This window comes from Sapajus apella, unplaced genomic scaffold, assembly GCF_009761245.1.
Source record: "Sapajus apella isolate SASKATOON/1434 unplaced genomic scaffold, GSC_monkey_1.0 scaffold63, whole genome shotgun sequence".
Lineage (NCBI taxonomy): Eukaryota > Metazoa > Chordata > Mammalia > Primates > Cebidae > Sapajus > Sapajus apella.
The window spans coordinates 7,568,904-7,640,992 of record NW_022437003.1 but is presented as its reverse complement, the minus strand read 5'-3'; the positions used below and the strand labels follow the sequence as shown (position 1 = coordinate 7,640,992).

General features: G+C 42.1%; 1 protein-coding gene and 3 long non-coding RNA genes across 5 annotated transcripts in view; 2 read left to right on the top strand and 2 right to left on the bottom strand.

Annotated features, from left to right (window-relative positions):
- The first annotated feature begins 30,466 nt into the window (after positions 1 to 30,466).
- RBM24 (RNA binding motif protein 24) lies at positions 30,467 to 42,860 on the top strand. 2 transcript variants are annotated; one of them, XM_032247656.1, is made up of 4 exons: positions 30,467 to 30,862; positions 31,921 to 32,044; positions 33,762 to 33,816; positions 40,727 to 42,860. In XM_032247656.1, exons 1-4 carry the CDS (start codon positions 30,695 to 30,697, stop codon positions 41,088 to 41,090), a joined length of 711 nt encoding a protein of 236 aa, XP_032103547.1. In that variant the 5' UTR covers positions 30,467 to 30,694; the 3' UTR covers positions 41,091 to 42,860. The 2 variants fall into 2 exon arrangements, with proteins under 2 accessions (XP_032103547.1, XP_032103548.1); XM_032247657.1 differs by lacking the exon at positions 30,467 to 30,862 and adding an exon at positions 30,922 to 31,461.
- A 2,108-nt stretch (positions 42,861 to 44,968) lies between these two features.
- Positions 44,969 to 53,065, bottom strand: LOC116529758. Its single transcript, XR_004259655.1, has 2 exons — positions 52,854 to 53,065; positions 44,969 to 46,140 (listed from the first exon to the last, which is right to left on the bottom strand). It is a non-coding gene; the product is annotated as an uncharacterized LOC116529758 (long non-coding RNA).
- Positions 53,066 to 63,228: 10,163 nt separating this feature from the next.
- LOC116529755 lies at positions 63,229 to 64,608 on the bottom strand. The gene is made up of 2 exons (XR_004259654.1): positions 64,260 to 64,608; positions 63,229 to 63,458 (listed from the first exon to the last, which is right to left on the bottom strand). It is a non-coding gene; the product is annotated as an uncharacterized LOC116529755 (long non-coding RNA).
- Positions 64,609 to 67,922: 3,314 nt separating this feature from the next.
- LOC116529754 overlaps positions 67,923 to 72,089 on the top strand; it is a 10,357-nt gene continuing 6,190 nt past the window's right edge. Inside the window, exons 1-2 of the long non-coding RNA XR_004259653.1 lie at positions 67,923 to 67,939; positions 69,602 to 69,658. This is a non-coding gene — a long non-coding RNA (uncharacterized LOC116529754). The remainder of the gene's footprint in view (positions 67,940 to 69,601; positions 69,659 to 72,089) is intronic.

Sequence of the window (72,089 nt, the reverse complement as noted above, 5' to 3'; positions counted from 1 at the left end):
TTTGCTTTACATGACCTGTTTTGCATGATTTCATGTATTTTAGTGCTGATTCTTCTATTTGGGAGCAGTTTGAGTTTTTGGGTCCCCAATGAAATTCCACATTGTAGTTTTAACAGAGGCAACACTAATGCAACCTGCCCTCACCTGCTGTCCCTAGCAGTTTATCATGCAATCTTTTATTGCTTGGTTCCCCTCACATTGGCAGGCCTCCATCTTGGACAGGCTCCCTTCAAGATGACCCCGGTTCATGAGTCGGCAGTGCCTATTTAGCCCTTAAGAAACAACATATATTTTCCAAGCCAAATGAAGAAGTATTCCAAATACCACTCTTCCTTCTGGCCTTGCCTGGCACCTGCAAGCGGCTATAGCCAAAGCCTTTTACTTTCACAAAGCCTTCTTGAGACTGAGTAAAAAATTAGTCCCTGTGTTTCCCCAAATTCAAGGGGACAACCTGAGATTCTCCAAGTGATCTTCTCCAAACCCCTTTTAGTAGACTTAAGCAGACTCTTCCCCACTCCAACACACACTCAAATGTGAAAAGATAAAAAATACCCCAGCCTTTAACTAATTTTTCCTAAGAAATGCTCTCCTGGCTTCTTCGGCTCAAATCTTTAAACTATTAAAGGAGGTTTGGCCTCAGTTGTCAATGGTTTTTAGCACTTCCTTCCCACATATGCCTTTCTTTGTAATGAGAGAGTACTTGCCCCCTAATGTTTTGTTATTGGCCTATAAGACAAATATCAGAGAGCAGAAATTAGCCAGGTGCAGTGGCTCATGCCTGTAATCCTAGCACTCTGGGAGGCTGAGGCAGGTGGAACATGAGGTTAGGAGTTCAAGAGCAGCCTGGCCAAGCTGGTAAAACCCCGTCTCAACTAAAAATACAAAAATTAGCAGAGCGTCATGGCAGGCAATCCCAGCTACCTGGGAGGCTGAGGCAGGGAACTGTTTGAACCTGGGAGGTGGGAGGTGGGAGATGGAAGTTGCAGTGAGCCGAGATAGTGCCACTGCACTCCAGCCTGGGCAACAAAGCAAGACTCCATCACACACACACACACACACACACACACACACACACACACACACACACACAAGCAGAAATTAAGACAAAGTTCCATTATAACATTCAGTTACATGTAGTTGCTTTCTGTTTTTAAGAAAGTCTATTTTTCTCTGGTGTGCTGTAGTATTTTTCTCTGGATACATACCACTCCAGCGTGTTTAGGTGTGGATTCATTGTTATTCTATTCATAGCTTGGTGTGTACCTGCATGTCTTTCTTTGATCTGGGAAATATTCACCCATTATCTCCTCAAATACTGCCTCTCTTCAAATAATGTTCCTTGTATCCAGAACTCCTATTAGACATCTGTTGGGCCTCATGATTCAGTCCCCTAGGTTTCTTTTAATCTTTGGGCATAATTTCCTGCATACCTTGTTCCCTCTAGATGACTGCCTCAGCACTATCTGATGGCACACAATTTTTCCCTTCATCTATATCTCACCTCCTGTTTACTTATCTATTGCATTTTTAATTTTTTCATTTCCTGAGGTTCTTTTCGATTCTTTTAAAAATCCACTTTTTAACTCACAGTATCCCATCTTTCAATACAATCTTTGCTTTATCTTTTGTCTTTCTAACAATTTTAAACATATGTATAGCATTCTTTCCAATTATCTCTTCGGTCCAGTACATGTGCTCATAGGAATACTACTTGTTTTGTCTGTTGACTCCTCCTCACAGGGTTTCATTTCTCTGTGTAATCTGTACCGTTTTCACTGGTAGCTCATGCTCAGTTTCCCTCCCTCCCCAAGGGAAATCCATTATAACCAAATGATGGAACTGTCCCTATACAGCCTTTTTTTGGCATGTTCTTCTGTTAAGGCCCCAGAGTTTTCAGTGACTACAGAATAATTTTCATGTTAATTTCTATGCTTCAGGTTCCTTTGCACTGTGGGCAATAAAAATGTGGACTTTATACCTGCACATGACACAGGTTTGAAAATTTATTTTTTTCCCTTATTTAGATTTTCTCACACATGTACCTCATTCTTGGGTACCATTGCTCCAAGAAAACCACAAACTTCTTTTTCGCTTTCTGAGTTGTTGGGCAAAGTGTTTTTCTGGTCCTTTTTACATGCAAGGCAAACCTTTAATATTCCTAGCTTTAAGAAGGAGCCTCATTCCAAGCACCCCTTCTTGCACAGGTTCAAGTTCATGTATCCTGTTCCTCTGTGAACGTTAAAATCCTGCCCATTTAGTAGTCTGCATTTGGGTCTGACTTCTCTTTGGGGCTTTACTTCTTCAGTTCCTTCTTCTGACTCCAACTTTGAGTTTTTTCTCTGTTCCCGGCATCTAGGCATTTCCATTTCTATTAAGATAGGTGACTTATTATAGTTTATCATTGCTAGTTCATGTTATTTAGTATCATATAGAAGTTGAAGTTTTAGGCCGGGCGCGGTGGCTCAAGCCTGTAATCCCAGCACTTTGGGAGGCCGAGGTGGGTGGATCACGAGGTCAAGAGATCGAGACCATCCTGGTCAACATGGTGAAACCCCGTCTCTACTAAAATTACAAAAAATTAGCTGGGCATGGTGGCGTGTGCCTGTAATCCCAGCTACTCAGGAGGCTGAGGCAGGAGAATTGCCTGAACCCAGGAGGTGGAGGTTGCGGTGAGCCGAGATCGCGCCATTGCACTCCAGCCTGGGTAACAAGAGCGAAACCCCATCTCAAAAAAAAAATATATGAAGTAAGTGGAAGTTGAAGTTTTGGAATCAGACTGTCTAGATTCAAATCTCAGCTCTGCCACTTACTGCATATATGACCATGAGCAAGTTATCGTCTTTAAATATCAGTTTTGTTAGTTGTAAAATGGGAGTAATAATAAGACCCAGCTCATATGATTGCTGTGAGGATTAAGAGATGTAATTTACATGGAGCGTATGGAGCACTATATGGCACATATTAAAAGTCCCATAGTTATTAGGTATTATTCCTGTTATTATCTTTCTTTTCTTATGATCATCAGAACCATTATCATCCTATGCATTGTCATGTGTTTATAAAAACAGCTTCTACCATTTTTTTTTAGTGGAAATGGTGCAATATATTTTTTTAATCCCAAAACACTGTTACTGCCATCTGTGACACTGAACAAGACCCCTTCCTCCCTAGCTCACACAAACTTAAAAGGTACTAATCCATTTTAAATTTAGTCTGTGTAAACTATAATTTGGAAAACTGAAGTGTTTCAAGGTCAGTTTATATATCTGAACTAATTGTAAATGATGTGTATTGCCTTCTTTTTTCTTTGAATTATTTGAATCATGGTGTCCCTACATCAGGGCAGATGATTGAGAGATGGCAATTGCGTATTAGTGATAGCACCAATGGCTCGACTATCAAAGACAGGCTGTTTGAGTTGAATACTCTGTTGTGAATCCCCTGGAGAAAGAGGTCCTCAGAAGTGAGGCCTTAGCAAGAATGAATGAAATGGAGCATAATGAGGCAGGCTTTGTAGTAGAGTCTAATGAATGACTCCTTGACATTCTCTGATCTCTGACATGACAGGCATATGGTGTTTATCAATAAATAAAAAGGATATAATTACACTGAGGCTGAAGCATTCAGGAATTGGTAACATTTGGTAAGCTGGCAAGCTCTCTGCCCCACTCATTATCCTAGCAGGTAGAATAAAACAAAATGTCTCCATAAAAATCTATTTATAGTATATGATAGTCTTTGGTTGTCTGTAGTTTTCCCAAAGAAGCAGTAGCTCATGCTCTAATTTGCATCCATGGATGCATGTTAGTGTATTATCTAAATGACACTTCGAGGTAATCACAAACAGTCCTTAGAACTTTCAATGCACAGATTCTTTTTTAAAAAAATTTCAACTCTTATTTTAGATTCAAGGGATACACGTGCAAGTCTGTCACATGAGAACACGGTATAACTCTGAGGTTTGGGGTACCCAAACCTTTGGGTGCTCCCATCACCCAGGCAGTGAGCATAGTACGCAATAAGCAATCCCTCAGCCCGCACCCCACTCTTTCCTGCCTACCTCCAGCAGTCACCAGTGTCCACTGTTCCCATCTCTATGTCCATGTGTACTTAATGTTTAGCTCCCACTTATAAGTGAGAACATGTGGTATTTGGTTTTCTGTTGCTGCATTCATTCACTTAGGATAATGTCCTCCAGCTGCATCCATGTTGCTGCAAATGACATTTCATTCATTCATTTTTATGGCTGCATAGTATTCCATGATGTATACGTACCACATTTCCTTTATCCAGTCCACTGTTGATGGGCACTAGGCTGATTCCATGTATTTGCTATTGCAATACACAGCTTCTTTAAAATATCCCCAGCCTAAAGGCTGACACAGTTCATAAGACTAATAGTTATCTAGTGTCTGACAAAAATAGTACATTATTTTTGGTTTTGTTTCTCTACCAAAATCTTAATAACAGGCATAGCTTTGTGCTCTTCAACCTCTGGGAAAAGGTGAGAGATACATTCACCAGGAAACTCCAATGGGAAAGGTAGAGAGGACAGGCTCTCTCTCTGCCGATTTTCTACGTGTAGGCTGTATTTATAGAAAAAGCAAACATTCTGTCAGAAACAAACAATTCAACTCAAACAATCACACCAAATGAACCTTTAACGTATCTGTAATCCACAAATTTACCACAACTTCTCAGAAAGAAGCCATTACAGTGATGCTATGCATAAAGCATTTGCTTGGATAGAATCCTTCATATAACCCTTAAATCCTTTCTTTCTCTCACACTCCATTTTCAGCCTTTAGGAAATCCTGTTGGTTCAAGCTTCAATATACTCCCAAATCTCACCGCTCTACATGACTTCTACTGCCACTACCACAGTCTGAGCACCATCACCTCTCCCTCTGAGAGCTGTAAAAACTTTCTAATGGTCTCTCTGCTTCTATACTTTTTTTTTTTTTGAGAAGGCGTAGTCTTGTTTTGTTGCCAGGCAGTGCAGTGACACGATCTCAGCTCACTACAACCTCTGCCTCCTTGGTTCAAGCGATTCTCCTGCCTCAGCCTCCTGAGTAGCTGGGATGACAGGTGTGCTACTACGCCCAGCTAATTTTTGTATTTTTAGTAGAGATGGGGTTTCACCATGTTGGCCAGGATGGTCTCCATCTCTTGACCTTGGGATCTGCCTGCCTCAGCCTCCCAAAGTGCTGGAATTACAGGCATGAGCCACGGCACCCAGCCACTCCTATACTTTTATGTATTCCACACAGCAGGTAGAGAGATTCCTTTAAAAAAAGATAGGTCAGGTCAGGTCATACCTCTGTTCAAAATCCTGCATTGGCTCCAAAGTCCTTACAATGGCTCCTAGGCCCTTGGATCTAACTTCCCATGTTCGCTCCTCCCACTCTCCCTGTCTTGCTCTCCCTCACTTTTCTCAAGCCAACTGATATGACCCCCTTGCTGTTCTTCAAATATTCTAGACACTGTCCCTTATCCTGGAATACTCTTCCACTGAATTCTGCAGGGATGCATCGTGTGTGTGTGTGTGTGTGTGTGTGTGTGTGCGCGCGCGCGCGTGTGTGTGTGTGTTTCCAATCTCACCTTCCAGTGAGGTTTATGTCTCCAATTACCCTATTTAAAATAAGAGCCTGCCCTCCACAAATGCACACCCCCAGGTTAAAGGATCCTACTACTTTTTTCTTTTACCCTAAAACATGTATTGTCTAACATACTATATAGTTTATTATTACTATGTTTATTGTCTTGTCCAACTCTCTCCTCTAAAACATAAGCTCTATAAGAGCACGAAACTTCTATTCAATAAGGTACCCTTAAGTACCTAGATTAGGGTTCACTGACAAAATAAAGTGCACCCAGGGCAGGGCGAGGTGGCTCACTCCTGTAATCCCAGCATTTCGGGAGGCTGAGGCAGGCGGATCACGAGGTCAGGAGATCAAGACCATCCTGGCTAACACAATGAATCCCTGTCTCTACGAAAAATACAGAAAATTAGCTGGGCATGGTGGCGAGTGCCTGTAGTCCCAGCTACTCAGGAGACTGAGGCAGGAGAATCACTTGAGCCTGGGAGGTAGAGGTTGCAGTGAGCCAAGATCACACCACTGCACTGCAGCCTGGGCAACAGAGCAAGATTCCATCTTGAAAAATAAAAAATAAAAATAAAGTAAATAAAGTGCACCCAGCAAAATCTGAATTTCAGATAAACAGTGAATACTTCATTTTAAAATAAGTATGGACTATACCATCATTGGTTTATTTATTGTTATCTGAAATTCAAGTTTATCTGGGAATACTATATTTTTATTTGCTAAATCTGATGACTCCAATCTAGAGTAATGCCTGGCATCATCATCACAAGAAACATTATATGTGGTCTACTTTTTAAATTAAAATAAATGTGTTTTTTTTTAAAAAAAAAAAAAAAAAAAAAAAGAAGAAAGAAAGAAAGAAACTTTAGGAATATATTTAACCAATGAGGTGAAAGATCTCTACAAGGAAAACTACAAAACACTGATGAAAGAAATTGTAGATGACACAAACAAATGGAAAAACATTCTATGCTCATGGATTGAAAGAAATAATATCATTAAAATGACGTACTTTCCAAAGCAATTTACAGATTCAGTGCAATTCCTATCAAAATTCCACATCATTTTTCACATAATTGGGGGAAAAAATCCTAAAATTTACACAGAACCAAAAAAGAGTGAAAATAGTTAAAGCAAGCCTAAGCAAAAAGAACAAGGCTGAAGGGATCACATTACCTGACTTCAAATTATACTACAAGACTACAGTAACCAAAACAGCATGATACTGACATAAAAATAGACATATAGATCAATGGAACAGAATAGAGAACCCAGAAATAAAGCCACATATTTACAGTCAACTGATCTTTGATGAAGTCAACAAGAGCATACACTGGGGAAAGGACACCTTATTCAGTAAATGGTCCCAGGAAAATTGAATTGCCATGTGTAAAGGAATGATACTGGACCCCTATCTCTCACTGCATATAAAAATAAATGAAATAGATTAAATACTTAAATGTAAGACCTGAAACTATAAAAATACTAGAAGAAAATTTAGGGAAAATTCTTCTGGACCTTGGTCTTGGCAAATAATGCATGACTCAAACCTGAAAAGCACAAGCCACAAAAATAAAAATTGGACAAATAGAGCTTAATTAAACTAAAATATTCTGCACAGCAAAAGAAATAATTAATAGAGTGAATAGATAACCTGAATGAGAGAAAATATTTGCAAGCTATGCATCTGACAAGGGACTGACATCCAGAATTTGCAAAGGATTCAAACAACCTAACAACAAAAAATCCCTCACAAATAATCTCATTAAAAAGTGGGCAATGGACATGAACAGACATTTCTCAAAAGAAGAGAAACAAATGCCCAATGCTCAGCGTCACTAATGGGTTTGGTGCATTGGCTCATGCTTGTAATCCTAGCACTTTGGGAGGCCAAGGCAGGAGGATACTTGAGGCCAAGAGTTCAAGATCAGCTTGCATAACAGCAAGACCCCATATCAAAAAAAAAAAAATTAAAAATTAGCCAGGTGTGGTGGTGCACACCTGTAGTCCCAGCTCCTTGAGAGGCTGACATGGGATGATTGCTGGAGCCATGATTAAACCACTGCACTCCAATCTGGGCAACAGAGTGATACTCTGTCTCAAAAAAAAAAAAATCACTAATTATCAGAGAAATCCAAATCAAAACCACAATGAGATATCATCTTACTGAGAATGACTATTATTAAAAAGAGAAAAAATAACAGATGTTGGCAAGGATGCAGAGAAAAGGGAATGCTTATATACTATGGGTGGGAATGTAAATTCATACAACCTCTATGGAAAACAGCATGGAGATTTCTCAAAGAACTAAAAATGGAACTACTATTCAAGCCAGTAATCCCACTACTGGGTATCTACCCAAAGGAAAATAAATCATTATATCAAAAAGATACTTGCACTTGTATGTTTATCACGGCACGCTTCACAATGGCAAGGATATGAAATCAACCTAACAAATAATCATCCATCAACAAATGAATGTAGTCTATGTGTACAATGGAATACTGTTCAGCCATTAAAGAATGAAGCATGTCTTTTGCAGCAACATGGATGGAAATGGAGGCCATTAACTGAAGTGAAACGACTCAGACACAGAAAGACAAATATCACATGGTCTCATTTATAAGTGGGAACTAAATAATGTGCACACATGGGCATAGACCATAGAATGACAGCAAAGAACTGGAAGCCGGGGGAGGAGGATGATGAGAAATTAATGGGAACAACGTACGTTATTTGGGTAATGGTCACCCTAAAGGCCCTGACTTCACAACCAGGCAATCTATGCGTGTAACAAAATTACACTTGTACCTCATAAATTTAAACTATTAAAAAATAAAAAAAATTAATTAGTTTTTGAAATTTTAATGGTGTTTTGAGCGAACTGAAGATACTCTGGACTGTCACAAGAAAAGTTTTATATCATTGTAGTAAGTAACTTTAGGAAAAATAAATGGCCAAAAACAAAAACAAGGAAATGAAAAAAGCTAAGAACACCATCTATGATGCAATAGCACAAATATATATTAACCAATATTAAGCATTATTCTTTATGATATGTGGCAAAAAATAATAGAATGTTCCGAAAAGTTGAATGTTCCAAAAGTTGAAAAATATGTTGGAGAAATCTTATTACAGTGGAAAGCTAGAGATTGAGTTGAAGTGTATAGTCTAATGTATTATTGAAGAATACATGGAGAATGAGAACAAGACCCAGATTACCCTGTATCCAACCTCTAGTTGTCCTTTCCAATTAACTGTTGCCACTCACTACTCACGTGATCTTGGGAGAGTCACAGTCAGACAACTCACTTTTGTAATAAGATTTGTAAGATCCATTCGATTCCTAAAAATCTGGATTCTGTATAAAAGTATGACCAGAAAGTGAAGAGTCTATTTTTACAAACCTACTAGGAATTGTATATGATAATAAATATGATCAGAGTAGTCACCATAATAAGCTGTTCACTTATTCCAAAGGTGATACCAATGCTCCAAACATTTTCGGCACTTCTATTTTGTATTTTGAGAAATACTAACAAATGGTTTTATCCCAGCCAGTAAGAGGCAGAGCTAGAACCTGAGCCATGCGCTGTGGCAGCACCATCTGTGATCTTAACATCTGTGCGGAACATGTATGGCTTTGCCCCTTTCGCCCTGTGAAGACACAGCAAAAACACAGCCATTTGTAAGCTGGTAAGCTGGCCTCCACCAGACACTGAATCTGCTGATGTCTTGAGCCTGGATTTCCCAGCCTCCAGAACCGTGAGAAATAAATTCCTGTTATTGATAAGCCACTAGTCTATGGTTATTTTTGTTATAGCAACATGAACAGACGGAGACACCACCTCAGGCAGTTACAGCGTTAAACAATTACCACTGAAAGTTTTTGACAAGTGCCCCAGGAAAAAGGCTGTTTGCACCAAGTTCTGCATGAGTCAAATAAAGACAAGCTCTGTGAATGGAAGTTTTCAGGGAGCTGCCAGAGAGATAAATAATAAAAAAATGTCTGCAAATTGTGCTTTCTTGGGATGCTCCAACACCCTTTCACTCCCTCCAGTGACTGCTGGGCTGCTTTTTCCACACCTACCACGGCTGGGAGACTGTCTGTTTTCAAGGCTACTGTGGAGCTGGGCAGAAGATGAAAATAGGGTAAGATAAAATATCACTAGGCACACTCTTGTTATCAAGACTCACGTATTTTAATTTTTAATTTTTTTGTTTATATTTTTATTTACTTATTTATTTTGAGACAGGGTCTCGCTCTGTCACTGAGGCTGGAGTGCAATGGCGCGATCACGGCTCACTACAGCCTTGACCTCCCAGGCTCAGGTGATTCTCCCACCTCAGCCTCCTGGGTAGCGGGGACTACAGGCATGCATCACCACATCCAGCTAATTTTTGTTATTTTTCATAGAGATGGAGTTTTACCATGTTGCCCAGACTAGTCTCAAACTCCTTAGCTCAAGCAATCCACCCACCTTGGCCTCCCAAAGTGCTGAGATTACAGGCACTAGCCACTGCACCTGGCCACTGTTTTTATTCAATAAAACACCCCTCAAACTGTGGTAAGCCTTTGATTAATTTCTAGAGTTCTGAAGAAGTTTACTTTGACAATTCAGTGGCGTGATCTCGGCTCACTGCAACCTCCGTCTCCCAGGCTCAAGCCATTATCCTGCCTTGGCCTCCTGAGTAGCTGGGATTACAGGTGCTCACCACCATACCCAACTAAGTTTTGTATTTTTAGTAGAGTCAGGGTTTGGCCAAGCTGGTCTTGAATTCCTGACCTCAGGCGATCTGCCCGCCTCAGCCTCCCAAAGTGTGGGGATTACAAGCATGAGCCACTGCGCCTGGCTACACTATGTTTTTAAACTGAGCAATTTAGACTCTTTGATTCTTCTTGACCAAGAAAGACAGATCATGTTTTGGAACTATTGTCCAAGCCCATTATTATTATTATTATTATTATTCAAATAGAGTCTCACTCCATCACCCAGGCTGGAGTGCAGTGGCACAGTCTTGGCTCACTGCGACCTCCATCTTCCGGGCTCAAAAAATTCTTGTGCCTCAGCCTCCCGAGTAGCTGGTACTACAGGTGTGAGCCACCACCCCCAATTAATTTTTGTATTTTTAGTAGAGATAGGGTTTCACCATTTGGCAAGGCTGGTCTCGAACTCCTGACCTCAAGTCATCTGCCAGCTTCACACTCCTTTTAAACCCATTACACATTTTACACTATCACATACAGCTTCTCCAAATAGAATCCTTTTCAGTTGGGACCCACTCTTGCTTTTGACATGTGCAAATGGATAATACTAAACAGCGCATTGATTTCCATGTGAGAAGAAAAATCAGTCCTTTCTTCCTACTTTTTAGCAGCTATTTACAGTTAAATACGTATTTCTCACGTAGTGCTTCTGAAATCTTCATGTTCTACCCCTTTCTTCCTGAGCTGGGCTTTTGCCAGGCTAAAATATAAAAGAGCGCAAGTATAATCACCTCATATTAGTAAAAGTGTAGCAGAAAAACCAGGATACATCATAGACACAAATCACTTCAGAAAAGTTCTTCTCTGCCTTAAACCGGTAAGACATAAAGTAAGGTCAAGCAATCTATCTTTTTAAACACATCTTGTCTGTGGATGAATATGATTAGAAGATAATGCAAACTTTAGCCAATGTATTTTGGCATTTAGAAAGGGGTATTTTTACACATGTAGGATGCTTCCAGGAAAACGAAGAGGTAGATTCAAGTTTCTAACATTTCAAAAGTTCTTCAAACCTGTGATACGTTACTAGTCAGAAGTATTTTTTTCTTCCCAAACTGACCTTGGGAATTTAGCTGAGATGATGACATCTCAATGTCAATAGGTTAAAAAAAAATACATAGACTGTAGATATAAAATATATATACTCTTCTTACCAAATGCACCTATTGTCTTCAATAAACACTCCTCAAATTATTGTAAGACTTTAATCAATTTCCAGAGTTCTGAAAAAGTTTATTTTGACAATTTTTGCCAATGTTATCCTTACTTTTATGGGAGAATACATTTTCAAAGGTTCTTATTCTGCCATTCCTGAAGTACTTCTCTTATAATATGTTCATATATATGTGTGTATATATCTATGTATAGGTATAGGTATAATATTAACATATATATTCATATATATATAAGTATATATATACTTAAATCAGTATATATATATATATATATATATATATATATAATCAACAGGTTAAAAACAGATTTTTAAGAAATTGTAAATATTTAATTCCCACAGATGTATATATGTGGGCCTAGGCTAATTTATTTTGTTATACAGAATTATGATATTTCTTGCAAAGTATAAGGCAACCTAACAAAATATTTATTTGCTTTTTCTATGTAAAATTACTTGTTGATCTTTATTTGGTAGAAAAATTAAAAATAAAAATGATAGTTTTTCACCCATTAAGTATGAAAGACAAAAGAAAAGTTGAAATTAGAATTAAAATTAGACTAAAAAATCATTTTTCAAGCTGTAAGGGAAAATATCTCAGTAAACATCTCCGAAAGATTAGAAAAATATCCAACTGTGCAGCTAGTTACTTAGCTTAAATAATTTTTATACCACTGATTGATCACTTGAATTGTCCTTTTAAGTTAGAAGAAGCACTGCTTTAATTAACATGTCCTATACTGAGATGAATTCTGTGTAATTTGAAAATGACACTGTTCCATATACAAAAGGGGCCAAGTATTTTCATGCAGTGTGGTATAAATAGAAACAGAACAGATAAACCAAAATAATTTCCATAACATGTTTAGGTTATTTCACTGTGTTTTGTGAGAATAATTAGATGAAATTGCTTTACTTTGTAAACAGAAAGAAATAGATATTATATCTTAATCATAAGTATACATATATACATGTATATAACATTGCTTTCACTGTTTAGCTGATTTAAAACATAGTACAGAAAGATTTCTTGCTTTGCACAAGGCACCCTCGGAATCACTGTGAGAATATGACAGAAACCCTGATTGTGTTTTGACTCTTTGGTGTGCTTTTTAGCTAATTTATTGGCACTTGTGTCTTTGGCAGTGCCTGCTGAATTGCTTTCTAAATGGAGTACTTGAAGTATACAGATAGACTGGCTGCTTTCCTTAATTGACACTCCTGCACTTCATCAACTGGTCGCTATGCTGTCTCTTCTGTTTCTCCCTTCTAGGTTCGGTTCCAGATTTCTGGCCTGCCTCTCCCAACAAGCATATATACCTGTAGTTATGCAGGAATATTGCTGGGTGAGGAAAGAGAAATATTCGAATGTCAGAGAAAAAAACATCTGGAACATTTTCAAGGCCTAAAAAGTTTCACGTGGAAAGAGCATGAAGTCATTCCAAGGTAAAGCACCGTGGGGTATTCTGACAAAGCTGCCCATCTCCTCCCATTTTCACGCCCCATCTCAGTCCAGTCTTGGTGTAGACAGAGTGAGAGGATGTGCATGGCCTTATGAAACACTTTCGGTTCCTCCTTCCCATCTGGCCTTTAAAAACTCACATATGTACACCAAGGCAATAATTGCAAGTGCATAAAATCATTTGCAAGGCTTATCAATAAGCATAAAATGTCCATGCTTGCAGCCCAAGAACTACATTTGCAGAGAACAAACCTACGCATCTTTGAAGAAGGGAAAAAGAATTCAGAGGCAGTGAAGATTTATATATACATTGAGTCTACAGATCTCCTGAGAGACACATTTGCATTATTTTGGCCTCCTGATATTGACTTTAGCTCATTTAAACTGTTCCTGAGCATTGTGATTAATACAAATATGCTGTCAGCTAAAACTCTGAGATATTACAATTGACTTTAAACAAACTTTCCCAGAAATTGGGAAATGGAATGGAATTAGAAAAGAAGAAATAAGAGAATAGAAATCAGATACAACAAATAGGGAGCCTCGACAGACAAGAGTTGGGGAGGAATGTGTGGGGTTTCCCCTGTAAGTCCTTGGCTAAGGGATATAGGGAATGACTACCTGAGACTTGCCAAAGAGCGGCTGTTTTGTAAAAAAGATACAGGAGGACAGACAAGTGCTGAAGGACACTGAAATTTCAATATAGCCAATAACTCATCAATACTTTATTAACATGCCAGGATTCAACAGAGAAACCCAAGAGGCTGTACTTTAGGATTAAGGGTTGCCTTGCAGATTAAGTTCTTTTCTAGACCCATCCGGAAAAAGCCTAAGACAAGGCTAAGAAATGTCCAGACAAGATCTTCACAGGAGAGAGAGTCTATGTTTAGTCTTACCAAATTAGTGAGGCTTGGAAAATACCTCCTACAATTCTGTCTCAACAAAATGTAAAACCAAACCTTCATACAGCTCAGGTAGTAACTTAACTGCCACACAGCCCTAACGTCAACACTCTTTAGAGAAACAAAACAATGTCCAAATTATCTCGAATGTGTAATTGTCAAAGGCCATTTTTGTTTTGTGTGTGTGTTTTCTTCTTTTTTTTTTAAAGCCTGCAAAGCTCTTAACTTTGTCCAAAGAACATTTTTAATTAAAAAAAATTACTATACATGGCACAAAATAGGTAATTGTAAGCCACAGTCAGGGAAAAAAAGCAGTTTATAGAAACCAACCCTGAGATGGCCCAGATATTGTCTAGCAGAAAATAACTAAGCAGTCTTATAAATATAGTAAAATGTACAATAAAAATATGGTCATAACGAGTAAACAGACAGAAAATCTAAGCAGAGAAATGAAAACTTTTAAAGTATGAAAGTTCTATTGTAGACAATATAATAATTGAAATTTTAAAATTGCTCTTTGGGTTTAATAGCAAAATGGAGATGGCAGAATAAATAGTGAACTTTAAGATAGCTCAATAAGGCCGGGCGCGGTGGCTCATGCCTGTAATCCCAGCACTGTGGGAGGCCAAGGTGGGTGGATCACGAGGTCAAGAGATCGAGACCATCGTGGCCAACATGGTGAAACCCCATCTCTACTAAAAAAAAATACCAAAAAATTAGCTGGGTGTGGTGGCGCATGCCTGTAGTCCCAGCTACTTGGGAGGCTGAGGCAGAAGAATTGCTTGAACCTGGGAGGCGGAGGTTGCAGTGAGCCAAGATCGCACCACTGCACTCCAGCCTGGCGCCTGGTGACCTGGTGACAGGACGAGACTATGTCAAAAAAAAAAAAAAAAAAAAAAAAAAGAAGATAGCTCAGTAAAAATAGTTAACTTGAAAAACAGAGAGAAACAAATTCCAAAGAAAAAAAGAACATAACCTATGGGATTTATGGGATAGTATTAAGATAATGTAATATACATATAATTAAATTCCCAGAAGGAAAATTAAATGAGAATGAGCCCCAAAAACAGTTTTTTGACAAAATAATGGCCAAAGAGAACATCACATTTATCCAGTATATTGGTGACATAATGCTAATTGTACCAGCTAAGGAAAAAATGGAGACCTTGGTATTTCACACGGGCTTCAGGAGATAGGAGATAAACCCTATGAATATTCAGGGACCAGCCACATCAGTAAAATTTTTAAGTATCCCCTCCAAAGTAAACGATAAATTATTGCATCTTCTATCTCCTACCACTCAGAAGAAAGCATAATGCCTGGTGGGCCTCTTTGGATCGTAGAGGCAGTTTCTCTATGCCTAGGAATATTTTTCCCACCCATTTAACAGGTGATATGAAGGGCAACAAGCTTTCAGTGGGGTTGAAAGCAGGAAAGGACACAACATTAACTCCAGGCTGTATGCAAACAGTTCTGTCACCTGGGCCATATACCCTGAGAGCCCCTATAGAGCCCAGGTATGATTATATTAGAGGTATCAGTGATGGGAAAAGGTACTATATGGAGTTTATGGGAAGTCCTAAGAGGAGTATGACATACCTCGCGAGGGTTCCACAGCACAGTGATGCCAACTGCAGCAGATGCTAACGCACCTTTTAGAAAAAGGCTCTTGGTACACAGCTGGGTTCTGGTAGAGTCAGAGCGCCTGCCCGTAGGACACGAAATGGCCAGGCAGCTGTAATTCCACATCACGAACTGGACTCTGTCAGAGCTACCAAGTTCTAAAGGTGAGCAAGCCCAGCAATTCATCACAAACTGAAAGTGTTCCCTCCAGAAACGCACGAGCAGAACCGAAGGGCAAAGCTGTCCACGCAGTTGCTACAGACTCTATGTCACCCGCCACTGTGGGACTGGCACTTCTCCCTCAGTACACGGGTCCTGCAGCTTAATCCTTTAGAACCAGCTTCCTGAAAAGGAAGAAGCTTCAGCCTGGTGCATAGTAAGCCAGCCCATTACATGGGGAAGCAAAAAATGAATGGTATCTCTACTACAACCCCATTCGGAGGCGGCCTTGAAAGACAGCAGTGAAGTGAAATCCTCCCATTGTATATAGCTCAGGCAATGCATCAGGCTGTCCACCTTTGTGCAGAAATATAAGTGGTGCAAGGTAAGAATATATACAGATAGGTGGCTGGCATCATTTGGCCATCTGGTCAGAGACTTGGAAGAAGAAATATTGGAAGAACAGGAACCAGCAAGTCGAGAGAAGAAGCATAAAGATAAATATACAACACTGCGCACAAAGTGTGCAGATCTTTGTAGCGCATGTTAATGTCCATCAGAATATAACTGCCCCAAAATGCATCCACCACAATCAGGTAGACAAAATAGCATGAGTGGTTGATATTGCCAGCTTCTGTCATCAGCCACATCAAGGCTGGCACAATGGGTACATAAACTTGGTCACTGTATTAGTATGTTCTCACATTGCTATAAACAACTACCTGAGACTGGGAAGTTTATAAAGAAAAGAGGTTTAATTGACTCACAATTCCACAAGCTGTACAGGAGGCATGGCTGGAGAGGCCTCAGGAAACTTACAATCATGGCACAAAGTGAAGAAGCAATAACATCTTTACATGGCCAGCTAGAGAGACAGAGATAGAGAAGGGGGAGGTGCTACACACGTTCTACACATGTTCAGATAATCAGCTCTCATGAGAACTCTACCACAAGAGCAGCAAGGGGAAGTTCATTCCCATGATTCAGTCACCTCCCACCAGGGAATTCAATCACCTCTAACACTGGAAATTACCATTTGACATGAGATTTGGGTGGAGACAGAGAGCCAAACCATACCAGTCACCATGGTGGCAAGGGGTGGAGGCTACACACAGGGCTTACAGCTCTGACCAAGGCTGATATGATGATTAACCTGCTGGCAGCAAAGGCCAATGCTGTTTCCACAATCCATCCCCACTCCTCAAGGGATCAACTAGTCCCCTGGTAGCAAGTTGCCTACATTCTATATGGGACTTCTTCTACTAGAAAAGAGCAGAGATTTTGACAAGCATTAAGTATCTTTTGGGGAGGGAGTAGCCTTTTCTGCCCATAGGGAGCAGTACTGGCACCAGCGCAGAACTTTGTACAACATTGCAATAGACCAAGGGACCCACTTTATGATAAAAGAAGTATGAGATTGTGCGCGTGATCATGGAATCTACTGGTCACATCACGTACCTCACTACACAGAAACCACTGGCCCAACGGAAGGACAGAGTCATCTGTTGAACACACAGCCCCTTGCTGTTATTGTGGTAGAATTCTCACCAGATCTGGTTGTTTGAAAATGTGCAGCACCTCCCCCTTCTCCTTCTCCTGGTGCTCTCATAGGTGATGCCTGGCAAAAACTGGGGCATCATTCTACAGAACACAGTGTATACTTTCAGTCAGTGACCCTTACGTGGTGATTTATAGCTCCATGTTTTTTTTCTGATACCAGATGTATGATGTCTTTTCCAAAACCAACAAGCAATTCTCCAACTTTAACACCAACTGGGTGTCAAATAATTTAATTTAATTCTGACACTAACTGCTCACAGTTAGTGCAGACCCTGAAGATTAAGGGCTCCATGTCACAAGACTGCCCCCACTTCAGACACCAGCCTCAAGAGAGAGCCCCAGGCACCCCACACTGCTGCCCAGTTGACGACAAATGCAAAGGTTCCTCCTTGGATTCAATAATTCATGAGAATGACTCATAGAACAAAGGAAAGTATTTTATTTATGATTACTAGCCTATTATAGAGGATATAACTCAAAGACTGGCAAATGGAACACTTGTCTATGCATAGGGCAAAGCATGGAGGGCCTGGGGTGGGGTACTGAGAGCTTCCATGCCCTCTTCATGTGTGCCACCCTCCCAGCATAACAATGTGTTCGCCAACCCGGAAGCTTCCTGAACCTGTCATTTAGGGGCTTTTACGGAGGTTTCCTTATGCAAGCATAATTGAACTCAATCTCCAGCTCTTCTCCCCTCCCAAGCTGGAGTGTGGGGCTGAAAGTTCTGACTCTCCCAGACTGCGGTTGGTTTTTTGGGTAACCAGCCCCATCCTGAAGCTATGGAGGGCGCCACCCTCCCCTATGTGTCATCTCATTAGCATACAAAAGACAGTAAATTCTAAGGATTTTAGGAGCTCCTTGCCACAAACTAAGGACAAAGACCAAATATTTATTTTTTTAGGATACCACAGTTCTCTACAGGTGGAAGGTAGAGGTCTAGGAATCAATGAGTGAAATTAAAGAGTGCCCCAGCTTCCATCACCCACTAGTGACTCTCTGGGCAGTTTGTGCCTTGTGCACCTGTGATTCTGGGCTCCGTAAGTTTAGAGGTCCGGGTTCCCAAAAGATAATTCTTTTGCCAGAAGACACAGTAAGAGTCAAATGGAACTGTAAGGTACAACTGCCACCTGGGCACTTCAAGTTCCTTATGTCCAGGTACTAGCAGACAAGAGTCACCACCCTGACAGAGGTAATGACCCCAATCATCAGAATAATGTAAGGCTGCTTTATACTGTGAGGCAGGAATAGATTTGGCACTCCCATGATCCACATGGATACTTCTTGGTATTCCCTTGGCCTGTTTTGACAATGAATGCAAAAGTGCACAGCTCCATTATGAGGGGCATGGCAAGCAGGGTTCCCTACTTCTCATGATCGAAGGTCTAGTTTACATCCTGTGATGGTTAATTTTCTGTGTCAACTTGGCTTAGCCCATCATGCTCACTTTTTGGTCAAACACCGGTCTAGATGTTGCCGTAAAGGTATTTTGTAGATGTGATTCACATTTACAATCAGTCGACTTTCAGTAAAGAAGCTTATTCGCAGTACAGAGGTGGACCTCCTCTCATCACTTGAAGGCCTTGACAGCAAATCTGAGATTTCCCAGAAAAGAACAAATTCTGCCTCAATATTATAATGGAGAAATCCTGCCTGAGCTTCCCGCTTGCTGACCTCCCCTATAGATTTCAGACTTGCCAGCCCCTAATTCCATGAGTCAATTCCTTAAAATAAATCAATCTCCCCCCCAACCCTTCTCTCTGAAGAGGGAAAGGGAGAGAGAAAGAGATCTCCTATTGGTTCTATTTCTCTGAAGAATCTTAAATGATACATACACATGACTAAGCAAACCATTGAGACCGAGTGGTATGCTAGCTGAGGATGAGAGGAATTTAGAATGGATTCTGAGGATCCATTCTATCAGCTGCAGCCCCAAAACCACCTGGAGCAGTAGAGGTTATAGTTCATTCCACTACCAAGAAAAGGAGCACAAGAGTCCTGGAAGAGTTACTCCCATAACTTACAAGAAGGAGTAAATCCAAGAGGCACAAAGAGTAGTGTGTGATGGAAACTGTGATGTATTGTGCAGGTTCCCCTTCAGGAACGAAGGGCTTTTTTTTCCTAGGTGCTGGAAGAGCTACCAGTAGGAAGCCTTCTGCTGTCAGCCTCATACGGAGAATAAACTGGCTGAAGAGAGCTGCATTGTCCAAGGTAATGCCTCCTTCCTGGGCTGGCCCACTTCAATGACTCATGAATAAGAGCAGGTAAAAAGCATAGCTCTCTCCACTCCGAAGGGTTATCCCAGCTTCAGAAATCCCCATAGGACCTGGCTGAAGACTCTACTGAGACTGCATTGCAGATTGACTTTTCCCTGTGCTTAATTGTATTTCCTTCAATTGCTGAGAAAGAGATGTTAACATCTCCAACTATGATTGTGAGTTGAGCAAAGAAGACAAACCAAAAAGAGTAAATACTCTTTCATTAATATGGAAGTCAAGAGGAGGTAAAACTAACCTATGATTATAGAAGTCAGAACTGTGGCGGAGGGTGGTGAGTAAGGAGGGTGGTCAGTGATTGGGAAGGGCACAGAACCATCTTCTTGTTGATGGAATGGTCTGCAACTTGATCTGGTAGTCGTTACATGGTGAACACCTACGTAAAAATACCAAGCTGTACATGGAAATTTGTGCAACTGAATATATCTAAGCTACAACTAAGTTTAACAAGTGATGCTTTAAAAGGTAAATTAAGCTCATGTGAATCCCAGTTGAGTCCTTTGCTAGATGTATCACCTTTTGGAAGCCATTTATCTCTAGGCTTCAGTTTTCTCAATTCCAAAATGATGGACTGGACTGAGTATTTGAGTTACACATCATGGGTCTTTTAAAACAGCTCTTTAAAGTATTTTTGAAAATTGAAGGAAAAAACATTTTTAAAGGGCAGCTTGCAAAAGAAAAACAAATGGTTTCAGAGACATGCTAAAAAACAAAAGGACAGCATTTTGGGCCTAGATTTTATATATATACATATATTTAAAAATTAAAAGCAAATATTTAATGTAGCTTTTTATTGTTTCCAAAGCTTTTCCTCTACCATTTCTTCTTCTCCAGAAAACTCAGGATCTCACAACCACAGGGTTTTGTGTGTTTCACCTCACCCACAGTTGCAGGGATGGGCCATCATGGGTCAACTAGTGTCATCTCAAACCCTGTGCCCATGGAATTTATCCCATGATGACAAAACAGAATGGAACCCAGTCCCAAGCCAATAAGCAATCACATTCCCTTGAACTGTTAGATTGGCTCAAGAGTGAGCTAGCAACTTAAATTGATACAATGCAAACGAACATCAGACCTTTGTCTAATAATTGAACCAAAAGAACATCTGACCACCACCCTCATGGAAGCCCATGTCCCTGGGAGCTGCTGGAAGCCTCTTACTACCTCCAAGGAGTTGGCTTAGGAGCAAAATCAACCATGAAAAGCCAAAGGATCCCAGTAAACAGAGCCACAGTCTTAATAACATGACCCTTGGACTCAAACCACACCTGAAGCCTGCCCTTCCTCTGGACTTTTCAGTTATAGTAGCTGTGTTAGTATGGTTTTTGTGTTGCTATAAAGAAATACCTGAGACTGTGCAATTTCTAAAGAAAATTACCAAAAATCGCCATGCTGTACAGGCATGGCACCAACATCTGCTTGGCTTCTGGTGGGGCCTCAGGAAGCTTACAGTCGTGGCAGAAGGTGAAGGGGAGCCAGAGTATCACATGGCAAGAATGGGAGCAAGACAGAGGGAGGGGCGAGGTCCCAGATTCTTTTAAATAACTAGACCTGGCATGAACTAACTGAGCAAGAACTCACTGATCACCAAGGAAATGGTGCTAAGCCATTGATGATGGCTCTGCCGCCATGATCCAGTCATCTCCCACCAGTCCCAACTCCAACATTGGAAATCACATTTCAACGTAAGATTTGGAGGGGGAACATATCCAAACCATATCAGGAGATAATACATTCCTTTTATCATTTACACCAGTGCAAGTTAGGATTTTTCTCAATTGCAACCAAAATTATTTTATCTTATACAGCGGTGTCAGTGAGGATTCTGGAAAATTGCCATCAACATACAGCTGGTAGAAATAAAACCTGATGCTACCTTTTGGAGGATAATTTGGCAATATGCATCAAAAGATCTGAAAATGAGTATATCCTTCAACCTACTGCATAAACTTGTAAAAATTTATTCATTCATTCAACAAATATTTAAGCCCTGACTTTGTGCCAAGCACTATTCTAGGAATCAGGGGTTGAGCAGTGAACAAAACAAAGCCCCTTATGGAACCAGCCTTAGGAAACAATCAAGGCTGTGTAAAAGTGATACAGGAGTTAAGAAGAAATTATTTAGGCTGATAGTAATGCTATGGGAGTCCTCAGTAAGGCTTTTCTTTTTAATGAAAAGCTGCCCCAAATCATTTTCCAACAAAGAGCAGCCTGTAAAGTCGAGCCGCAGACATAAACAAGCAAGCTTGGAGCTTGCACGGGTGAATGCCCGCAGAAACTAGGGACTAGATATGTTCAAGATGGCGGCTCCATCTTCCCTTCCCTTTGCCAGCCTTGTGTACGGTAAGGAACAGGCAAGATGGCTCCTATCAGCTAGAAAGCTCATTTGCATAATAAGATTAGGACGGGGCAACCAGCCTTCCCCATGCACTATGTAAATGTTATACCTGATCTAACCAATCTGTGAACCCTATGTAAATGAGACACCACCTCCTCAAACTGGACTATAGAATCCGGCGCATTCACCACCAGCTAGTCTTTACCCCTTGGAGACCCCTTTCTCTATAGAGAAAGCTGTTTCTCTTTCTCTTCTCTTCTGCCTGTTAAACCTCCACTTCATGTGCGTCCATGTCTTAAATTTTCCTGGCTCGTGACAATGAACCCCAGGGTATTTACACCAGACAACATAGCCACTTCAAAAAGATTTATCTATTCTGTTCTGAGAAAACCCCATAGTCTCTTTCCAAAAGCTCCTAGATGTAAAAAACAACTTCAGCAAAGTGTCAAAATATTAACACAAAATCAATGTACAAAAATCAGTGGTATTTCTATACACCAACCATGTCCAAACTGAGAGCCAAATCAAGAATGCAACCCCACTCACAACAGCCACAAAATGAATAAATTACCTAGGAATACAACTAATGAGAAAGGTAAAAGATCTCTACAATGAGATTTACAAAACACTGCTCAAAGAAATCAGAGATGACACAAATGAAACAGCATTATATGCTCATGGATAGGAAGAATCAGTATCATTAAAATGGCCACACTGCCCAAAGTAATTTACAGATTCAAACTATATCTATCAAATTACCAATGACATTCTTCACAAAATTAGAAAAAAAAACTATTTTAAAATCTATATGGAACAAAAAAGAGCTCAAATAGCCAAGTCAATGCTAAGCAAAAAGAACAAGGCTGGAGGCATCACATTACTTGACTTCAAACTATACTACAAGGCTACAGTAACCAAAACAACATAATACTGGTACAAAAATAGACACAAAGACCAACGGAACAGAATAGAGAGCCCAGAAATAATGCCACACATCCACAACTCGGTGATCTTTGACAAAAATAAACAATGGGAAAAGGAATTCCTATTCAATAAATGGTGTGGGATAACTGGCCAGCCATATGCAAAAGGTTGAAACTAGACCCCTTCCTTATAACCATAAAGAAAAATCTATTCAAGATGGAACAACTTCAGCAAATACTTAAATGTAAAACCTAAAGCCCCTGGAAGGTAACCTAGGAAATAACCTTCTGGACATAGGCCCTAGCAAAGATTTCATGACAAAGATGCCAAAAGCAATCGCAACAAAAACGAAAATTGGCAAATGGGAACTAGCTAAATTAAGGGGCTTCTGCACAGCAAAAGGCACTATCAACAGAGTAAACAGACAACCTACAGAATGAGAGAAAAATTTTGCAAACTATACACCCGACAAAGGTTAAAATCCAGAAACTGAAAGGAACTTAAATTAACAAGCAAAACCCAAACAGCCCCATTAAAAAGTGGTCAAAGGGGCCTGGTGCAGTGGCTGATGCCTGTAATCCCAGAACTTTGGGAGGCTGAGGTGGGCAGATCACAGGGTCAGGAGATCAAGACCATCCTAGCTAACACAGTGAAACCCCATCTCTACTAAAAATACAAAAAAAAAAAAAAAAATTTAGTGTGGTGGCATGCACCTATAATTACAGGTGGCACATGCCTGTAATTCCAGGTAGTCAGGAGGCTAACACAGGAGAATTACTTGAACCTAGGAAGCGGAGGTTGCAGTGAGCCGAGATGGAGCCACTGCACTCCAGCAACAGAGCGAAACTCATCTCAAAAAAAAAAAAAACCTGGTAAAAGGGCCAGGCACGGTTGCTCACACCTGTAGTCCCAGGTCTCTGGGAGGCCAAGGTGGGCAGATCACTTGAGGTCAGGAGTACGAGACCAGCCTGGCCAACATGGTGAAACCCCATCTCTACTAAAAATACAAAAAATAAGCCGGGTGTGGTGGCATGCACCTATAATCCAGCTACTCGGAAGGCTAAAGTGGGAAAGTGCCGGAACCTGGGTGGCAGAGGTTGCAGTGAGCCAGGATCGTGCCACTGCACTCCAGTCTAGGTGACAGAGCTAGACCCCATCTCAAAAAAAAAAAGGTGGTCAAAAGACAGGAACAGATACTTTTCAAAAGAAGACATACATGCAGCCAGCAAGCATATGAAAAAAAAAAAATCTCCAAACCACAATGTGATACTATCTTACACTAGTCAGAATGGCTATGATTAAAAAGTCAAAACAACAGATGCTGGCAACGTTGCAGAGAAAAGGAAACCCTTATACACTGCTGATGGGAATGTAAATCGGTGTGGCCACTGTGGAAAGCTGTGTGGCAATTTCTCAAAGAACTTAAAACAACCATTTGACCCAGAAATCCCATTATTGGGTACATACTCAAAGAAATAAAAATCATTCTACCATGAAGACACATGCACACGTGTTCACGCAGCAATAGTCATAATAGCAAAGATGGGCATCAACCTAAATGCCCATCAGCGGTAGACTGGATAAAGACAATGTGGTACATATACACCATGGAATACTACACAGTCATAAAAAAAGAGTGAGATCATGTTCTTTGCAGCAACATAGATGGAGCTGGAGGCCATTATGCTAAACGAACTAACTCAGGAACAGAAAACCAAATACCACAGGTTCTCACTTACAAGTGAGAGCTAAACACTGAGTACACATGGAAACAAAGAAGGGAACAAGAGACACTGTGGCCAACTTGATGGTGGCGGGAATATAAACTAGTTCAATCATTAGAGATAGCAGGTGGCAGTTTCTCCCTAGGAGGAGGGAGAGGATTGAAAAACTCTATATCACGTGCTATGCTTATTACTTGGTGACAATCTGTACATCAGACCCCCATGACAAGCAATTTACCTCTATAACAAAGCTGCACATGTACCTCTGAACCTAAAATAAAAGTTTTTTTTAAAAAAAAAAAGATTTATCAGCTGGGGGCAGTGGCTCACGCCTGCAATCCCAGCACTTTGGGAGGCCATGGCAGGCAGATCATTAGGAGTTTGAGACCAGCCTGGCCAACATGGTGAAACCCTGTCTCTACTAAAAATACAAAAATTAACTGGGCATGATGGCGCCTGCCTGTAATCCCCGCCACTCAGGAGGCCGAGGCAGGAGAATCGCTTGAACCAAGGAGGCAGAGGTTATAGTGAGCCGAGGTGGCGCCATAGCACTCCAGCCAGGGGAACAAGAGCAAAACTCCGTCTAAAAAAAAGATTTTTCTACCAGGGAATTAATTTCAGAGCCCTTTATAATAGGGAAAAGTTGGAAATAATATAAATATCCAGCAAAGAGATTGCTTAAATAAACTTGGAGGCAATGACATGTTAAAATGCTATTCAAATTGTAGAAACAATTTAATACAGGGAAAAATATTCACTATACAGTATACTAGTAGTTTTTTTTTAAGCTGTTTGTGTTTGTAACACTTATCTGTGTATATTTATGTATAAGAAAAGCCTGAAATTAGATACTCTAAAATGTCAACTGTTATTTTGAGGAGTAGAAAGAATTGTGGGTAATTTTTATTTTCTTTTTTGTATATCTTTATGTTTTCATAATTTTCTATCATGAATACGCCTTTCCCTTGTTGTCGCAGAAAATATCAATCTTACAAAATGATCTCAAATAGGTTAAATTAAAAAGTGAACAAACAACACTCAAGTATTAACATTAAGCCATCTTCTAAATCTGAGATGACCAGCTATAGGCGTCTTTAAATAAAGGGTCATGCTAGCATCCTCCATTCTAGGATAAGATCATGAGTACTTTTTCTAACCACATTTGTCCTTTTTAATGAAGTAAACCAAACAAGGTCTTGGAGCTGGTAATAACTGCCTGGACTAGACTCTAGGTCTCCTGCCTTGAGATCCAAGACTATTTCCATCACCCTGTGCCCTCTGCCCAGCTCACAAGCAACAGCATTAGAATGTATCTGTCATCCAGAGAGAGGTCATTCAATACATTTGGAGAGTATCATCAGTTCCCTAAAAATAACTTGGCAGCTCGGAGACTCAATGTTTAAAGACTTAAAACCAAAGGACACTCGGACTTTAAAATGTGAACGAGCACACAGTGGGTTTAAAACGTTTGCTTTCTCTTTCTTGCCTTTCGGGTTTACATAATAGAAATTAGAGTGTGCGTACACTGAAAGCTACTTCTACACCGACAGGGTGAAATTGTTGGCACATTGATGCTGGCAATGAACTTCTTTGTCCCTGGACACTTTGATTTTTGCCCTTGCCTGTCCCTCAAATAATCCTACTCTGCTTTCTGGTTTTTGGATTTTCAGTGTAAAAGAGGCATTATGACTTTAATGACGGAATAACAGGCACAAATTTCCATTTCACTTTATTTACCAGCTTAGCTGTGGTTTAATGCAGCATGAATAGAATACTCCCCCAGAGGTGGGTCTGAGCTGAACTGACTAGGTTTTTGACTGCCAATTCTTCCGCACACTAAAATAGCAGCATAACCTATCACACACATTTGTTATCTGTTACTAAGTGAGAATTAGCAACCCGCCCAAAGAAACAGAAATACAGCTGATGACGGGACTTCTCAAAACGCCAGAAAACCTGTTGGCTTTACATCAAAATGCTCACATGGATATGCAAAAGAAGATTAAATGTTTCCAAACAACCAAAACAAAAGACTTCACTGAAGCCATATTTTTGTTTAAAAATTATTTTTAAAAGTACCCAGTCTTAAAAAAAAAAAAAAAATGCCCACTTTACAGGTAGTCAGTTCTAACCAAGAATGTATTTCTTCCCATCAAGCTTGAAGGTAGGTATCTTTAAAATATCAGCCAGGCAAAGTGGCTCACGCCTGTAATCCCAGCACTTTGGGAGGCCAAGGTGGGTGGATCATGAGGTCAGGAGTTCGAGACCAGCCTCGCCAACATGGTGAAGCCCCATCTCTACTAAAAATACAAAAATTAGCCGAGGGTGGTGGTGTGCATCTGTAATCCCAGCTACTCAGGAGACCGAGGCAGGAGAATCACTTGAACCTGGGAGGCGGAGGTTGCAGTGAGCTGGGATCCTTCCACTGCACGGGCGACACAGCGAGATTCCATCTCAAAATAAATAAATAATTTTTTTCAGTAAATATTTCTTTAGTGCCAACTGTGTGTAAAACCCTGTGAAGGATTTTAATGACCAGCAGGAGATGCAGTGACACCTAAGAGTGTCACCCTGCTTCAGGTGGCTTATTGTCCAAAGCAATATTATCTCTGAGTAGAAGACTCAATAAACCAGAAGAGTTTATTCCTCAATCTTCATAAAATATTACTCTCTTTTTTTCATTATTATTCTAAAAGGCTATAAGCCTGGAGTTGATTTCCATGATTAATTTAAAAAGGAAGGGGAAAAGAGAAAACAGTTATAAATGAATGTGAAACTCCTGAGTTTGGTTCTGGCCTTTATAGTCAGATAAAGATTTTGAACAAAGTGGACAATAATTTACGGTAAGTAATAAAATAATATTGATCTTGCCATGGAGTAGGAACCAAAACTTCAGGACCATCCATATGTACTAATTTGGACATGACAAGCTTGTGGAACCTATTTATAACTTTTACAGTATTTTATGATTCTTTCTTTCCAAAGAAGCACACATCATATTGCACAAGGCCCATGAATATACAAGTATTCTCTGCCAAAAAGCAGCTGAGAAAGCAAAAGGATTATCCAAGCATTGTTTTTCAAACCTGAATTTGTGATGGGTAATTGTACAGAAATATTTGGTACTTAACCTTAAAACTTGAATTCAGAAAGACTTTATGGCCCCAAGGCTACATAGTTTGATGGCTCAGATTCATAAATCCGCCAAGAATGAGGATCTGGGCATTTTAACTGTGCCCACCTTTGTGTAGATGTAAAACAAAACCCACAGTGGACATCAGTGATGCCTACCACAGTGCCTGCATGGGCGAAGTAGTGGGGAGAGGATCTTGATGAAAGTTTGAGATGAACTGGATATGATTTCTGGCTTCTGTTTAAATAGGTTTGGAAAATAAGGAATCTCCATCCCTCTTAACCTTAGTTCTCAGTGACTCACATAATACCAATGTATTAGTAATGTTTTAACTATCTCTGGAATTCAAAATTAGGGACCATCCAGGCGAAGTTTCAGGCAAAGTGATCAAGTATTTACTGTTCCCTTGAAAAAATAAAAACACTCCAGACAAGGGTTGCAAGGGATGGGAGGGACAATGGCAAGGAAGCATCTTCTTTCCAGAAGCTGAGTTCTACAACACAAGTATTCCAATCCGGGATCAGAATTTCCTTGTAGATCTCATCACTTTACCTAGTGAACATCCTAGCTGCTGGCTACACTCCCAGACACCCTCCTTCCCTGATATTATGACAGTACCCTCCAGGGTGGGCTCCCAATCCAGGTAGGAAGAGAGGCGAGACAGCCACAGGCACCCTTCTAAGGCTTCGCTGTAAGTAGCTTCCCCTCACAAAAGGGTTTGCTCATCTAAGTACAGTAATTCTTAAATGACGCCACAAGATGGATGTTGAATATTAAAAAACACGCCTCCTCTCTTTCCCCGCCTGCTTTGTTTTTCTAATTTTTAAAAATTATCTTTCATCATACCAGCACACAGAGTCCTTTTTGAACCCGAAGCAATGAGGAGAGGGTGTTTACAATTTCACTTTCTGGTTCTCATCTGTCTGTAAAATTCTTTATTATTGCTTTAATTGGGTGAAAAAATGTTTCTAACTTTAATAGATTTCTGATTTCTCTATATCTCCTACTGGGGGTTCAGACTTAAAGAAATCAATGACCACAAAAAGTCAACCTCACAAGGAAGTCAGCAAGATGAAAAACAGAATTTAATGTTTTGCACAAGAATATTTGCTTCCCATTAGCCTTTGCAAGTGCAACGTTTCTCATCTTGGGTTGACTGCAAAGGTGCCCTGGAGAGAAACAGAGTATGCATCTTTCTAATGGTTAACTTACCGAATTGTTTCAATGGAATAAATGGTGCAGCTCAGGGGCGATTAATGTAAGGACTGCAGGGTGGACTCCGGTAGAAAGGACCTAAAAGGAAATTGTGCACTAACAATGTGATGAAACCTTCTGCTCACATTAAATAATTTCATCCAAACCTCAAGTATGTCTAAATGATTTTAAGGCCTAATTGAATGAACTCTCAATTAAAAGAAGGTGCAAAAAGCTGATGTAAAGTAATAAATCTGTATGGGGTGCCCTATGTACTACAAATGCTTTCAGGTCTGCTGGTAGAAGCCATTGGTTATGCAGTAAGTTGATTTCAAAAATTATACCTTTTACAATTACATCCAGATTAAAAACAATGGAAGTCAGGCCACTAAACATTCTTGTAATTCAAATAGAAGGAAATAGATTAATTCTTTGTTTAGGGGGAAAAAAAAAAAGACTTATGCTGAGACATCTGTACCAATCTTCCTGAATAAGTTAGGGAGGAAAGACAAATTTGGTGACTGTGGGGGCTGAAGTACTAATTTATGGTCCTCCGAAATAGAAGGCGGTGCCTGATGGACATAGGTGTTTCTGGTTACTTGATTTGGCTGGACGGTGAGCAATTACAGCTGATGGTTTACCCAACTACACCCAAGCGCTAGATCATTCTTTTCCTTCTGCCTCTACCTCTCTGGCTGTCCTCAGCACCGGCTTTTTGGGGCCAAGGGAAAGTTGGGGCCCTCCTTCTCACTCTTCAGACCCCAGGGTGCCCAGCTTGAGTGTCGTTCGGCAGAACTCCTGAGCTCCCCGCGCCTGGGAGGGGATTGGCCTCTCAGTGAATCGCCCCAGGCCTCGGGAGACCCCAGTTCTCCAGTCCAGGTCGCCGGCCCTGTCACCGAGGCCTAGCCCGAAGAGCTCGCGTCGCCTACTTTGGAAAGCAACGCAGCTCCCACCTCGGGCACAGTCCCAGCACGTTGGGTCCCTGCTGGTGCCGCGCCGCGTCCCTAAGACTTTGACTGGTTAGAGCAGGCGACGCCAAGAGCCAGGCCGCCACCAGCCGTCTCCAGCCCTGCCCCAGCTACAGAGCCGGAGCCCCGAGCCCCAGCGCCGCGCCGCGCCGCGAGAGAAGCAGCTGTTCCCAACAGCTGGGGGGCGGCGGCGCCCGGCGCCCCAGGTGCTGCCGCGGCCAATCGCAGGCGTCCGGCCCGCCCCCCTCCCCAGCCGGGCGTCGACCCCCGGCCCGCGGGGGAAGGGAGCAGAGAGGTGGAGAGCAGTCCTCGCCACTCGTCTTCCAGCTTCCGCGGCGGGAGGGACAGTGCCTAGCCGGAGCCGCGCGGAGTCCCTCGCCCCCGGCCCCGCCGCCGCTGCGCCCCGCGCCCGCCTCGGCGCTCGGACGCTCTCCCGCCGACCCTCCCACGCCCCACCCGAGGCACCTGATTCCTAAGGAAGAAAAAGCTACCTCTAAAGCACCCCCTTCTTCGCTCGAGGACCACCCTCTCTTTTTATTTTTGGCCTCCCCGCCGGGTGAGTGGAAAGCGCCCGCACGTTGTACAGAGCCGGATTCTAATCCAGACGATCCGGAGAATCCGTGTGGGGACCGGCAGGGGGGGCGGGAGCAGAGAGCGAAGTCAGGTCTCCAGGGCCGCTGGCGACTTCGGAAGCCGCGCGCCCCGCGCCCTCGGCCGCCCCCGGCCGCTCGACCCCGCAGCGCCGCCGCCCTCGCCCCCGGGCTCGCCCTCGGCCCCCGGCGGCCGCGAAAGGGTGCGGGAGACGCGGAGCCGGAGGAGGAGGCGCAGCCGCTGCCCGAGCCGCAGCCGCAGCCGGAGCCCGAGCCGCGGGGCGGGCGCGAAGATGCACACGACCCAGAAGGACACCACGTACACCAAGATCTTCGTCGGGGGGCTGCCCTACCACACCACCGACGCCAGCCTGCGCAAGTACTTCGAGGTCTTCGGCGAGATCGAGGAGGCGGTGGTCATCACCGACCGGCAGACGGGCAAGTCCCGGGGCTACGGCTTTGTAAGTTGCCGGGACGGGGGTGCGGGGGCGAGGGATGGAGTGGCGCTGGCTGGGAGGATCTGGAGCCTGGAGCGCGGGGCTCGGCGAGACCGGCCAGGAGCCCCGCGGGGTGAGCGGCGCTTCCCCTTCGCTCCCGGGTGAACTGAAAGTTTGCTGGGGGAGAGGCCGGCGCCCGCCTCGCGGGGTTCGGAGAAGTGCGAGGTCGGGGGCCGGGCGGGGCAGGGCATGAGTGGAAGGAGAGAACGGTAATGACCGCTGGATTTGGGGTGCGGAGGGTTGCGAGGGAGGGGTCCTTGCCACGCACAATTGCCTTCCCAGGTTGGAGGCCGGTTGCTAAACGTGCTGTTGCTTTGTAAAAAAAAAAAAAAAAAAAAAAAAAAATGCGTGTGTCGTCTGGTGTTCTGGCTGGGGTAGGGAGGGGACACCCCGCGAGGTGTGGGGCTGTTCCCCCTGGGGTCATCCCCCCGCCTTTTAATGGCAAAGGTAGGCACTTTTAAAGGATGATCCTAGGGCTCTTTGCCGAAGTGAAACAGAGCATATTAAGCTTCCTAGAGATTTCAGACTGCAAATTGAGCTGCCGAAGAGCAGGGAGCCCCAGAGTAGGACAATAGCTATTGTCGTTGGGGAGTGTTTTCGGGAGCTTGGGAGCGCTGGGCGGATGTGAGGCTGGACTTTCTTTAAAGAAAACGGAGACTCTGAGGCCGAGTTAGGGACCTGGAGGGCGGGGAAGTCGGGGGAAGGAGGATCTAGCATTCTAAGAATTTAGGCTTCCAAAGCTCTGCTAGGCCTTACTAGCACCCTTAAGATTTCGGGGCGGGGGGCGGGGATAGAGTATTTTTTTCTTTTTTCCTTCCTCTACCCGCACCCCGCCCCCGCCCCCCGCCCCCGGCCTTTTTAAAATGGGAGATCAAGGAGGAGGGTCCAGCCAAAAGAAGAAAAGCAAAGAAAAAAAGTTTGGTCTCAGTTTTATCATGAATGACTTCTCCAGTGTGGCTTGATTTCCTTCAGGGGTTAATTTAGAGGTTATGTATGTATGTCTGTGTGTGTATGTTGCTAAGGTCACCATGGCTGACCGGGCTGCTGCCGAAAGAGCCTGTAAGGATCCCAATCCCATCATTGATGGCAGGAAGGCCAACGTGAACCTGGCATACTTAGGAGCAAAACCAAGGATCATGCAACCAGGTGAGAAACATCTGCCTCCCCTACCCTCCTCTCTGAGAACCCCCCCTTAGGGGTGGGATGATTCTCTAATTTAGAAGACGTTGCTTCTTGAGTATCCGTAGATGTGTTTAGTAAACGTGAACCGCCTCGGCTTGTTATTCTACCCAGGCATTAAACATAAATGAGAGTTGTAAATACTCCTTTCAGGGCTGGAAATGGACCTGTGTGCAAAAATAGATCTTGAGGGTCTGAACAAGTTTGTACAGGAAGAAGAGTTAGTCATGACTCACCTGTTTCCTATATGACATACATTTTTAGTTTGCTCTTAGTTTTCCAGTTTTTAGCCACCTGTAGATAATTCACATGTGGATTATATGGGGCCAAATTTGTCGACTCCCTATATACTTCCCCACTTACTGGTGTGTCTCTTTTTAGCACCAGTTGCACTGTGCTCAGAGCAGGCAATCTGACTTGAACATGGACCCAAGGGAAGCATAACGGGTAGGGGTGATGTCCAAATGGTAAAGCTTTTTTTTTTTTTTTTTTTTTGGACAGAGTTTCGCTTTTGTTGCCCAGGCTGGAGTGCAATGGTGTGATCTCGGCTCACTACAAATTCCGTCTCCTGGGTTCAAGTGATTCTCCTGCCTCAGCCTCCCAAGTAACTGGGATTACAGGCATGAGCCAGTGCACCCAGCTAGTTTTGAATTTTCAGTAGAGATGGGGTTTCACCATGTTGGTCAGGCTGGTCTCAAATTCCTGACCTCAGGTTATCCACTGGCCAAGGCCTCCCAAAGTGCTGGCATTACAGGTGTGAGCCACCGTGCCCAGCTCCAAATGGGAAAGCTTTCACATAAATCACAGAGTATTAGCAATCAAAGAAAATAGAGATTTCACCTACCCAAGAACCCTATATTACAGACAAAGAAACTGACACTTAGGGATGAGTAGTTTAAGTCACACAGCTAGGAGTTGCTGAAAGGGAGCAGCTTTTTGTCTATAGGAAAACATGGTCTCTGGGATCATTTGCAAGACTGCCCTTTGCATTAGCGAAAACAGTTGACAGTTGATTATTAAGCAAATGTAATCTTTTCCTTGCACAGGCAACTTTACTTGTTTGATTAGATCATGTCCTCTTCACTCCTAAGCCTTTCCATCTGAAATTTACTTCCATCCAAACAGGTTTAAAAGGAAACTAGGTTGTCAAGAAAGTAAGTGCTTGTACAAATATTCATGGGCATTAAAAAAATTGTCTAATACGTAGGTATGTCGTATCCAGAAAAAGAAGGAGAGTTTGTTTTTTGTGTGAATTTTTAATACTTTTAAACTGTAAAACCCATAATCTTCCAGAGCATTGTCTGAAGCACCCCAGAATGTTCCAAATTAGACTTTTCATAGATTGTGGTTCAAAATTGTGTTTGAGATGTAACTTTATTGTTAAGTCCTACAGTTCTTAATTTTATTTCATGAACATTTTCCCAAGGTCTGATTCTGCATCTGTCAATTAAACTTTGCAGATTTTTTTTAAAGTTTCCACTTTTTGCCTTTTAAAACCTTTCTTTAGAATCAGTGATAGCATTTGTAAAACTGACTTCAAAAAAATACAGACATATATAGTTTCTTTACAGTAGCAAAAGAATGGTTATCTTTTATGAGTAAAAGTTGTGATTGCATTTTACATGTAGGAGTAATAAATGCCTAATCATGCACAAATAAAGAATGTGGTATGTTTTATTGTTAGGTTTTGCCTTTGGTGTTCAACAGCTTCATCCAGCCCTTATACAAAGACCTTTCGGGTAAGTTGATTAATCAGGCTTTCTTAAGTTTCAGTATGGCTATCATTTGTTAACCTGCCTCTTTGTTATATACAGATAAGATCATCATGTCACAGAATGTTCCTGGTTATAGCATTTTGTATGTATTTGTGCATTTTTAATGCTGATACTATAAATATTTTTAGATGAGTCAAGTTATCTGACCAAGTATGCAGCCTCCAAACGAGACAAATTTTGAGCTTATGATTAGCAAAACAAAACAAAAATACCAGGTATGACTTGTGTACACGACGATTGTGTCCCATCACCATTACTACTGTTCAACTTGACTCAATTTTATTTATCTCTTTCTAACCTGACAGGGCTCGTATACAGTTAAGCTAACTGATCAGAAGGATACCATGATAAGAGGTGGAATAGTTCTGTTTGGAATTAAACTCTGTAACCAGTAGACTCAGACACACAAGCTCAGATGGTGATTAACGATGCATGGATGTTGGTGTTGTTGTTTTTATTTTTCACAATAGTCAATAGCCCTTCGTGTGCTTTATTTTATTTATTACAGTAATGAAGTGGTGTTGATAGCTAAACTGTGTGCTTTTTACTTAATTGAAAAGAGCTGTAGTGAAACTGTTTTCTTTTCCTCGGGGAAGGGGTTCTTTGCGTTTTGGTTTTGGTGGTGGTGTTGAGGGGTGTTGACTTTTGACTTTGCCATGGGAAGCAAAGGGACTTTTTTTTTTCTTGCTTTAAAGCTGTAGCCTGTGACTTCTATTTAACCATATTTTTGTAGTGAGTGCTAAATTGTGTGATTTCTCTTTGTCAGAATACAGATTCATTGCTTGCATGTCCTAAGTTTCTGTTTTCTGGGAATGGGGTTCTTTCTTTTGCAATGTGTACCCACTTTTAGGCCATCTAATTTAAAGGTTCAACAACTCTCATCAGATTTTATCAACAGGAGCCAGTTGTTTTGAGTAGCATAGCACTAACTTTCACCTTTCAGACCTAACTCAGGTGAGCACCTGCTCATATTGTGTTGTCTCTGGGTCTTGTGATTACCAGTTTTCCTGTTCCAAGGTCCCCGTTTCTCTTCCATTCAGAGGTTACATGGGTGGGAGATCACCCCCTGCCTCAGTTTATCCTGGACACTAAACCCTGTTTTGTCTGTATTCTACCTGATCAACATTCCTGTAACTCTAATGCTGGATACTTACTTTTCTTTTTAAATGTTCATGTTGTTGAAAGAGTATTTCACCCTCAATAATAATCTCTTCTCTAGCTTAGGACCTAAACGTCTACCTGTGTAACCTGGAAGGCTGGAATCTGTCTGCATAGATAGATGTCTACCATGTGTCTCTAAGAATAGATTTAGAAAGGAAAACAACAATAACTGGACCGGGAAGAGTCATTGTATTTGCCACGACCACCTCCTTAGAACTCTCTCTTAAACATTTCAGTACCTCACTGTTACTGCCACCTCTTGTTTTTTTTTAGCTGTGGAAGAGTCTTCTATTCAATATGATCAGAAAGGGTCTTCCTATGTCCATAGCTATTTATCAAAACCCCATCCAACCCAACCCAGATACTGACAACACATGGTGGGTTGATGGGTTCAGCTATTTCTGTGGGAAATTCATTTAGATTATCTGTTTAAGGTGGGATGAGGGAGGAGAGCATATATCTGAAGGTATGATGTGAGCTTGGTGGTGAGCTCACACCAATAATCTTGAAACGGTTATAAAACTGAATCAAAGGTAGTTGCCTGTGTTTATTTTTTCACTGTGCCAGTGGGTGATGCAAAATGAGGGAATTGCACATCAGTTTGGGAAGCAAAAGTCATGCAAAAACTAGTCAAGAATTACTAATTGCTATATGACGTGGTCTTGTTTCAAGTACAAAAGGAGTTCAGAGTAGCAAGAAAATAGACGAGGTGGAGGAGTTGAATGAGGCTGTGGTGCGTGCACCTGCACTAGACTTGTACCACTGGGTGTGTCTTAGGCAGGTAAAAGGAAGACTGGATATGCTGGAGGGGATAGGATGGAGTGAGCCTAAGCAGAGGCATAGAGGAGAAGACTCAGTGTGTGGAGAAACCAGACTAAGGTGGATCTTGAGAGCTGGGCATGGGAATTTGGACTGGTTGTGGAAGTTTTTATAGATCAGTCCTTAAGAAAGAAGGTAATGCAGGAAAATTAGAACCACCAGTGTAAGATGGTCATAGGGAAATCTGAAAGCAGGTGTGTTTTGATAGCAACCTTTTGTTTTTTACTTCTAATATTAACTGTTTTTATAAAGGATGGTGATGATTGCTGTGTGCATAAATTGTCTGAACTTGAGATTCTTATTAGAAGTGGATAGCCTTCCAGGTGGACCAAGCCAGCTTTCTCTTTCCTTTTTAAGAGGTTCTTAACACTGCTCTAATTTCAGAGTCTGTACCTAACAAATCACACCTGGTCATCCTAAATTCTGTTGGAATGCTACATGTTCCTGTGTTAGGCCTGGAAAGAAGCTTCAGAATTTCAAATTTGACTTGACTTATTGGAAATGCTAGTAACTGAACTGTTCTTTTCAATGTGGTCCTTGAATGGCCCCCAGGTGACTTTGGGCCTCTGAAGACAAAACCCTGACCTAAAAGGAATTTCTGATGTAGCACAGTGGGCAGATATAGAAAAACTTGTGGATTTGCTGAACAATATTTTGTAGTTTATGTTTGAAAGAAGCTTTTCCTTATTGAAAACTTGGAGAGGGGAGGCTACAGGTCTGTGAGCAGAAATTTCTGGGCTAGCCTAGATCAGGTTGAACATACACTTAATTTACTCGGTACCCCTGTAAGTGCTCAGTTTTATGCTGGGTGTTCTAATGCTGTGCTTAGTATTTATAGTGTCCAGTAAGGAAAGCAGGAGGCACTGTAACACTTACCAAACATCTGCCATATGGATTGTAATGATAAGGGATTTACATAAATTATATAATTTAATTCTTGCAGTAAGTATTTGTTGAAGGCACTGTTAATATCCTTTACAAAACAAAGACGCAGAGAGGTTAATTAACTTTTACCAATCACAGGACTGGTAAGTGTTAGAGTCTGATTCGAGGTTCAGAATCATGGTCTACCTGATCTCAGGAGCTGCGTTCTCTCCCCTTTGTCAAGCTGTAGCCCCAAAAGACAAAACTCTATTCTCTCATAACCCAGTAAGAGCCGATAAGCACCAAGAAGGGCTGACCATGTGGCCTCAGATAAGAGAGAGGGACATCAGAGCAGCGACTGGGAATCAGAAGTCTTCATGAAGGAGGTAGAAGCTGACCTACATTTTAAAGAATGGTGACGGCTAGGGAACTCTTATCGAGTGCCTACTACCTAAGTCATTGTGGACTCTCCCCACAGATAATTTTATTTAATGCTCAGCCACCCAGGGTTGAGATTATTAGTCCATTTCACATATGCAAAATATGAGGCTGTGTTAAGATAGCATAAAAAAAGGAAAATATGAGACTAAAAGATACAGCAGATTTCTGAAGGCTCTACACGTAGCGAGTGCTATCTAGGGCTAGGGTGATGGGATTTGCATTTCAGCAGGTAAAGACTGTGGGGATTAGCATCTGGGTGAGGGATGGATGACATGAATAAAGGGCAAGGATCTGGGAATGTGAAGCTTGTCCAGGAAACATAAAGGAGCCCAGCTGACCTGGGTTTGAGAAAAGGTGGAAGGAAATACTAGAAAGGCATTTTGGAGCCAGAGGCAGCAGTCTGGGGTTTTCGGCCCAGAATGCCAAGGCTTAAGATATTAGCAGTGAGTTTGGTTTGTTAGGGGCCAAGGATTACTTTGAGCAAATGAATGAGATGGAGACTTTGTCATCAGTTGGTGTGAGAGAGATTGGAAGAGGAAACCAGGTAGAATGTTGCTTCAAAAGTCATAGACAGATGTCAATCAAAATTTTCTTTGAAAATTTCCAAAAGTGGCCAGGCACAGTGGCTCACACCTGTAATCCCAGCACGTTCGGAGGCCAAAGCAGGTGTATTACCTGAGGTCAGGAGTTCAGGACCAGCCTGGCCAACACAGTGAAACCCCATCTCTACTAAAAAATATAAAAATTAGCCAGGTGTGGTGATGGGTGCCTGTAATCCCAGCTACTCAGAAGGCTGAGACAGGAGAATTGCTTGAACCCTTGAGGCAGAGGTTGCAGTGAGCTGAGATGGCACCATTGCACTCCAACCTGGGCGACAAGAGTGAAACTCGTTCTCAAAAAAAAAAAAAAAAAGAAAATTACTAGAAGTATCTGCTTTGCGCTTTTACTTTCCTAACTGCTAGGCGGGCACATTTGGTTAACTGAAGGAAAGGACATTGGTAGATATCCAATAGGGCAGAGATTCCCAGATCACCTTCATGGGTTTCTTAGACCATTAAAAAGAATTCCTAATTCAGGATTTCATTCCAAAGTGCCGCTTGAACCTTTAGTCCAATTCTGCTTTCCTTCCTGAACTAGGATATTTTAGGTTTTGGGTTCTCCTTTTCCCTAAGCCTTAAAGCGTTCTAGGTGTTCATTTGCTTTCCAGATGTCTATTTAACCTTTGCCAGACTTCACGTAGAAGTCTGATGATCCAGTGAACTAACTTTATATTCTCATTGTTTGATATTGTGAAATCCAAACTATTTCTTAATGCATCGGAAATGCAGAGCTAGAGCCTCCTGAGCGACCTTGCCTGTCTTTTAATGCATTCTTCACAACGCTTTCCCCTGCCTTTTTGTGAGATAAACATTTTCAGTGAACACCTTTATTCAGAGAGACAAACCTAGCACCTACAGTGTTGTTCTTGGAACATTGGGAGTACAAGGGGTTAAGGTTTCAGTGTCAGTGAGATCCGTACTGGCTGGCCTTTGCAGCTGATAGATGTTTTGCTTTGGCCTTATAAAGACATTTCACCCACTGGAAACCCTTGTCGCATGACAGGATCAAAAATAGCCCGGCTGCAGCCCCTGCTGTCCGTCACCACATGTAAACTGGCATGAGAGTAGGCTCTCTTAGCCGTGTCTACACGTTGTGGATGTGGCAGCCTCCAGGGACAGCGTTTCATAAAGCCACACCTGTCGCCCCAAGTGAGCCAGGCACCTGACGTGCAGCAGAGTTCTGAGTGTGTGCATGACCACGCGCCTGGTTTCTGACAAGCAGTTAAGAACATCTCTGAATGTCCTCAGAAACACTTGATGACGTCGTTTCGCCTGGCACTGGGAAAGATCTACAAGTCTGGTAAAATGGAGTGTATTTTTATCATTGGGGCCACAGTCCACTACCCTCTGTGATAAATTCATCTTTTCCATGGATGTTCATTAATGAGTGCTTTCAGTCAAACTCTGAAAAGGCAAAGCAAAATCTGTGTTTCTGAACAACCTACATGTGCTGTTCTCTGTTTTGAGTTCTCTGAAATTGGAAGATTGGTCCTTGTGCTTGTACTTCTTATAAGTTGGCCTTGACAACAACCACATAGCATTCTAGTGTCATGTTTTTAGACATAACTATAGGGGGCTTTGATGGAGATTATTTTAAAGAAGAAGATAAATCAGATATTTGTGGTAGTGCTTCAAACAGGCAGTAATAAATTGCAAGAGTGAGAGTGGAGATGCATGGAGTTTTTGTTTAAATACCTCTTGTGATTTATTTTTTTAACTGCATTAACTTTTAAGTAAGGCCATTGGAGTCTGTCTTGTATTATCTGTGAATGTATAATTTTAAAAGGTACCTGGTTTTGTTTGACTTTCTTGAACTTTTGCAGGATAACACATGATTATACAATTGATTTGTACAAAATATCAATGAATAGGGCAGATTTCAAACATAACACGTTAATGTTTTTCTGCTCATTCGGAGGATGAAATGAGAGTTCATAGATGTGCAAAAAAAGTTTTCTTGTCATGTGAACCTTTTAAATTTCTGTTAATTTTAGAAATATTTAGTTGTACTTCCCTGTCCTGCCTTTTCCGTCAACCTTATCATCTCCCCAAAATCCCTTCTGTCTGTCTTACATAGAGATAAACAAGCTGGCTGACCCTCAGGTGCCTGATAGTCAAAACAGGTTTGGTTGACCGTTGTGTCCTTATGAATTTTATGGGGGAAAAAAAAGAGAAAGAAAGAAAATAAGTGTGCTGCACACCTCTTTGGGAATCACTGCCATGAATGTTCATAGCGTTTTTGTAGCTTTCCACGACAGCCTCTTGTGACAGAGTGAGCTGCACTACAGTTCGTTTGAGAAGTGTGATTCTGCTGTGTTTACCACACTTGTGAACTTTTAAACTCCTTTTTTTTTTATTTTGTCGCCTGCTTCCTTTTTTAATTATTATTTTTAATAAGGGTGACTGAGGTTGCAGAGAGATTAATGTGTGCTGAGTCTGCATAGCGATTTCAAGTAGGGTTGCCATGATAAGAAACGTACAAACTTTGTTAACGTTGACGTTACTTTCGACAAACTGGTGATCACCCCACAGAAGTGAATAATGATGGACTACTACCTTTGGAGTCCTATATTCTTGGCTGAGAATTTTTACTTAATGAAACATTTTCCTTTTATGAACTCATTACAGAATTTTCCAAAGTCTTCAGCAATTGAACACTTGTTAAACATCTCTTATGTACATGGCCCTCATGAATTTTGATTTATTTTCCAAACTCTTGATAAACTGTATTCAATGGCTCCAAATCATCAGACACAAAAATTCTAGCAGGGAGGGTGTCATCATCTTTTTGTGGTCCAGTTCTTTTGGGGGCACTCACTCTGTGACTTTGGCTATTGCCCGAGTTCTCTCAATGGACCCCTAGAAAGTGGATATTGTGGCAACCCTATGCTCATAATAACCACTAAATTTGAGTTTGTCTTACCTTTGAACAACAAATGCTGCTGCTAGGAGGTGACTACCGCCTGACTTCGTTTTCCGTTTCTCAACAGGATACCTGCCCACTATGTCTATCCGCAGGCTTTTGTGCAGCCTGGAGTGGTCATTCCACATGTCCAGCCGACAGCAGCTGCCGCCTCCACCACCCCTTACATTGATTACACTGGAGCTGCATACGCACAATACTCAGCAGCTGCCGCTGCTGCTGCCGCCGCTGCTGCCTATGACCAGTACCCCTATGCAGCCTCTCCAGCTGCTGCAGGATATGTCACCGCTGGGGGCTATGGCTACGCAGTCCAACAGCCGATCACCGCAGCGGCACCTGGGACAGCTGCTGCAGCGGCAGCGGCAGCTGCTGCTGCTGCAGCATTTGGCCAGTACCAGCCTCAGCAGCTGCAAACAGACCGAATGCAATAGACCAGCCATCTGATCAAAGTTGAATTGTTTTCTCTTTCCCTCCCAATTTTCCAATTTTTAGTAGCTAATAAGAGAGTTAACATTGACTTAACAGCTTTAAAAAAAAAAAAAAAAAAAAAAAAAGCAGCGATGCTATCGTGAAGCAGAGTTATTATTTTTTTTGTACTCCGGGTAGTGTTCTAGATGAGAAGGAGGTAAGAATGAGGGGAATGGGCACAATTTTGGAAGTCAATCCCAAAGAGCCTGAATAAATGAAAGGCCACTATGAAATGACGCCAGGAGTAACAACGGAACTTCACTTTTGTAATGGGATTTTTATTTTTGCTCTTTTTATAGTATCAGGGAAGCAAAACTGCCTTTTACAAGTTAGAAAATGCTGTTTGAATCTAGTTGAACCAGGGAATACAGAGCGAGCAATATGTAGCTTGAATTACACTTAAAAGCAGACTTTTTACAAACAAAATGGCGAAAGCACTGATTGTCATTTTTAGCAGTCACTTAAGGCCTATAGAACTTTTTTCAAGTCAGAAGGTCATGTTCTTACTATCTCAAAAATGGGCATCGAACAATCAATCTAGGAGCGTGGCAGTGGGTAAAATGGTGGACAGGCACCAAAGCTATTTTCTCATCTGTCCTGTGGATGAGTGGAACTGTGGAACAAGTGATGTGGAATTAATGGGTGCAACAGCTGTACAGACAATCAATAACACACACAGTTCTGGAAAGAACACATCACTTGTGCTTGTTTGATGAGCTTGTCACATTCTAATCCCTCTCCCCATCCTGTTTCAATTTTGGGAAACTTGTATCTGCTGGTGTCAGCAATTCTGATTCTGAAATAGGATCAGGCTTTTACTACAGCAACCTTCTCTTTCTGTTTATTGTGTCGACTCGTGGCTTATGAATAAAGGCAGGCAAAGTTTGCAGAACTGTCTTAAGGACATTTATTTTTTTTCCCTTTTTAAGTAATTTTACACTTTTTAGTATCTATTTCAGAGTCATATTTAAAACTATTTATTAGTGACTACAGTACATGAGACAGCGAGGTTACTGAGATTACAATTCTTCAAAGGTTAACGATAATGTGGTTTATACTGTGCCTTAATAGTAATGCTATTTAAGATATTTATTTTTAAGTTTTACTATGCTGCACTCTAAAGAAAGGAACTTTAGATGTGACACTGTAAAATTATGTATTCATCTCATGGCATAAATTATTTAGTAGGTCTAGATGTAGCGTATTAAATATTAACCTACTCAAGAAGTTGACTTGGATTTATTTAAATTCATATGTGCACTGTATAAGAGAGTACTCTTACATTAACACATTTTAGTTTATTTTAGTTTTTAGATTTTTTTTAAACAAGATATATTGCTAGTTTCATGCTTCCTCTGATTTTGCCCGTGTAGTTTCATTTATTGGTAATTCGTTAGTTTAACACTAGTCTTACGTAGTTTTTAAATGCTGCTTTACATTTTTCTTCTGAAACTGCAATACTTGCAATTTTTATTCTTAAACTAAATTGAATACTATTTTACACTGTATTGGATTTTTATACTTGAACAATTTCATACAAGGGAAGACAGGTTAGCATTTTTATGGACTTTCTCCATTATCACTGGATTTACTTTTAAGTATTCCCATACTAGACAGTGTTATGTAATGTAGACATGACTCTCCTGTGCAAATTATTTATTCATTGTGTATATTGCTTTATAACTTTCAGATCTTCTAATCTATTCACTTGTATTAAATATAATTTTTAAAAACTTCTGTTGCATTGGCTGTTTCTAATTCTGTAGTAAAGGTGAATGATTTCTCTCTTGAACTTAAATCGATAGCCGTGATTGACGTGTAACATTTTCAGTGAGCATAATAACTCTCCCGGATGTCCTGGTTTTGTGCCTTTAAAGTAAGTTTCACTGACTCAATATCTACCTTATACTTAGCAAATGATATAGGTCATTCCCCATCCCACAGAGGAGCCCTGAAGGATGCCGTTATCACTGGAAATTGCTTAGATGAAAGATGGCTTGGAAGGAGTGGGCTGTAGAGAGGACTAGTCGCTCAGAAGGGGGACCAGCCCAGTGGTGCTGGGGGCAGGTACACTGAGGTGTGAGCAGGACTCCCACTTTTCAGCAATGTGAGTGAAGCCAATTACTCTTTTTTAATGCATTCGCTTGTTTAATGCATTTCTCATCTATAATATTGTGACAATAATATGTGTCTTGCATGGTTATTTAAATATTAAATTTAAAAAGCATACCAACTACCTGCCACAGAGCCAGATACACAGTAAGTCAAAATGTAGTAGCAATTGTTGGAAGGCCCGATAGTGGTAGCTAGCCAGAGGAAGTCACCTGTTGGGATGCTTTAATTTATTTCCACAATGATGTGGTAGTATCTAATAAGGTATGTGTTAGAACATCAAATGAGTGTCATATTGACTCTCTAGAAGTGTATGTTATGCTAATTATGGAATGGATTGGGGCTGGGTTTTTTGTTTGTTCGTTTTTGAGATGGAGTCTCACTCTGTCACCCTAGCTGGAGTGCAGTGGCGCAATCTCAGCTCACTGCAGCCTCCACCTCCCGGGTTGAAGTGATTCTCATGCCTCAGCCCCTTGAGTAGCTGGGATTACAGGCACCTACCACTAAGCCCGGCTGATTTTTGTATTTTTAGTAGAGACAGAGTTTCACCATGTTGGCCAGGCTGGTCTCGAACTCCTGACCTCAGGTGATCTGCCCTCCTCAGCCTCCCAAAGTGCTGGGATTACAGGTGTGAGCCACTGTGCCTGGCCTGGAATGGACTGTTTATTGATTTCTCTGTCCTCATACTTCCCAAATCCATGGCAGCTTTTCTTGAACTCCATTAGTTTTCAATAATTATAAGCAACCGAAAGTGATGACATCAGATACCATATCATAGTTTCCACTTTATAACTGTTACCCTATTTAGAGCTATCAACAACCTTAAACTTTAATTTTCCAAGGAAAAATAGTTACCGGCCTGTCTCCAGGGAGAGAGATTACTGTACCCCGACGTATTATCTAGGACCACCAAAATAATTCTAGGCTACTTAATTCAGTCAATGCATCAGTGGTTATTTCATTCCAAAAGATGTGCTTTAATTTTTCAGATTTATGGAGGGTCACTTTTGTCCTCAATGAGCTGTTTATTGCTGAACTTTAAGCAGTTTTGATTTATTGATCAAAAATAGGTCAGGCAGTTCTGGGAAAATCTTGTCAAAAATAGGCAGACTCAGGAAAGCCGAAAGTTCACCTACCCAGGCTGTGCCTTTCTTCCTGGTCAGCAGCAGTAGCAATATTAGCAGTTACAGAGAGCAAGATTTTTACCTTATAATGCTAAAGCATACGTTTCTTTTTGTTTTTTTTTTTTTTTTTTTTGAGATGGTCTTGCTTTGTTGCCCAGGCTGGAGTGTGGTGTCACGATCATGGCTCTCTGCAGCCTCAACCTCTCAGGCTCAAGGGATCCTCCTACCTCAGCCTCCTAAGTAGCTGGGAGTACAGGTGTGCATCCACATGCCCAGCTCTTTTTTTTTCTTTTTTTTTTTTTTTGAGGTAGAGTCTCTCTCTGTCGCCCAGGCTGAAGTGCAGTGGTGTGATCTCAGCTCACTGCAACCGCCACCTCCCTGCTTCAAGCAATTCCCCTGCCTCAGCCTCCTAAGCAGCTGGAATTACAGGCACATGCCACCATGCCCCACTAATTTTTCTGTATTTTTAGTAGAGGCAGAGTTTCACCATGTTGGCCAGAATGTCTCGAACTCCTGACTTCAGGCAATCCGCCTGCCTCGGCCTCCCAAAGTGCTGGGATTACAGGCGTGAGCCACCATGCCCAGCCTCATTTTTTTTATTTAGCAGAGATGGATTCTCACGATACTCTCCGGGCTGGTCTCACCTGAACTCAAGCGATCCTCCCACTGTAGCCTTCCAAAGTACTGGGAATATGGGCTGGAGCCACCATGCGCGGCCAGTAATACATTTCTAAAAAGAAATAAATAGAAGTTTTTAATACCTAAGAAGAAGGAGAGAATACCCATGACATAATGGTTGGTCAGGCACACTATTGTAGAGCTAGAGAAAGCAATGGGGCTGAGATCCAAAGTGCTGGGTGAGTCCTGGCTTCATTACTTATCAGCAGGGTGATCTTAAACCCTTCCAAACGGATCAAATGTGGGTTGATAGTAGCCAGCAGAGTTGCTCCATCTACTTCTCAGGTTGTATTCATTGAATAAATTAAGGGAGACGAGAGCATTTTAGAAATTCGAAAGCATTAAGCAAGGAAATTACTGAGGAAATATGTACAATATTAACTTGGTAACTGAACTCAATTGTCTCATAAAATAACCCTTGCAAAAGAGGACAGAATCGTATCTCATGTTCTCTCTATTCTGTTCCCTACCAAGGAACAGCTCAACTGGCTTTGCAATAAAAGCAGCACAAAAATAACGTCGAAAGATGGAGAGATTACCCAGATAAGGGAAGGCGAATGGATGAGATTATGGAATACATTTCTCTCACAAGGGAACTATATTTAGTTCTTTTCTCACTCCTGTCAAATATTGTTCTTCTTAATTCCCTCTGAGGCTTGAAAGCCTTCATTAAGATGACAGCTTGAGGTTTGGAGGGGCAGAGGTGAAGAGGAACTAAAAAATAAATAAATGTGTTTGCATGCCTTTGTCCTCTCTTCTGCTTCCAGAGTTCCAGGCTGTTTCCATGGAAATTCTAACTTTGTTTTGCTTAAGCACTTGGTACATTTCATTTTGAGTATTTGTTCAGAGTTGAATTTTAGAAGTTCAATCATGATTTTAGCTAAATCATTTACATTTCAAGCTTTGAAGTCTCCATTGTAAATCTAAGTAAGAAATGAGACAATGAATACATAAACCCTTTAGAATCTGTAGATAAGAAAAATGATACCGATTTATAGCTTTGATATAATTTTGTCTTATTAGACAGTATTTGGTCCTTCTTGACCACATTCTTCAGAGAGAAAGTCTCTAAAGTCCCTGTCTCTCCTGTCATTTGTTCCTTGGAAAACAAATACCATTCCTTTTTTATATCCAAGAGGCTACCACTAAGCTATTAATATATTTTTAAGTGAGTTGGAGGGTACACATTGTTTTCCATTCTGCCACTATTAGAGGTGATTCCAATTACATTATAACATGGATGGAGGACAAATCGTTACTTTTTTTCATTTAATACCTCAGATAATGTGTTCTTAAAAGGGCCAATATCAAACTGGCTTCCAAAATGAGTTCTAAATGCAAAAACATACTTTGCCAAGTAGAAAATTACCTTTTAGCTCTATTTTTAAATGATGGTTATCTGACAGTCCCAACCAGGTATGAACTTATTTACTTTTCAAATGCTCCCGTCTCAGCCGCCTGTCCTGCAGATGCCTCAAGGTGAGGCAAAAGAGACACAGTGGCTGCTGCGTGGAGAGTCTTAGGTCAGGCATTTTTTATTCTGCATTCACTTATATTCATTTTGAAATCTGAGGAAAAAGGAGTGTGAAAAGTATGTGGAAGAAACTCATCTAAAAAGGGAGAGCAGCCGGGCGCGGTGGCTCACGCCTGTAATCCCAGCACTTTGGGAGGCCGAGGTGGGTGGATCATGAGATCAAGAGATGGAGACCATCCTGGTCAACATGGTGAAACCCCGTCTCTACTAAAAATACAGGCTGGGTGCGGTGGCTCAAGTCTGTAATCCCAGCACTTTGGGAGGCCGAGACAGGCGGATCACAAGGTCAAGAGATCGAGACCATCCTGGTCAATATAGTGAAACCCCATCTCTACTAAAAACACAAAAATTAGCTGGGCATGGTGGTGCACGCCTGTAGTCCCAGCTACTTGGGAGGCTGAGGCAGGAGAATTGCCTGAACCCAGGAGATGGAGGTTGTAGTGAGCTGAGATTGTGCCATTGCACTCCAGCCTGGGTAACAAGAGCAAAGCGCCATCTCAAAATAAATAAAAATACAAAAATTAGCTGGGTGTGGTGGTGCATGCCTGTAGTCCCAGCCACTCAGGAGGCTCAGGCAGTGGGATCCCTTGAATCCGGGAGACGGAGGTTGCAGTGAGCTGAGATCGTGCCACTGCACTCCAGCCTGGTGAAAGAGCAAGACTCCATCTCAAAAAAGGAGTTTCTGTGCTTGTCCTTTAAGTGCACATGTTGAACGTCTATGTCCTGAGCATACGGAGAATCTTGATCATTCACACTTTCATAACAGCTGCATTTCTTATCATCTTTGGCATAGTTCTTCAGCGTGCACAAAGCCTCTTATCTCACCCATAGTCTCTCTCTAGACCAGTGTGTCTCTTTCAGCTGCTAGAGGCCATGTCCCTTAAATCTCCCAGCTGTCTTTCTTACCTCTCAACGCTTGCTTTCTTTATCTGTATGTTTTTAAAAAACATCTTTCCCAGCTGCCACCTTTCGCACAGTGGTGGTCTCTCAGTTCTCTTAGAATGAGACATTTCAGCAAGACGATGTGGGGAAGAAACATAACCATTATAACAATGCATTTTCAAAATGAGCCCTGAAGTTCCGGCAAGAAAAAAATTTCATCCCAGTGTTCTTACAACCTGTGCATGAATCAACCTCATGCAAGCATGAGACACCCCTGAGGCCTGTGCAAAGAAATGCAAGCAAGAACCACAGGGCATTTAATGTCTAAAATAAGAGATTTTTCTCCTTAAAAATACAGATTCTCTGTGGCTGCAGCCTCACTGAGTTTCTGTAACGCTCTCAGTTGGATACAGTGGTAACCAGCATCCCCACTGTGCACAGATATGTAAATGCGGGAACCTGGAGAAAATTTTCATTTTATTGGAAACTATTTAGCTTCACTTGGCTACTGCCAATACCTCTAGTTGATTCCAAGCTTCTGTATTCCATGTTATTGTCATTGCTCAGGGTAATTCTTACAAGAGAATTTTGGTGATTTTGTGGCGTTAACAGATTTTCTTAATGTGATGAGTTCTGAGTGATTAAGAGATACAGTATATGAGAATTTGGGGATTTTTATAACTAAGGAATAAATGTTGAGGATCTCTGCAAAGCAGGGAGGGGTGACTTGGAATGGCACACTGCCAGGCAGAGCTAAGCGACTTTGGCTTGGCAATTGTCACTCCTTCATGCTCATTCAAGAAAATCCTCAAAAAACACAAGTGTCCTGGGTAATATCCTTGCTCCCTTTGGGGTTGACCCGTCTTGCCCTTTCCATATTAACCCAGGATGTTTGAATAGGTTTGTTGAAATATCTTTGTGTTGCCAGCATGCCACTAAGACAAATTATTCTCCCAAAGGATGATATCAACTAATGTTAAAGGTAAATCTCTTAATTGTACAGAAATACATAGCCATCATCTATGAAGTAAGTTGAGTGCTTTTTTTTTCAGACGGAGCCTTCCTCTGTTGCCCAGGCTGGAGTGCAGTGGCACGATCCTGGCTCACTGCAACCTCCACCTCCCGGGTTCAAGCGACAGTCCTGCCTCAGCCTCCTGAGTAGCTGGGACTACAGGTGTGCACCACCACGCCTGAGTAATTTTTTTGTAATTTTAGTAGAGATGGGGGTTTCCTTATGCTAGCCAGGCTGGTCTCGAACTCCCAACCTCAGGCAATCTGCCCGCCTCAGCCTGCCAAAGTGCTGGGATTACAGGTATGAGCCACCATGCCCAGCCAAAGCTTTCTATATATTTAACGAAGTCCAGGTCCTTGGGGTAAAGGGAAAATCAGCAGCTAAGGTCTATCTAAGCTGGATTTACTCATTGGAGCATCGTCTCAAGCAAAATCCTGAAGAAATCTGCATTGATTATAAGGAGCAGCTGAACTGATACCCACCATATGCGTCTCCAAGTTGCCATGAGAAAACTCAATCTTAGCATTGCTAATTAGGTAACAGTTCAGAGCCTGATAAAAATAGTTTGTATTAGAAGACTAGAGGTTCTATAACTGTAAAAGATAAGCTAGTGTCATCTTGAGATCCTATGACTCCAGAAGTTTGCAATCTAACTGAGTTCGCTCAGACCGTCATAGCCCAGACAAATGATACGGGGGCAGACAAATGTTATGGTGAGTAGAGTCTACAGATTTTAAAATGAAAATTGCTATAATTTTTCATTTCTAGAATCATGCTTTGTCTTTTTGTCATAATAGTGTTCTACCTTCCGGTTCTAATACAAAGATGTCAATACCAAAATCTCACGTGTACTGGGCACTGCTGGGCATTTCCTCTATGTAAAGCACACTACCTGTTGCCGGGATTTTGCTTCTGTGGAATAGCCAATCTGTGACTTCTAACATGTCCTTGTCATTCTTAATTTTTACTAGGTCTTTGAATAACTGACTTTCAAATCTCTGCTAGAACAAAGTAGGAGTAACTAAAATGGTGGAAGCTGGTTTCTTAAAATAAAAATTTCCCCCCCTTTTTTTTGAGGTGGTCTTACTCTGTCACCAGGCTGGAGTGCAGTGGCGCAATCTCGGCTCACTGCAACCTCCGCCTCCCCCCTCCACCTCACTGCAACCTCCTGCCTCAGCCTCCTGAGTAGCTGGGACTACAGGCACACGCCACCATGCGTAGCTAATTTTTGTGTTTTTAGTAAAGTCAGGGTTTTACCATGTTGGCCAGGATGGCCTTGATTTCTTGACCTCATGATCCACCCTCCTTGGCCTCCCAAAGTGCTGGGATTACAGGCTTACGCTACCGTGCCCAGTCAATTTTCACTATTTTACAGATCACCTATCTTTCTTATAATCATCCCAGAGGAATTATTTGCAAAGGTAATGGTACAATTTTAATCATTTTCATGATCTCAAGTTGAGTGAGATACACCTAGTATATGTTTATAGATTTTCTTTTTTCAGACACAGAAGAGACGTTAGTTAACACGGATATGGAGCTAAGCATAAAAGCTATAGAAAGGCAGTTGGGCGTGGTGGCTCACACCTGTGATCCCAGCACTTTGAGAGGCAGAGGTCAGGAGATTGAGACCATCCTGGCTACACGGTGAAACCTTGTCTCTACTAAAAATACAAAATATTAGCCGGGCGTGGTGACATGTGCCTGCAGTCCCAGCTGCTCGGGAGGCTGAGGCAGGAGAATCGCTTGAACCCGGGAGGCGGAGGTGGCTGTGAGCCAAGATCATGCCATTGCACTCCAGCCTGGGCAACAAGAGAGAAACGCCATCTCAAAAAAAAAGCTGTAGAAAGGCTACAGAAACATGTGAGTGCATCAGAGAGTGAGGCAAGTTATTTGCTAAGGGTGACAAAAATTGTATGCAACGTGGCATAAAGAATCACAAATTTAAACAAAGAGAAGCGCTGAACTATATAACTGTCCCAGTTACTTACTGAGGTATCATAAACCACCCCCAAACTTGGTAGTGTAAAAATAAAAACAGACTAGGCACAGTGGTTCGCACCTGTAATCCCCACACTTTGGGAGGCCGAGGTAGGTGGATCACTTGAGGTCAGGAGTTTGAGATCAGCCTGGCTAACATGGTGAAATCCCGTCTCTACTGAAAATACAAAAATTAGCTGGGTGTGGTGGCACACACCTGTAATTCCAACTACTTAGGAGGCTAAGGCAGGAGAATCACTTGAACCCGGGAGGCTGAGGCTGCAGTGAGCCAAGACTGCTCCACTGCACTCCAACCTGAGGAACAGAGAGACTCCATCTCAAAAAATCTAAAAAAATAGAAAGAGCATTTTTTTTTTCTTTTTTTGAGACGAATGTCTCATTCTGTCACCCAGGCTGGAGTACAATGGCGCAATCTCAGCTCACTACAACCTCCGCCTCCCAGGTTCAAGGGATTCTCATGACTCAGCCTCCCCAGTAGCTGGGAATATAGGCGTGCACCACCAGACCCAGCTAATATTTTTGTATTTTTAGTCAAGACCATGTTGGCCAGGCTGGTCTCGAACTCCTGACCTCAGGTGATCCATCTGCCTCGGCCTCCAAAAGTGCTGGGATTACAGGCATGAGCCACTGTGCCTGGCCAGAAATAGCAATTTTCTTGTGCTTGCTGCCTGTGGATCAGAAATTCAGAAAGGGCATAGTGGGGTTCTCTGCTCTTTAGTGTCTATTCTGCCATCAGTGGGATGATTAGAATGGCTGAGAGAACTCAAATGCCGGGTGGCCTGAAACAGCTTGGGCTGGAAAATCACGTCCACGATAGGGTCTCAGCATGATCATTCCAGGGCTGTCAGACGACTCCTCACAGGACAGCCCAGAACTCCAAAAGCAAATGTTTCCCACCAGCAAGGTGGAGGCTGCACATGGTCTCCTGGGCGGGCCTGAGAAGTTATGTAGCATCACGTCTGCCACATCCTATCCCAACCCAAACTCAATGGCAGCGACTTTGACCCTACCTTTTGGTAAGGAGAATAAGAGGCATTTGATGTCATCTTAAAATTGCCGTATTAACTAAGTTTCTTCCCCCAATATACAGTCATTTATCTTTAATGTTTTCTTCATCCCGATGTCTAATTAGTAAAATATAAGTTCTCTTCCTCTTTCTGTGGCTGTTGCTTATTAGTGGATAATAGGGATTGGTGTGTTATAAGTGACGGAGCCCCTGGATGTATCTGCGTGGGAGGTTCTTCTTAGTATCAGACATATTGCTGATTAGTCTTAATAATAAAACGAATGCAAATGTTAGTAGGATATGTTAAATAGTTATTAGATGTAACTCATCACCCAACTGTTTAAGAAACTGATGCTTTTTCTAAACTTGTTAACCAACTTGCCAGATACTAGGCTGGGAGTCCAAATTCCTAGAGTTGTGATATACACCAGAGGAAATATAGATAGTTTTTTTTTTTTTTTTTTTTTTTTTTTTTTTTGGATGGAGTCTTGCTCTGTTGCCAGGCTGGAGTGCAGTGGCATGATCTCAGCTCACTGCAACCTCCACCTCTCAAGTTCAAGGAATTCTGTAGCCTCAGCCTCCCGAGTAGCTGGGACTACGGGCACCCACCACCATGCACAGCTAATTTTTTTTTTATTTTTTATTTTTAGTAGAGACAGGGTTTCATCATGTTGGCCAGGATGGTCTCGATCTCTTGACCTTGTGTTCCGCCCACCTTGGCCTCCCAAAGTGTTGGGATTACAGGCTTGAACCGCTGCGCCTGGCCAAAAAATAGCCAGATCTAAGGAGCGCAGAGAGGAAATCCTGACAATACAGGGTAGGAGCCCAGGCTCAGAGGAAACCAGCAGGCTGTATGATGAGAAGAGCACAGGGCTCGGAAGCTAGAGGCTCCAAGTTCAATCCACGCCCCACCACTAATCACCATTATGTGCTGGGGCAAGGCTATTTCCATGTCTTAAGCTACTTCAAAGAGTTTGGGCTAGGTAACCACAGGAGTCTCTTCCTTCAATGATAATAACACCACAATTTTAGTTCAAGTCCCTTCTACTACACTCCTATCAGAGGAGCCTTTAAAGTATGTATGGAAAGAAGATAGGAAGAACAATTACCAAGCATTCCTTTGGTAACCTACTTTATCTGACAGTAGACCTGGCACTTCGTGCATTTCAGTGCACTTTTGCATGTAATAAAGTGCCTAAATGAAGAAAGACATGAGAAAGAGCTTGAAGAGAAGGTATTTCAATACAACCACGTTACAATCAGGATTTGGGGTCCAGCGAGAGCTTCCCGGCCAACCTGAGGGACCTCCAGCAATGATGTCTGTCTAGAACAACTATGATAATTGCCAGTGTCCCTCCCCTCCCTTTTCAAGCTCACCTGATACCTCTGCTATTCACTCAGTCTGAGAAAAGGCGCTCTGCCTTTGAGCAGCAGCTTGAATGACAGCCACCCTCACATTGCCTTGGGCGGGCACGCACGTGGGCTGCTTTACGGAGACGTCTGTGCCCGCTGCAGTGAGGCTGAAGAGCTGTATTGTGTTGGTCTAGGGTGACAGGAGGCCTTGCCTAACAGTGAGCTCCATCAATAATCTATGGCCCTATGGAGAATGAACCCTATTAATAAGACATGTTGCTGTTGGGAAAGACAGAGCCAATGATGCCCTCGTTCCAGGGAAACAGAACACGCTCAGCGTGACGCAGCACTCCCTGAACTTTCCAGTTACATCACCCGATAGCTGAGATCAGAAGCAATTTTAGAAGATGCATTCAACATACGAATGCCCTCTTCGGCCACCCTGGTTCAGGACGGTCAAAGTCTGGTCAAAAACACACTTTGACCTGAGGTTTGCTTCTTTGTCTTTAAGACTCATCAAGAGCACTGGGTTATTTTGGCACACTGGGCTTGTTATCAGGTCACTAAGTATAGAAATGTTTATCTGGGTGGTTTTAGATCCAATATGAAAGACTGAAAATCACCTGAGTCCCCAAATATATTTTCCATTCCGTTTAAAGCTCACAACCTTCTAGGTCCACCCAATTCTTCTTTATGGCAACAGTTAATTATTAATCTTCCCTTACTTTTAGGTTCTAATTTAAGAGTGCATTAATAGATTGCTCACTCGGTAGTTTGCCAGAATCCTGGTAGGACAAATTTGTTAGCATGTGATGGCTAGAAGCATGGACAGGGAGGCAGACTGACCTGGGACTGGGCCTAGGCTCTACCACTTGCCAGCTGTGTGACCTCAGGCAAGTTACACACCCTCTCTGAGTCTCTATTCCTTCTCTATAATGCGGAAATGTCTCATAAAGTATGACAATGTAAAGCATAGAGCAAAGCAAGTAATAAGCATTCAATAAAGAGTAGGTTTTTGTTGTTGTTTTTTTTTTTTTTGAGATGGAGTTTTGCTCTTGTCGCCCAGGCTGGAGTGCAGTGGTGAGATCTCGGCTCACTGCAACCTCTGCCTCCTGGGTTCAGGCAATTCTCCTCCCTCAGCCTCCTGAGTAGCTGGGATTACAGGCACCCACCACAATACCCAGCTAATTTTTGTATTTTTAGTATGGACGGTGTTTCACCATGTTGGCCAGGCTGGTCTTGAACTCCTGACCTCAGGCGATCCACACGCCTCAGGCTTCCAAAGTGCTGGGATTACAGGCATGAGCCACTGTACCCTACCAAGAGTGGGTATTTTTTTCTTAATTATTTATTATACAACTTATTTATTGAGGGTTTAATAAGTGCTAGGCATTGCAAACCTAACAACAGAAAAACATACAGTTTTGGAACTCATGGACCTTACATACTGGGAGCTGGGGAGACTAAAAATAAATAAGTATAAATATACTTTTCACGTCGGTTAAAAAGTAATAGCAAAGAAAAAAGTAGGAAAGGCGACACAGGGTGATAGACATAAGAAGGGGTTCCTACCCTTTTTCAGTTTCTTTGACAAGATGACATTTAAACAGGGAACAAGAAAAGGTAAGGGAAGAAGCCACGTGGACATTTGAGGGAATTCCATTCCAGGCACAGGAAATTGCATGTGCAAAGGTCCTGAGGCAGGAGTGTGCTTGATGTGTTCAAGGAAGTATAAGGAAGAAAGTGGGCTGGGTGCGGTGGCTGACACCTGTAATCCCAGCACTTTGGGAGGCTGAGACCAGTGAATCATGAGGTCAGGAGATCGAGACCGTTCTGACTAACAGGGTGAAACCCCATCTCTACTAAAAATACAAAAAATTAGCCAGGCATGGTGGCATGCGCCTGTAGTCCCAGCTACTCGGGAGGCTGAGGCAGGAGAATTGCCTGAGCCCAGGAGGCAGAGGTTGCAGTGAGCCTCCATTGAACTTCAACTTGGGCGACAGAGCAAGACTCCGTCTCGGGAAAAAAAAAAAAAAAAGAGGAAGAAAGTGCAGCTAGCGTGGAGAAGCTAAGTGGCAGAGTGGTAGGAGGCGAGGTCAGGGAGGCGGCGGGGAGCAGCCAGAACACTACAGAGCCTTGTGGACCATGGTGAGGACTTGGTTTTTACTGCAGATGAGAGAGGGAGCCTTTGCCAGGTCCTGAGCCTAGGAGGATCATGATATGACAATGTTTCAAATGTCCATATCTGTCATGTGAATGGTAGACTATAGAGGAGGAGGCAGGGAAGTGGGAAACCAGTTAGTAAGCGAATGCGGTCGTCCCCACAAAACGTGACGGGGGTTTGGACTAGAATGGTCATAACTAAGAAATGAGAAGAGGTCATATTCTGTATATATTTTAATGAAAGAGCCAGCAAGATTTGCAGGCAGATCAAGTGTGGGGCATGAGAAACAGGAAAGATTGAAAACAACTCCAGGGTTTTGGCCTGAGTGGCAGGGAGAATGGAGTTGCTATTTACCAAGGTGATGATCAGGGAGACATGGCAGAGCCGGCGACATGCAGAGAGAACGGCAGAGAAAGCAGCAACCTGGGTTGAATATACTAAGTTTGCAATGCCTATTAAGTAAGAGAAGATGCCAAGCCAGCAGCTTGATCCACTGGTCTAGAGTTTAGAGAGATGTCAAGGTCTGAGACAAAACTGTGAGACTTGTCATCGTTAGAGCTATTCACCAATTTTGCTTCTTTTTTTTTTTCTTTTTCTTTTGAGGCAGAGTCTTGCTCTTGTTGTCCAGGCTGGAGTGCAGTGGTGCCATCTCAGCTCACTGCAACGTCTGCCTCCCAGATTCAAGGGACTGTCCTGCCTCAGCCTCCCGAGCACCTGGGATTACAGGCGCCTGTCACCACACCCAGCTAATTTTTGTATTTTTTTTTTTTTTGAGGCAGAGTTTCACTCTTGTTACCCAGGCTGGAGTGCAATGGCGCGATCTTGGCTCACCGCAACCTCCTCCTCCTGGGTTCAGGCAATTCTCCTGCCTCAGCCTCCTGAGTAGCTGGGATTACAGGCACGCGCCACCATGCCCAGCTGAATTTTTGTATTTTTAGTAGAGACGGGGTTTCACCATGTTGAACAGGATGGTCTCGATCTCTTGACCTCGTGATGCAACCGCCTCCGCCTCCCAAAGTGCTGGGATTACAGGCATGAGCCACCGCGCTCAGCCAATTTTTGTATTTTTAGTAGAGACAGGGTTTCGCCATGTCTCAAACTCCTGACCTCAGTCAATCCACCCACTTTGGGTTCCCAAAGTGCTGGGATTACAGGCGTGAGCCACCGTTCACTCCTTCCCTTATGGTAGGACCATCCTGTCTGCCCCCTTAAAGTTAGGCAGAGGCATGTGACTTGCCATAGCCAATGAAATGAAGCTGGAAGTGACTGTCTCATCTCAGGCAGGATCCTTAAGCTTTAAGAGTATGATTCACCATGTCCCGGAGCGACCAAGATGAACAGATACCCCTGCTGATTCATGACGGACATTTTACAGTGAAAGAGAAACATCTTTGTTGTTCTAAATCACTGAGATTTGAGGGTAGTTTGCAGAAAAATCTAGCCTATTGTGTATGAGTCCTAAAGATAGGAATGTATTTAAATGCATGGAACTGGATGAGATCCCCTTCAGCATGAGTGTTAATAACAGAAAGGACTGAGCCCTGAGCGTTTCAGTTCTCAACACTGAAAGGTAAGGAAGAAAGGGAAATTGCCAGGGAAGGAGATTGCTATGAAATGAATGCTTGTGTCCCTGCAAGTTCATATGCTGACAACATAATCCCCAATGTGATGGAATTAGGAGGTGGGCCTTTGGGAGGTGATTAGATCACAAGGGTGGACCCCTTATGAATGGGATCAATGCCCTTATAAAAACAGGCTCCAGGCTGGGTGCGGTGGCTCACGCCTGTAATCCCAGCACTTTGGGAGGCCGAGGCAGGCAGATCATGAGGTCAAGAGATCGAGACCATCCTAGTCAATATGGTGAAACCCTGTCTCTACTAAAAATACAAAAAAAAAAAAAAAAAAAAAAAAATTAGCTGGGCATGGTGGCACACGCCTGTAGTCCCAGCTGCTAGGGAGGCTGAAGCAGGAGAATTGCTTGAACCCAGGAGGCAAGGGTTGCGGTGAGCCGAGATTGTGCCATTGCACTCCAGCCTGGGCGACAAGAGCAAAACTCTGTCTCAAAAAAATATAAATAAAAACAGGCTCCAGAGGCAGGTGCAGTGACTCATGTTTGTAATCCCAGCACTTTGGGAAGCTGAGGTAGGAGGATCACTTGAGGCCAAAAGTTCGAGACCAGCCTGGGCAGCATAGGGACATTTGTCTCTACAAAAAATACAATACAATACAAAAAATGCAATACAATACAATACAACACAACACAACACAACAATTAGCCAGGTGTGGTGGCGTGCACCTGTAGTCCCAGCTACTTGGGAGGCTGAGGCAGGTGGATCGCTTGAGCTCAGAAGGTCGAAGCTGCAGTGAGCTGTGATCAGGCCACTGCACTTCAGCTTGGCAGACAGAATCTCTGTCAAAATGAGAGAGAGAGAGAGGCTCCAGAACCCTGCCTCACAATAGAAGGCGCTGTCTATGAGGAACTAGACACCAAGTCTTCCAGTGTCTTGATCTGGGACATCCAGCCTCCAGTGAGAAATAAACTTCTGTTGCTTATCAGCTACCCTGTTTATGGCATTTTGTTACAGAAGCCTGAACAGACTAAGACAGACACTGAGGAGTTGCTAAGGAAAAGTGAGAGGTCAAGTGAAAAAGTTGGCTCAAGAAGGAGGAAGGGACTGGGCGTGGTGGCTCACACCAGTAATCCCAGCACTTTGGGAGGACGAGGCGGGTGGATCACTCAAGGTCAGGACATGAGCCACTGTGCCCGGCCCATGTCATCTTAGGGAATCAGGATAAGCCGGCACAAACTTCCCGGAATAGGGCTGGTGAGTGACAGTGGAAAAGCAATCCAGCAAAGCACCAATTGCCCATCGAATCTTACGTAGATGTGATCCACATCACTTCTCATATTTCTATCGGCAAAGCAGTTCTCATGCCAAGCCTGACTTGAATGACTCCAACTCAAACTCTTCTTCCAGGGAGGACAAACAAGCAGCCACTGGTAAACAGTAACACAGCTTACCAAAGAAACCTCCCCTGCTCTTCCCAGAAAGAGTTCAGCACTGTTTTGGGCACCTCTAGGACTTCTGCATGGCTCTGTGATAACAGAGGATATTACCAATGTTTACATCACTATCACCCCAACTACGCCAGGGACACACTTTGAGGATGAGGACTACAAGAAAAGGTAGTCACTTACACGGTGCCAGGAACACAGCAGATGCACTGTTGAATTAAATAAGGTTGGTTGGATTGATGAGGACTGGATGAATGCAAAAGGATTACATGGATTGGATTGGACTGGATTGGAGTTAAACACAGTATCTGGGCTGGACGTGATGGCTCACAATTGTAATCCCCAGCACTTGGGGAGGCCGAGGCAGACAGATCACTTGAGACCAGGAGTTCGAGACCAGCCTGGCCAATGTGGCAAAACCCTGTTTCTACTAAAAATACAAAAAGTAGCCAGGCACGGTGGCACATGCCTGTAACCCCAGCTTCTCAGGAGGCTGAGGCGGAAGTATTGCTTGAGCCCAGGAGGCAGAGGTTGCAGTGAGCTGAGATTGTGCCACCGCACTCCAGCCTGGGCAACAGAGAGAGACTCCATCTCAAAGAAAAAAAAATCAGAGTATCTGAATCCCTCTGTTGGCATGCTATGTGAATAAATAAGCCTGGATAGAATATAGCATAAGGCAAAATTAGTCTAGATAGGACTTTGAATATAGAGATCTGCTTGTCCAGTGATGATGCTTTATTGATGAGAAACTTAAAGCCCGGGTAATGTGGTGGCTGGTCTGACAGCACATGCAGCTGGTAAAGAACCAGGTCTCCATTTCCCTGATTTCATTTCTCTTTGCTCACTAGGCTGCAATCTCCACCTCCCTGGTTTAAGCAATTCCCCTGTCTCAGCCTCCTGAGTAGCTGGGACTACAGGCGTGTGCCACCATGCCCAGCTAATTTTTGTATTTTTAGTAGAGACAGGGTTTCACCATGTTGATCAAGATGGTCTCGATCTCTTGACCTCGTGATCCACCCGCCTTGGCCTCCCAAAGTGCTGGGATTATAGGCGTGAGTCACCACGCCCGGCCAAGTTTACCATTTTAAAAGTTTCAGTCCTATCAAGATATAGAATGTCAAAATAACCCCAGAAAGTCTTCTCATGCCGCTTCCCAGAGTCAATCCCCTGTCCCCTGCCTCCAACACTGGAGGCATCAATTGTTCTGATTTATTTTTTCTTCTTAGTTTAGCTTGTTCTGGAATTTCATATAAATACAATCATACAGTCTGTGTTCTTTTGTGTGAGGCTTATTTCATTCAGCATAATTTTAAAAAATTTATCCATGTTGGCCAGGCATGGTGGCTCACACCTGTAATCCTAGCACTTTGGGAGGCCAAGGTGGGCGGATCACGAGATCAAGAGATCAAGACCATCCTGGCCAACATAGTGAAACCCCGTCTCTACTAAAATACAAAAAAATTAGCTGGGCGTGGTGGCAAGCGCCTGTAATCCCAGCTACGCGGGAGGCTGAGGCAGGAGAATTGCTTGAACCCAGGAGGTGGGGGTTACAGTGAGCCGAGATCACGCCACTGCACTCCAGCCTGGCGCTTGGTGACGGAGTGAGACTCTGTCTTAAAAGAAAAATGTATCCATGTTGTTGTGTGTATCAGTACTTCATTCCTTTTTATTGCTGGCTAGTATTCTACTGTATGTGTATACCACAGCTTGTTTATCCATTCTTGTGTTGCTGAACACTTGGGCCCACTTCCAGTTTAGGGTTAGGATAAATAAAGCTGCTATAAACATTTCCATACAAGTCATTTTTTTGGACATATGTTTTCGTTTTTCTTGGGTAAAGACCCGAGGAGTAGAGTTGCGGGGTCGTAGGGTCGGATTGTGTTTAATTTTATGGGAAACTGCCAGACCATCTTCCAAAGTGGTTATAGTCTTTTATACTCCCGCCAACACTGTATGGGAATGTCTGCTTTCTCTTTCTGCGCTGTAGTTTTATCTCTCATTCGCTCCTTAAGATGCATCCTTTTGAGAGCTGAGCTTTATGTGGGGGTTTTCTATTCAACTCCCACTTTGGATGGGCCTGAGACTTCATTTCCTTCTTCTGTGCCCTGAGTGTCAATCACACTCAGTGCTACAGTTCACTGTGATTGAGAAAATACCCTTATGATAAAAGCCAGTTTCAGGAATATACCTCCTAGGATTCCTGTTTTTATTTCATTTTGGCATTTGCAAATTCTTCACGTGTTTGCCGGATCTTCAGAATGTTAAAAATATATAATTATTCATAATTTTTAGTTGTTTTCCATGAAAGAGTCATTCAGGAAATCTAGTCTGCCATGCTATCATAATGGGAAGTCTGCAGAATATACTTTTAAAAAGTAGATCAGGCCGGGCGCAGTTGCCCATGCCTGTAATCCCAGCACTTTGGGAGGCCGAGGTGGGTGGATCACTTGAGGCCAGGAGTTTGAGACCAGTCTGACCAACATGGCGAAACCAATCTCTACTAAAATACAAAAATCAGCAAGGCATGGTGGTGGGCACCTGTAATCCCAGTTACTCGGGAGCCTGAAGCAGGAGAATCACCTGAACCTGGAAGATGGAGGTTGCAGCTGAGATCACTCCACTGCACTCCAGCCTGGGCAACAGAGCAAGACTCCTTCTCAAAAAAAAAAAAAAGTAGATCACATCATCTCATACTTTTGATTAAAGTTTTCTGATGGTTTCATCTAGCACTTAGAACAAAACCTCAGCTTTCTATTTTGACCTTTATGATATGACTTACACTTACTTCCAGGTCATCCTAAAACTCTTGCTGCGTTCTTCTTGCTGACCCTCAAACTCACTCACCTTCTTTCCATCTTGGGGCAATAATTCCTCCATGAAGCTGCCGCTGTTTTTCATCTTTAATGCCTCAGAGAGACTTGTATTGACTTTGCCACCAAAAGTAGAGCTCCCCCAATACCACTGCTTATCCCAATAGTCTGTATTCTCAGAGCTTTATGACCGTGAGAAATTGTGTTATTATTTGCCTATTTATTTGCTTGTTGTCTGTCTTGCTCTCTAAGAGAACGTAAATTCTGTGAGAGCAGACTTTGTGTTTCTTTCATTTCACTGCTACCCCAGTACCTAAAACTGCACTTGTAACTTAGAAGGGACTCAATGAACAGTTGTTAAATGAATGAAAGAATGAATGAATTCTGTAGGGATTAACCTTGCACACATATATAATCTATATTTATGAACTGTAAGTGTAGTCATGCCTCAATATGTAAATATTAAATTTTTATTTTAAAGAATAAATTGCTCTATGTTTATTTCTCCTTTACATGGTATTATTGGAATTCTTAAAGAATTTATATGTGTATAGGCATACCTCGAAGACATTACAGGCTCAGTTCCAGACTTTGTAATAAAGATATCACAATAAAAGGAATATTGCAATAAAGCCAGAGTCACACAAATATTTTTCTTTTCCAATGCATACAAGAGTTCGTTTACACTATACTGCAGTGTATTAACTGTGTAATAGTATTATGTTTAAAAAAAACCAATGTATATACTTTAATAATGCTTTGTTGCTAGAAAAAATTCTGGCACAGAGAAATGAAATGAGTGCATGCTGTTGGAAAAATAGCATTGATCAGCTTTCTCAGCGCATCTTTGCCACAATCCTTCCATTTGTAAAAAGTGCAGTATCGGCCAGGTGCAGTGGCTCACACCTGTAATCTCAGCACTTTGGGAGGATGAGGCGGGTGGATCCTGAGGTCAAGAGATCGAGACCATCCTGGCCGACATGGTGAAACCCCGTCTCTAATAAAAATACAAAAATTAGCTGGGCGTGGTGGCATGCGCCTATAGTCCCAGCTACTTGGAAGGTTGAGACAGGAGAATTGCTTGAACCCAGAAGGTAGAGGTTATGGTGAGCTGAGATGGTGCTGCTGCACCCCAGCCCAGTGACAAAGCGAGAATCCACCTCAAAAAAAAAGTGCAGTATCTCCAAAGCACAATAAAGCGAAATGCAATAAAATGAGGTATGACTGCATATTACCTATACATTTCAGAAGTAATATTAAGTATTTATTTTAAAAGGAGACGCTGGTTTTCAAAGGATTGAGAACCACTGTCCTAAGTGCTGATGACTTTCTATCCTCTAAGCACCAACCCCTATTTGTCTGACATTCTACTGGACAGCCTGTTCTCTGATATGGCATGGCATTCTAAGTTCAACCCCTCAAAAACAAAACACATCCTCTGACTCCACAAAACTTCCTCCTTGTGCTTGGCTCCCAGGTGTTGTGCTTTTGCTTACTGTCCCCATGCATTTAATCAGTTGTCAAATATTATCTTTCCACGTGCTGGACACTACTTGCAATTGTCTATCCCTTTAATTCCCCATTACCATGCTATAGTTTAGATGCTCATCATCTTGTCCCTGGCACCTTGCAACATTCTCCTCTGGGGTCTTCTGCTACCCTTATACCCCCTTTATTTACGTACTATCTAAATAGCATTTATAGTAGGTATATCAAATAACACACAGCCTGTTGGATTTCTCAGTCTCCGGTCACATGAGCCAATCCCCTAATAAATCTCCTCTCATCTCTCTCTCTCTCTCTCTCTCTCTCTCTCTTTCATCTTGATATATATCCATCCATCTATTTATCTCCTTCTGGTTCCATCTCCTGGAAAGACCATTAGTAATATAGATTTTGTTACCAGAAATGATACTAAAGGAACAGATTTTTTTTTTTTTTTTGAAATGGAGTTTTGCTCTTGTTGCCCAGGCTGGAGTGCAGTGGCACAATCTCGGCTCACCGCAACCTCCACCTCCTGGATTCAAGCTATTCTCCTGCCTCAGCCTCCTGAGTTGCTAGGATTACAGGCATATGCCACCACACCTGGCTAATTTTGTATTTTTAGTAGAGACGGGGTTTCTCCATGTTGGTAAGCCTGGTCTCGAACTCCCGACCTCTGGTGATCCTCCTGCCTTGGCCTCCCAGAGTGCTGGGATTACAGGTGTGGGCTGCTGTGCCCGGCCGAGGAATAGAATTTTAAGGATAAGTTTCCTTAATTGGTTTTGGGGTTTCTGAAAGTGCTTCTTTAATTGATTAGACCTAACAATGCTAGGAACTCTACTTCTAGTAGTACAGAGGCCACTGATAGCCCTTGGCGTGAACTGTTTTAGAGACAGCAAAACAAATGCATTTGATATTTGTAATTTGCTACTTATAAGAGGAAAGAATTTAATGACTCTATACATAATATTCTCAAACATTTGTGGAAAACCAAGGAATATAATGATGTTTGTTGGTTGCTCCTGGTGTCGCTGGATAGAGTGATGAAGGAAATGGTTGAGCTCCAGATGGGATTTCCTGGTTCCCACTCCACATAAGCGACTTGGGAGTTTCTAGGTGTGTCCTCAGTCAGAGTCATCTCTCCTGTAACTACAGGTCTGAAATTGCCAAAAAGCAAACACAAACTGTCATCACATGACTGGCTGAATTGAAGGAAAGCTGAACTCTCAGCCTCACGGACTAGTATTAAAGTGAGGACATTGGTTAGGAAACAGTGGAATTCTGCAACTTGTGATGAAAACGTGTAGGAAGACCCTGATGAACCTGATGAGTCTCACTGGCCAGAAGTGACCTCCCCATTTCCACTCCCACCCTCAGAGGCAGCGATGTCCCCACCCACAGTGGTATCAACCTTTCTGCTCTGTCGGAGGGGATTAACTGGAGACAGTAGTGCCTTCCCATGAGGCAGCAGCCATACAAGATAATCCCGATTCTCCTCAGGACCCAACCCCACCACCCTTTTTTGCTTCTAGAACTATAACTAGACTCAAGTCCCATCAGGATCCTACAGGCAAGATACCAAGTGTGAGTCATGAGGAGGTGTGCTATACCCTAAAAGAGCTACTTGAGTTTTCCAGTCTATAAAGCAGAAATATCTGGAACATGTGTGAGAATGGATATGAAGGGTGTGGGATAATGGTGAAGGGAACCCACAGTTGGGTCAGGCTGAAACGTATTGAAATGGGCAGAGATTCTGCGTGTAATGTTGCAGCTCAGGGGTTAGAAAGGTGCTAACAGTTTGGCTGAAACATGGATCAAAAGACGTCCCATCAACAGCAAGTTAGAAATGGCTGGTGTCCTGTGGCTTACTGCAGAGGAAGGGATTCAGGGCTTGAGAATGCTAGAGTGAATTTGCCACGTGAAACCTCACCCACACTAGGAGGGCCCAGAAGACATACCTTTCACCCATGCCTTGAGAAACAGATTTGTAAGGAGAGCCCCTGAATCCCTGAAGAGCTCTGTGGCTGCTCTTCTCTATTGGCCGTACTATACATACAGTGGGAACCACAGTCACTGAACTGAAAAACACAAAAGCAATGGTAGGCCCCACCTCCCAACACTATTGCATTGGAGATGAAGCTTCCAACACATGCTTTTAGGGGGACATTCAAACCTCAGCACAGGCTTAATGGAATTACTGCATATCTGCCATGGGCAGAGTAATTGAAGCTTGGAAAAACCCCCAAAAACCTACAATCCCTACTTAGTGTTGTGAAGCTCACAATCTTGTGAGAAAATGATGGCATCACAAAACGTGAGAGCTGGAAGAGATTTTTCAACTTTAATCCGGTCCATCATTTCGCAGAAGAGGAAATGGAGTAGATGGCACACCCTGAAGGCAAGTTGTAGTAGAACTGGACTAGAAGCTAAATTCCCTGGTAGGAACACTAGAACACGAACACACACACACACACACACACACACACACGTGTGCCTGCCACACAGAGGAAGTAAGAGAGTGCAGTAAGTGCATGCAGCCTTACTGGTTAGCTGGTAAATTAAACCCCATTTAAAAACTGGGAAATAGAGCTCGGTGCAGTGGTTCACGCCTGTAATCCCAGCACTTCCGGAGGCTGAGGCAGGTGGATCCCTTGAGGTCGGGAGTTCAAAACCAGCCTGGCCAACATAGTGAAACCCTTTCTCTACTAAAAATACAAAAATTAGCTGGGCATGGTGGTACATGCCTGTGGTCCCAGCTACTTGGGAGGCTGAGGCAGGAGAATTGCTTGAACCCAAGAAGTGGAGGCTTCAGTGAGCTGAGATCACGCCACTGCACTCCAGCTGGGGCGACAGAGTAAGACTTAGTCTCAAAATAAATAGATAAATAAAATAATAAAAACTGGGAAATACTAGTGAAGTGATTGAGGTCCATGTGCAGTCTTGGACAAGTAACTTAAATTCTTTGTGCCTCTCTGTCTTCACTTATAAAATAGGGATGATAATGGCTACCTTTCAGAGTGTTCTCGGAATGATCAATGATGTATGTAAAACACCCTATCAACTAGCAATGCTTTTGGCTGCAAGGAATACAAAATCCAACTGATAGCGTTCTAAACAAACAAGGGTTTATTTTTGTCCTATTAAGAACATGGAGGCAGGTGGCTGCTGGCATTTATTAGTGCAGTGGCATGGGTCTCTGAAAGTTTCTTGGCCTTTCCTTTATGTTTGCAGCTTCATGATGGCCAAATAATGTGAAACTTCCAGATGTCATGTTTGCATTCAAAGTAGGAATAAGAGGAAACGAAGGAAGACTCTTGTAGGCACATCTAACCCTGGCTCTGGGGACAGCAGGTTGACCTAGACATGCCCCAGCAGAATTCTGCTTATATGTCATGGACTCAGTGCCATCATCGCATTTTCCCTGGCTAGATGAAAAGCTATATAAAGCTAAATGTTTGGCTATTGAGCCTCAAGAATGGGGGCAGCAAGGGAAAGGAGGCTGGGAATAGCTTTTTAGTAGCCAATGAACAGGACCTGCCGTAAGAACCTATCATCGAAGAGGCCTATTAAAGGGTGGTTTCTGGAATTTTAAGTAAACGTTTGAGGCTTGCCATGAATCTATCCAGGCATTTTGACCTTCAACAATGACCTTTCATTACAAAGAGTTAATAAGAAAGCATGAGCTGGTTTTGGTGTGTGGTTTGTAGCTCCGTCTCATCACTTACTTTTCACGTTTTATGGATTTCTTGAAATTGCCCTGGGATTATGGGAATTTGGTGACTCAGGTCATGAACTCCATTATTTTGGCTTTAGCCCTTAAGGTAAAGATCCAATATTAAGCTGCTGGTCTTTATACCTATTTTTAACATCTTGGATTTGGAGGTAAAAGATATTGGATGAAACCCCAAAACACATTCAAGGTTATGAAGTAATGAAAATGTAAGTGGAAGCATGAAGATTCAGTGTGTTCTTTATCATCCTTTGCAGCTGAAATAAAATGACTGACTATTCTCAGAGTCAAGAATAATTCAGGATTTAATTGGCAAAGGTATTTTAAGGTTCTGTCTTTTTCTATTTTTCTCCTGCCTTGGTAAAGCTATGAGTTATGTTGTAAGCACTGAGCATCTTGAAAGGGTAGTTACTAAGACAACATATTAAATTAAGAATTAATTGGATTTTTAAAAATTCTCCTGTGTGTACATACAAACATATCGTTATTATGGTTCTCATTTTACCTTGGCACAATATCCTCCTGAAGAGAAGCCTGTATATTCTTTGGATTCTGAAAATTAACATTTTCACACCTTCATAAGCAAACACAATCTTCTTAACATATAAAGGATCTCCTTCCTAGGGAAAAGTTACTTATGATATACTTGTTAGTAGGTCTCCGGGCTGCCTTCCACCAAATTTTAATAAGTCATTGCATTTTCTATAAGCTAATTCCCCAGTTCCCATTGATTATTTGCCAGTAAGGTCCAGGTGTATTTTCCATATGCGTTCCTTAATTCATTGTGAGCACGTGAGATTCCTCTAAAGTGGCTAATTATGCATCTCAAATCTAAGCTCTGTAAGCGCTGGCAAGTGCTGCTGATGATACGAATTAAGTAGTCCAGTAGATTGTTGAAGTTGTCTATGGAAACAACTGTAAGCTTTCCTGTCAGTGCAGAAGGTTAGGGTCAGCAGGCATCTTAAAGAACACACAACACATCCTATTTATGTTACAAAGAATCAAGGCACAGATTTTTGTGGGGTTTTTGTTTTGTTTTTTGTTTGTCTGGGGGGACAGGGTCTCGCTCTGTCACCCAGGTTGGAGTGTATGATCTCAGCTCATTGCAACGTCTTCAGCCTCAACCTCCTGGGCTCAAGCAAAGCAATCCTCCTATCTCAGCCTCCCGAGTAGCTGGGACTACAGGTGCGGGCCACCACACCTGAGTAATTTCTGTACTTTTTGTAGACATGGAGTTTCATCATGTTGCCCAGGCTACTCTTGAATTCCTGAGCTCAAGCAATCTGCCCACCTTGGCCTCTTAAAGTGCTGGGATTACAGGCGTGAGCCACCGCACCCCCAGCCTGCATAGCTTTCAATAGAGATCATGTGGGAATGGGCTTCTCCCCATAAGCTTTATAAGCTTTTTTCCCTATCTCTGCTGGATGTGAGGCACTAGGTTAGATCTTAGGGATACAAAAGGGACTGAGATATGACCTTTCCCTAAAGAGCTCATGATCTCAGGAACCTGCAAGAGGAATGAGAAAGGTGAAGGGCCCTGATTTACGTAGATGTCATCTCTGCCTACCTGAGAGAGAGAAAGGCAGGGAGGCTGGTGATTTTAATTAAATGAAGCCTCTTCTCTTCTTCATTTTGTCTTCTCTAAACAATCTTCAGCAGAAGGTAAAGTGATAGCTTTATGTTCAGAAGACTGAGAAAAATTTTGACTCAGCTATTTACCCCTTTGCATCTCAATTTTTTCTCTCTTTTTTTTTTTTTTTTTTTTGACAGGATCTCACTCTGTCACCCAGACTGGAGTGCAGTGGCGCAATCTCAGCTCACCACACCTCCACCTCCCAGGCTCAAGTGATTCTCCAGCCTCAGCCTCCTCTACGATCTCTACTGAAAGACAGGCAGCTGGGATTACAGGTTCGAGCCACCACACCCAACTAATTTTTGTATTTTTAGTAGAGATGGAATTTCACCATGTTGGCCGGGCTGGTCTTGAACTCCTGACCTCAGATCCGCCCATCTTGGCCTCCCAAAGTGCTGGGATTATAGGTGTGAGCCACAGCACCCAGCCACTCAATTTCTTTATCTGTAAATAAAAATGATAGTAACACCCATCCCCTAGAATTATGACAATACATAGTAAAATGGAGTCCCTAGCATGTGCGTTTTGTTGGGAAGAGAATGTACTATTCTCCAGGTGGACTTCAGTGAATGTAATCTCCCTTATGTTTCTCCAGTCTCATTTTTCTCTCTCAAACAATTTGCCCTTCAAGACTGAGACAAAGCTTCCCTCAACACCCTTCCTCTTGTGCCTCTCAGATCTGGTGACTTCCAGGGCTGCTGGCAACACAAACCCCTTAGAAATCATAAGAGTGAAATGTAGGTGGGGGTGTGGGATTGGGGTGGCTCAGTAGGGTGTGTGGAGCAGGGAGACGGGAGGAAAGTTGTAGCTGCAATCATTGGAGGTTCCTCAGCCTGCAATGACCGGGGTGTGATTGGGGTGTGGCCGCCAGCTCTTAGGTCTCTTCAGCCTCAGCATTCAGGGTTTCCACTCCATCCTCTGCCATCTTCCACCATCAGGGCACCAACAAGGGTTACTTTAGCATGGTTTAGGCAAGTGCCATGCCCTCCACTTAGAATAATTGGGTACTCCATAATTCTTTTTTATTATTATAAATAATGATGATTTCTTATAAAAAAAAAATACATGTTATTTTTTAATCAGAAAAAGAAAAATGTTGAAATACACCTTTTATTATTTTGAAGCTTCACCATCTTTTAAATGCAAGTATGTTAGTGAATCGTTGAAAAAAGTTTTGAAAAAAAACTTTTTTTGAGGCAGAGTCTCGCTCTGTTGCCCAGGCTGGAGGGCAGTGGCATGATCTTGGCTCACTGCAACCTCCTCCTTCTGGATTCAAGCAATTCTCCCACCTCAGCCTCCTGCATAGCTAGGACTACAGGTGTGCACCACCACACCCAGCTAATTTTTGTATTTTTACTAGAGACAGGGTTGCACCATATTGGTCAGGCTGGTCTTGAACTCCTCACCTCATGATCCACCCACCTTGGCCTTCCAAAGTGCTGGGATTACAGGCGTGAGCCTCTGCGCCTGGCCCTAATGTTATTTTTTAATCAGAAAAAGAAAAATATTGAAATACACTTTTTATTATTTTGAAGCTTCACCATCTTTTAAATGCAAGCATGTCAGTGAATTGTTGAAAAAAGTTTTTGTTGAATTTACTCCTAAGTGTTTGATTTTTGATGCTGTTTGAATTGAATTATTTTCTTAATTTTATTTCCAGATTTTCCATTGCTAGAAATAAAATAGAAATAAAATTTTTATATGTTAATACTGTATCCTTCAACCTTGCTAAAATGCATTAACTCTAATCATTTTTTCTGTATATTCCTAGGATTTTTTTTTATGTATAACATCACGTCATCTGCAAATAGATATAGGTTTAATTCTTTTTTTATCTAGATGTCATTTTTTTCTTGCCTAATCATCCTAGTTATAATCTTCAATACATTGAACGGAAATAGTGGACACTGACATCTTTTTTTTTCTCCTGATCTTAGGGAGAAAGCTTTTAGTCTTTCACCATTATGTATGATGCCAGCTGTGATTCTTATAAGGTGAGGATGTTTCCTTCTATTTCTAGTTCTTAAACTGTTTTTCTAAAATCATTAAAGGCAGTTGGATTTATCAAATGCTTTTTCTGCATTTATGGAGATGATCGTGTTCTTTTTGCCCTTTGTTCTGTTCATGTTGGTCTATTAGATGATTTTTCTTATGTTTAACCAAGTTTATATAACTGGGATAAATAACTCATGGTTATACATGTTGGTGGATTCAGTTTGCTCTTATTGGTTGGGTACGATGGTCTGTAGTTCTCTTTATTGTGGGTGATGTCTTCGTCTGCTTCTTTATTTAATTTATTTCTGCTCCACATTATTTTCTTCCTTCTCTTCCCTTCACATAGAAGTCCTAGGAAGAACTTCTCCTTCCTAGGCCTCCCAAAGTGTTGGCTTACAGACGTGAGCCACTGCACCCAGCCACTGTTCAAGTCTTCTGTTCCCTTTCTGTTTCCTTGCAGTTGTTCTCTTCAAGATTGAAAGTGGAGTGTTGAATTCTCCAACCACTCTTTGTTGAATTATCTTTCTCCCTTTCATTCTGTAAGATTTTGCCTCATATACTTTGGGAGTCTGTTGCTAGGTGTAGTACGTTTATAACTGTTATATCTGCTCGATAATTGACACTTTCATCATTAGGAAGTACCGTCCTTTTTCTTTAGTAGCCATTTTTACCTTAAATCTACTTTGTCTATTATTAGTTCAGTCATGACAGCTGCTATACTATTCACACTATGTTATGCATAACATATTATGCTATGCTATACACAAATGTATACATATTATATGTATATATATGCAGTACCTTATGCTGTACATAACATGTGCATGTGCATGTACATATACATAAATATACACCTATATACATACACATATATTATGCTATGCTATAAACAGCTAGTTACTGTCTGCACAGTATTTCTTCTCCCTCCTTTTATTTTCAAACTATTTGTTTATTTAGATCCTGTTGTAAAAGAAAGCATATAGTTGGATCATTTAAAAAAATCCATGTTGCCAGTATCTGCGTTTGATTGGAGTGTTTAATCCATATATGTTTAATGTAACTATTGATACTATGGAATTTATGTCTGTTAATTTGTCTTTGTAGCTACACATTTTATGTGCTTTTTTAGTCCTCTATTCATCCATTGCTGACTTCTTTTGCATTAAATAGATATTTTTGTCTTGCATTTTAATTCCCCTTCACTATATATTTTTTAGTTATTTTCTTAGTACTTACTCTAGGACTTACTATTAACCTCTCAATTTATCCAAATCTAGTTGGGTTTAATACCAACTTAATTTCAATAGCCTACACAAGTTTTGCTCCTATATAGATCCATGCCTTCTTTGTGCTGTTTTACAACAGCCCATCTCTATATATTATAGATCCGTCAGCACACACAAATTTATCATTATTGCTTTACACAGTTGTATTTTGAATTTTTTAAAAAAAGAGTTTTTTTTAAAAAAAAACTAAAAATTTACCTGTGCAATTACCCTTCTTGGAGATCTTTATTTCTTCATGCGGATTTGAATCACTTACTGTGTGGTGTCCTTTCATATCAGACTGAAGGAATCCTTTTAGCATCTCTTGTAGGGCAGGTCTACCAGTGATGAACTCCCTTAGCTTTCATTTACCTGGGAATGTTCTATTTTTCTTTCATTTTTGAAAGACATGGAATTCTTGGTTGACTGTCTTTCTTTCACCACTTTCAATGTATCATCTCATTGCCTCCTGGCCTTCATGTTTTCTGATGAGAAATCAGCTGTTTTCTGATGTGAAATCTCGTTGAGGATCCCTTGTGTGGGATGAGTCATTCTTTCGTGCTGCTTCCAAAATTCTTTGTCTTTTGTTTTAGCTGGTTTAATTGTAATGTGTCTAGGTTTAGATCTCTTTGAGTCTATCTATGTGGAGCTTCGACCATGTGTAGTTGATGTTTTTCCTTAAATTTGGGAGGTTTTCACCCATTATTTCTTCAGATATTCTGTTTTCCTCTTTCTCCTTTCTTTCTGAACCTCATACTATATGTATGTCAGTTCACTTCAAGGTATCCCACAGGTCTCTGAGAATCTTTATTTTTATTCATTCTTATTCTTTTTCTTTCTCACTGTATAATCTCATTTGACCTACCTTCAAATTTGCTGCTTGCTCAAATCTGCTGTTGAGTTCCTTCAGTGAATTTTTTATTTAGCTAGTACAACTCTGAAATGCTATTTAGTTCTTTTTAACATTTCTTTTTTCTCATCCTCCCCAACAGCTGCATTACAGTGAGGTGGTTGTGGGGACTTTCAGGCTGGGGTGAGGTGGTGGGCACAGCAGGGGGTGGGAGCTGCATGGGGGACCACTTTATGAGGCCAAGGCAGTGGAGCCTTTGTGACGTGGCAAAACTCTGTTTCTACAAAAACTTTAAAATTAGCTGGGTGTGGTGGC

Bases quoted from the DNA above. Each gene is read 5' to 3' on its own strand.
- RBM24 (XM_032247656.1), top strand. From the start codon at position 30,695: ATGCACACGACCCAGAAGGACACCACGTACACCAAGATCTTCGTCGGG. The intron at 30,863-31,920 runs GTAAGTTGCCGG...TATGTTGCTAAG, and splicing joins AGTCCCGGGGCTACGGCTTT to GTCACCATGGCTGACCGGGC. The intron at 33,817-40,726 runs GTAAGTTGATTA...GTTTCTCAACAG, and splicing joins CTTATACAAAGACCTTTCGG to GATACCTGCCCACTATGTCT.